This window comes from Macaca fascicularis, chromosome 3 (assembly GCF_037993035.2).
Source record: "Macaca fascicularis isolate 582-1 chromosome 3, T2T-MFA8v1.1".
NCBI lineage: Eukaryota > Metazoa > Chordata > Mammalia > Primates > Cercopithecidae > Macaca > Macaca fascicularis.
Genome location: NC_088377.1, coordinates 61013662 through 61085258, shown reverse-complemented (window position 1 = coordinate 61085258; position 71597 = coordinate 61013662). Strand labels below are relative to the sequence as shown.

The following is a 71597-nucleotide window of genomic DNA, read 5'->3' as shown; positions in this document are numbered from 1 at the left end:
TATGGAGAAAAGTGAAATGTCCGCAAATAAAACCCGGAAGGAAACATTTCAAGAACCTGCTCTCTGACATGTCCATTCATTTCACAGAGTTAAAACTTACTCTACATTTTCCAGTTTGTAAAGTCTGTCTTTGAGGATTCTGTAAAGGGATGTTAAGTGGCAACCGGAGGCCTGTGGCGAGCAAGGAAATCTCTTCCGTTGAAAAATGGAGAGAAGCTTTCTGAGTAACTCTTTTATGATGTTTGTATTCACCTAATAGAGTTAAATCATTTTTTGGATTGAGCAGTTTGAAATCACTGTTTCTGTGGAATTTGAGAGAGGACATTTGGGAACACTGTTTAGAACATCCTGAAAAAGAAATAACCTCAGGTAGAAGCCAGAAGGAAGCTTTCTGTGAAACTGCTCTGTGTCGTGTGGATTCCACTCACACAGTTAGGCTTCTCTTTTCTTTCAGCAGTATTCTAACACTGTTTTTGTTTAGTCTGCAAAGGGATATTCGGGAGCGCTTTGAGGCTTATGGTGAAAAAGGAAATATCTTCGGATAGAAACTGGAGAGAAGCTTTCCAAGGAGCTGCTTTGTGACCTGTGCATTCCACTCACAGAACTATACCTTTCTTCTTATAGAGGATTGGGGAATCCCTTTTGGAGAAAAAGCTACCAAGGGACATTTGGGATTATATGGATGGCTATGGTGAAAAAGGAAATATCCTCAGACAAAAATTGGAAAGAAGATTTGTGTGAAACTGCTTTGTGATAGATACGTTTATTCATCTCACATAGATAAAACTTTCCTTATATTACGCAGTTTGGAAATTCCATCATGGACAGATCTGCAAAGGAGCGTTCGGGAGCACATTCAGGCCTATGGTGAAAAAAGAGATATCTTCATATAAAAACTGGATAGAAGCTTTCTGAGAAACTGCTTTGTAATGTGTGCATTCCACACAGGGAGTTATGCCTCTTTTCTCATAAGACAGTGTTTGAACACTGTTCCTGTAAAACGGAAAAAGTAATACTTCAGAGTGCATGAAAGACTATGGTGAAAAGTGAAATAACCTGAAATAAAACCCAGAAGGAAGCGTTCCAAGAAACTGCTCTCTGACATTTGCATTGATTTCAGAGAGTTAAAGCTTACTCTATATTTCTCAGTTTGGAAAGTCTGTCTTTGAGGATTCTGCAAAAGGATATTAAGTGGCTACCGGAGACCAGTGGTGAGCAAGGAAAAGCCTTTCGATGAAATCTGGAGAGAGGCTTTCTGAGCAACTGCTTTGTGATGTGAGTATGCATCTCATAGAGTTAAATCAATCTTTGGATTGAGTAGTTTGAAATCACTCTTTCTGTGGAACCTGAGAGGAACACTCTTACGAATATGCTGTAAAAGAAATACCCTGCAATAAAAACCAGAAGGAAGCTTTTTGTGAAACTGCTCTGTGTCATGTGAATTCCACTGGCACAGTTAACCTTCTGTTTTCAATGAGCAGTATTCTAAAAATGTTTTAGTTTAGTCAGCTAAGGGATACTCGGCAGCGCTTTGAGGCTTATGGTGAAAATGGAAATATTTTCAGATAGAAACTGGAGAGAAGACTTCCGAGGAGCTGCTTTGTGATGAATGCATTCCACTCACAGAGTTATACCTTTCTTATCATAGAGGATTGGGGAATCCTTTTTGGAGAAAACGCTACCAGGAGACATTCGGAAGTATATGGATGGCCAAGGTGGAAAAGGAAATATCCTCAGACAAAAACTGAAAAGAAGATTTCTGTGAAACTGCTTTGTGATAGATACGATTATTTACCTCACGTAGATAAAACTTTCTTTCTATTGCGCAGTTTTGAAACGCCGTCATGAATGGATTCACGAAGGGACATTCGGGAGCACATTCAGGCCAATGTTGAAAAAGGAAATATCTTCAGATAAAAACTGGAGAGAAGCTTTCTGAGAAACTGCTTTCTGATGTGTGCATTCCACTCAGGGAGTTTTACCTCTTTTCTCATATGGCAGTGTTTGAACACTGTTCCTGTAAAACCAAAAAAGTGATATTTTGGAGTGCATTGAAGACTATGGTGAAAAGTGAAATATCCTCAAATAAAACCCAGAAAGAAGCGTTCCAAGAAGCTGCTCTCTGATATGTGCATTTATTTCATAGAGTTAAAGCTTACTCTACATTGCCCACTTTGGAAGCTCTGTCTTTGAGGAATCTGTGAAGGGATATTAAGTGGCGCTCGGTGGCTTGTGGTGAGCAAGGAAACATCTTCCGATGAAAACTGAAGAGAAGCTTTCTGAGCAACTGCTTTGTGATCTGTGCATTCATCTCGTAGAGTTAAACCATTCTTTGGATTGAGAAGTTTGAAATCACTGTTTTTGTGGAATCTGAGGAAGGACATTTGGAAACGCTCCTTAGAATATGGAGAAAGAAATATCCTCAGGTAAAATCCAGAAGGAAGCTTTCTGTGAAACTGCTTTGTGTTGTCTTAATTACTCTCACTCAGTTAAGCCTCTTTTTTCATTCAGTAGTTTTCTAACCCTGTTTATGTTTAGTGTGTGAAGGGATATTCGGGAGTGCTTTGAGGCTTATGGTGAAAAAGGAAATATGTTCAGACCGAAACTGGAGAGAAGCTTTCCGAGGAACTGCTTTTTGACGTGTGCATTCCACTCACAATGTTATGCCTCTCTTCTAATACAGCATCAGGGAAACGCTTTTGGAGAAAACGGTATCAAGGGATATTTGGGAGCATATTGATGCATATGGAGAAAATTGGAAAGAAGCTTTCTGTGAAACTGTTCTGTGCTATGTGTATTCATCTCACATAGATAAAGCTTTCTTTACATTACGCTGCTTGGAAACTCTGTCATGGATGGATCCGCGAAGTGACATTCGGGAGCACATGCAGGACTGTGGTGAAAAAGGAAATAACTCTAAATAAAAACTGGAAAGAAGATTTCTGTGGATATGCTTTTTGCAATATTTATTCATCTCACATAGATAAAGCTTTCTTTACCTTTTGCAGCTCGGAAACACTGTCATGAACGGATCGGCAAAGGGACATTCAGGAACACATTCAGGACTATGGGGAAAATTGAAATATCTTCAGACAAAAACTGGAGAAAAGCTTTCGGATAAACTGCTTTGTGATGTGTGCATTCCACTCAGGGTGTTATACCTCTTTTCTCATAAGGCAGTGTTTGAACACTGTTCCTGTAAAATCGAAAAAGTGATATTTCGCAGAGCATTGAGGACTAAGGCAAAAAGTGAAACATCCTCAAATAAAACCCAGAAAGAAGCGTTCCAAGAAACTACTCTCTGATATGTCTTTTCATGTCACCGAGTTAAAACTTACTCTACATTGCCCAATTTGGATACTGCATCTTTGAGGAATCTGCAAAGCGACATTAAGTGGCACCCAGAGGCCTGTGATGAGCAAAGAAATGTCTTCCGTTGAAAACTAGAGAGAAGCTTTCTGAGTAACTGCTTTGTGATGTATATATTCATCTCATAGAGTTAAATCATTCTTTGAATTAAGCAGTTTGAAATCACTGTTTCTGTGGAACCTTAGAAAGGAAATTTGAGAACGCTCTTTAGAATATGCTGAAAAAGAAATACCTTCAGATAAAAACCAGAACCAAGCTTCCTGTGAAACTTCTCTGTGTTGTGTGAATTCCACTCGCCCAATTAAGCTTCACTTTTCATTGAGGAGTTTCCTAACACTGTTTATGTTTAGTGTGCATAGGGATATTCGGGAAAACTTTGAGGCTTATGGTGAAAAAGGAAATATGTTCTGATAGAAACTGGAGAGAAACTTTCCGAGGTGCTGCTTTTTGACGTGTGCATTTCACTCACAATGTTATACCTCGCTTCTCATACAGCATTTAGGAAACCCTTTCTGTGAAACTGTTCTTAGATGCGTGTATTCATCTCACATAGATAAATCTTTCTCTACATTTTGCAGCTTGGAAACTATGTCATGGATGAATCTGCAAAGGGACATTAGGGAGCACATTCAGGACTATGGTGAAAAAGGAAATATCTTCAGATAAAAACTGGAAAGAAGCTTTCTGTGAATCTGCTTTTTGCTGTGTTTATTCATCCCACATAGATAAACTTTCTTGATATTATGCACTTTGGAAACTCCATCAAGGATGGATCCATGACGGGATATTCGAAAGCGCATTAAGGTCTATGGTGAAAAAGAAAATATATTCAGATAAAAACTATATTTCTCAGAAAACTACTTTGTGAGAAACTGCTTTGTGATGTGTGTATTCCACTCAGGGAGTTATACCTCTTTTTTCATAAGGCAGTGTTTGAACACTGTGCCTGTAAAATGAAAAAGTGGTATTTGGGAGTGCATTGAAGACTATGGCAAAAAGTGATATATCCTCAAATAAAACCCAGAAAGAAGCATACCAAGAACCGCTCTTGGATATGTGTGTTCATTTCACAGAGGTAAAGCTTACTCTACATTGCCCAGTTTGCAAATTCTGTCTTTCAGGAATCTGCGAAGGGATATTAAGTGGTGCCCGTTCGCCTGTGGTGACCAAGGAAATGTCTTCCGTTGAAAACTGCAGAGAAGATTTCTGAGCAACTGCTTTGTGATGTGTGTATTCATCTCATAGAGTTAAATCATTCTTTGGATTGAGCAGTTTGAAATTGCTGCTTCTGTGGAATCTGAGGAGGGACATTTGGGAATGATCTTTGGAATATGGAGAAAGAAATATCCTCAGATAAAAACCAGAAGGAATCTTCCCGTGAAACTGCTGTGTGTCATGTGAATTCCTCTTGCTCAGTGAAGCTTCTCTCTTCGTGAACAGTTTTCTAACATTGTTCATGTTTTGCCTATAAAGGGATATATGGGAGCAGTTTGAGGCTTATGGTGAAAAAGAAAATATGTTCAGACAGAAACTGGAGAGAAGCTTTCCGTGGAACTGCTTTGTGATGTGTGCATTGCACTCACAGTGTTATAACTTTCTTCTCATACAGCATCGGGGAAACCCTTTCTGTGATACTGTTCTGTGATGTGTGTATTCATCTCACATAGATAAAGCTTTCTCTACATTATGCAACTTGGAAACTGTGTCATGGATGAATCCGCAAAGGGATATTTGGGAGCGTATTCAGGACTATGTTGAAAAAGGAAATATCTTCAGATAAAAACTGGAAAGAAGCTTTCTGTGAATCGGCTTTTTGTTATGCTTATTCATCTCACATAGATAAAACTTTCTTTATACTATGCAGTTTGGAAACTGTGTCATGGACGAGACCGCAAAGGGATATTATAAAGCGCATTCAGGCCTATGGTGAAAAAGGAAATTTCTTCGGGAAAAAACTGGAGAGAAGCTTTCTGAGAAACTGTTTTGTGATGCGTGCATTCCACTCAGTGAGTTATACCTCTTTTCTCATAAGGCAGTGTTTGAACAGGTTTCCTGTAAAACTGAAAAAGTGTTATTTCAGAGTTCATTGAAGACTCTGGCGAAAATTAAACTATCTTCAAATAAAACCCAGAAAGAAGCGTTCCAAGAAACTGCTCTCTGAGGTGTGCATTCATTTCAAAGAGATAAAGCTTACTCTATGTTTCCCAGTTCGGAAACTCTGTTTTTGATTAATCTGTAAACGGATATTAAGTGGCGTCCGGAGGCTTGTAGTGAGCAAGGAAACGTTTTCTGAAGAAAACTGGAGAGAAGCTTTCTGTGCAAATGCTTTGTGATGTATGTATTCATCTCATAGTGTTAAACCATTCTTTGGATTGAGAAGTTTGAAATCACTGTTTTGGTAGAACATGAGAAAGGACATTTGGGAATGCTCTTAAGAATATGCTGAAAATGGGGGGCAGAGCAAGATGGCTGAATAGGAACAGCTCCAGTCTCCAACTCCCAGCGCAAGCGACACAGAAGACCGGTGATTTCTACATTTTCAACTGAGGTACTGCGTTCATCTCACTAGGGAGTGCCAGACAATCGGTGCTGGTCAGCTGCTGCAGCCCGACCAGCAAGAGCTGAAGCAGGGCGAGGCATCGCCTCACCGGGGAGGCACAAGGGGAAAGGGAATCCCTTTTCCTAGCCAGGGGAACTGAGACACACGACACCTGGAAAATCGGGTAACTCCCACCCCAATACTGTGCTTTAAGCAAACAGGCACACCAGGAGATTATATCCCACACCTGGCCGGGAGGGTCCCACGCCCACGGAGCCTCCCTCATTGCTAGCACAGCAGTCTGCCATCTAACCACAAGGCAGCAGCGAGGCTGGGGGAGGGGCGCCCGCCATTGCTGAGGCTTAAGTAGGTGAACAAAGCTGCTGGGAAGCTCGAACTGTGTGGAACTCACAGCAGCTCAAGGAAACCTGGCTGTCTCTGTAGACTCCACCTCTGGGGACAGAGCACAGTGAAACAGCAACAAAAGCAGCAGAAACCTCTGCAGACGCAAACGACTCTGTCTGAAAGCGTTGAAGAGAGCAGTGGATCTCCCAACACAGAGGTTGAGATCTGAGAAGGGACAGACTGCCTGCTCAAGTGGGTCCCTGACCCCTGAGTAGCCTAACTGGGAGACATCCCCCACTAGGGGCAGTCTGACACCCCACACCTCACAGGGTGGAGTACACCCCTGAGAGGAAGCCTCCAAAGCAAGAATCAGACAGGTACACTCGCTGTTCAGAAATATTCTATCTTCTGCAGCCTCTGCTGCTGATACCCAGGCAAACAGGGTCTGGAGTGGACCTCAAGCAATCTCCAACAGACCTACAGCTGAGGGTCCTGACTGTTAGAAGGAAAACTATCAAACAGGAAGGACACCTACACCAAAACCCCATCAGTACGTCACCATCATCATCAAAGACCAGAGGCAGATAAAACCACAAAGATGGGGAAAAAGCAGGGCAGAAAAGCTGGAAATTCAAAAAATAAGAGCTCATCTCCCCCAGCAAAGGAGCGCAGCTCATCGCCAGCAACGGATCAAAGCTTGACGGAGAATGACTTTGACGAGATGAGAGAAGAAGGCTTCAGTCCATCAAACTTCTCAGAGCTAAAGGAGGAATTACGTACCAAGCGCAAAGAAACTAAAATTCTTGAAAAAAAAAGTGGAAGAATTCATGGCTAGAGTAATGAATGCAGAGAAAGTCATAAATGAAATGAAAGAGATGAAAACCATGACACGAAAAATACGTGACAAATGCACAAGCTTCAGTAACTGACTCGATCAACTGGAAGAAAGAGTATCAGTGACTGAGGATCAAATGAATGAAATGAAGCGAGAAGAGAAACCAAAAGAAAAAAGAAGAAAAAGAAATGAACAAAGCCTACAAGAAGTATGGGATTATGTAAAAAGACCAAATCTACGTCTGATTGGGGTGCCTGAAAGTGAGGGGGAAAATGGAACCAAGTTGGAAAACACACTTCAGGATATCATCCAGGAGAACTTCCCCAACCTACTGGGTAGGCCAACATTCAAATCCAGGAAATACAGAGAACGCCACAAAGATACTCCTCGAGAAGAGCAACTCCAAGACACATCATTGCCAGATTCACCAAAGTTGAAATGAAGGAAAAAATCTTAAGGGCAGCCAGAGAGAAAGGTCGGGTTACCCACAAAGGAAGCCCATCAGACCAACAGCAGACCTCTCGGCAGAAACACTACAAGCCAGAAGAGAGTGGGGGCCAATATTCAACATTCTTAAAGAAAAGAATTTTCAACCCAGAATTTCATATCCAGCCAACCTAAGTTTCATAAGTGAAGGAGAAATAAAATCCTTTACAGATAAGCAAATGCTTAGAGATTTTGTCACCACTAGGCCTGCCTTACAAGAGACCCTGAAGGAAGCACTCAACATGGAAAGGAACAACCGGTACCAGCCATTGCAAAAACATGCCAAAATGTAAAGACCATTGAGGCTAGGAAGAAACTGCATCAACTAATGAGCAAAATAACCAGTTAATATCATAATGGCAGGATCAAGTTCACACATAACAATACTACCCTTTAATGTAAATGGACTAAATGCTCCAATTAAAACACATACACTGGCAAACTGGACAAAGAGTCAAGAATCATCAGTCTGCTGTATTCAGGAGACCCATCTCACACGCAGAGACATACATAGGCTCAAAATAAAGGGATGGAGGAAGATTTACCAAGCAAATGGAGAACAAAAAAAAGCAGGGGTTGCAATACTAGTCTCTGATAAAACAGACTTTAAACTATCAAAGATCAAAAGAGACAAAGAAGGCCATTACATAATGGTAAAGGGATCAATTCAACAGGAAGAGCTAACTATCCTAAATATATATGCACCCAATACAGGAGCACCCAGATTCACAAAGCAAGTCCTTAGAGACTTACAAAGAGATTTAGACTCCCATACAATAATAATGGGAGACTTCAACACTCCACTGTCAACATTAGACAGATCAACGAGACAGAAAGTTAACAAGGATATCCAGGAATTGAACTCATCTCTGCAGCAAGCAGACCTAATAGACATCTATAGAACTCTCCACCCCAAATCAACAGAATATACATTCTTCTCAGCACCACATCACACTTATTCCAAAATGGACCACATAATTGGAAGTAAAGCAGTCCTCATCAAATGTACAAGAACAGAAATTATAACAAACTGTCTCTCAGACCACAGTGCAATCAAACTAGAACTCAGGACTAAGAAACTCAATCAAAACCGCTCAGCTACATGGAAACTGAACAACCTGCTCCTGAATGACTACTGGGTACATAACGAAATGAAGGCAGAAATAAAGATGTTCTTTGAAACCAATGAGAACAAAGATACAACATACCAGAATCTCTGGGACACATTTAAAGCAGTGTGTAGAGGGAAATTTATAGCACTAAATGCCCAGAAGAGAAAGCAGGAAAGGTCTAAAATTGACGCTCTAACAACACAATTAAAAAAACTAGAGAAGGAAGAGCAACACAATTAAAAGAACTAGAGAAGGAAGAGCAAACACATTCAAAAGCTAGCAGAAGGAAAGAAATAACTAAGATCAGAGCAGAACTGAAGGAGATAGAGACACAAAAAACCCTCCAAAAAATCAATGAATCCAGGAGTTGGTTTTTTGAAAAGATCAACAGAATTGACAGACCGCTAGCAAGACTAATAAAGAAGAAAAGAGAGAAGAATCAAATCGACGCAATTAAAAATGATAAAGGGGATATCACCACCGATCCCACAGAAATACAAACTACCATCAGAGAATATTATAAACACCTCTACGCAAATAAACTGGAAAATCTAGAAGAAATGGATAATTTCCTGGACACTTACACTCTTCCAAGACTAAACCAGGAAGAAGTTGAATCCCTAAATAGACCAATAGCAGGCTCTGAAATGGAGGCAATAATTAATAGCCTACCAACCAAAAAAAGTCCAGGACCAGATGGATTCACAGCCGAATTCTACCAGAGGTACAGGGAGGAGTTGGTACCATTCCTTCTGAAACTATTCCAATCAATAGAAAAAGAGGGAATCCTCCCTAACTCATTTTATGAGGCCAACATCATCCTGATACCAAAGCCTGGCAGAGACACAACAAAAAAAGAGAATTTTAGACCAATATCCCTGATGAACATCGATGCAAAAATCTTCAATGAAATACTGGCAAACCGGATTCAGCAACACATCAAAAAGCTTATCCACCATGATCAAGTGGGCTTCATCCCTGGGATGCAAGGCTGGTTCAACATTCGCAAATCAATAAACATAATCCAGCATATAAACAGAACCAAAGACAAGAACCACATGATTATCTCAATAGATGCAGAAAAGGCTTTTGACAAAATTCAACAGCCCTTCATGCTAAAAAGGCTCAATAAATTCAGTATTGATGGAACGTGCCTCAAAATAATAAGAGCTATTTATGACAAACCCACAGCCAATATCATACTGAATGGACAAAAACTGGAAAAATTCCCTTTGAAAACTGGCACAAGACAGGGATGCCCTCTCTCACCACTCCTATTCAACATAGTGTTGGAAGTTCTGGCTAGGGCAATTAGGCAAGAGAAAGAAATCAAGGGTATTCAGTTAGGAAAAGAAGAAGTCAAATTGTCCCTGTTTGCAGATGACATGATTGTATATTTAGAAAACCCCATTGTCTCAGCCCAAAATCTCCTTAAGCTGATAAGCAACTTCAGCAAAGTCTCAGGATACAAAATTAATGTGCAAAAATCACAAGCATTCTTACACACCAGTAACAGACAAACAGAGAGCCAAATCAGGAATGAACTTCCATTCACAATTGCTTCAAAGAGAATAAAATACCTAGGAATCCAACTTACAAGGGATGTAAAGGACCTCTTCAAGGAGAACTACAAACCACTGCTCAGTGAAATCAAAGAGGACACAAACAAATGGAGGAACATACCATGCTCATGGATAGGAAAAATCAATATCGTGAAAATGGCCACACTGCCTAAGGTAATTTATAGATTCAATGCCATCCCCATCAAGCTACCAATTGCTTTCTTCACAGAATTGGAAAAAACTGCTTTAAAGTTCATATGGAACCAAAAAACAGCCCGCGTCTCCAAGACAATCCTAAGTCAAAAGAACAAAGCTGGAGGCATCACGCTACCTGACTTCAAACTATACTACAAGGCTACAGTAACCAAAACAGCATGGTACTGGTACCAAAACAGAGATATAGACCAATGGAACAGAACAGAGTCCTCAGAAATAATACCACACATCTACAGCCATCTGATCTTTGACAAACCTGAGAGAAACAAGAAATGGGGAAAGGATTCCCTATTTAATAAATGGTGCTGGGAAAATTGGCTAGCCATAAGTAGATAGCTGAAACTGGATCATTTCCTTACTCCTTATACGAAAATTAATTCAAGATGGATTAGAGACTTAAATGTTAGACCTAATACCATAAAAATCCTAGAGGAAAACCTAGGTAGTACCATTCAGGACATAGGCATGGGCAAAGACTTCATGTCTAAAACACCAAAAGCAACGACAGCAAAAGCCAAAATTGACAAATGGGATCTCATTAAACTAAAGAGCTTCTGCACAGCAAAACAAACTACCATCAGAGTGAACAGGCAACCTACAGAATGGGAGAAAATTTTTGCAATCTATTCATCTGACAAAGGGCTAATATCCAGAACCTACAAAGAACTCAAACAAATTTACAAGAAAAAAACAAACAACCCCATCAAGAAGTGGGCAAAGGATATGAACAGACATTTCTCAAAAGAAGACATTCATACAGCCAACAGACACATGAAAAAATGCTCATCATCACTGGCCATCAAACAAATGCAAATCAAAACCACAATGAGATACCATCTCACACCAGTTAGAATGGCGATCATTAAAAGTCAGGAAACAACAGGTGCTGGAGAGGATGTGGAGAAATAGAAATACTTTTACACTGTTGGTGGGATTGTAAACTAGTTCAACCATTATGGAAAACAGTATGGCGATTCCTCAAGGATCTAGAACTAGATGTACCATATGACCCAGCCATCCCGTTACTGGGTATATACGCAAAGGATTATAAATCATGCTGCTATAAAGACACATGCACACGTATGTTTATTGCGGCACTATTCACAATAGCAAAGACTTGGAATCAACCCAAATGTCCATCAGTGACAGATTGGATTAAGAAAATGTGGCACATATACACCATGGAATACTATGCAGCCATAAAAAAGGATGAGTTTGTGTCCTTTGTAGGGACATGGATGCAGCTGGAAACCATCATTCTCAGCAAACTATCACAAGAACAGAAAACCAAACACCGCATGTTCTCACTCATAGGTGGGAACTGAACAATGAGATCACTTGGACTCAGGAAGGGGAACATCACACACCGGGGCCTATCATGGGGAGGGGGGAGGGGGAGGGATTGCATTGGGAGTTATACCTGATGTAAATGACGAGTTGATGGGTGCAGCACACCAACATGGCACAAGTATACATATGTAACAAACCTGCACGTTATGCACATGTACCCTACAACTTAAAGTACAGTAATAATAAATAAATTTAAAAAAAAAAAAAGAAAAAGAAAACTGGCACAAGACAGGGATGCCCTCTCTCACCACTCCTATTCAACATAGTGTTGGAAGTTCTGGCTAGAGCAATCAGGCAAGGGAAAGAAATCAAGGATATTCAGTTAGGAAAAGAAGAAGTCCAATTGTCCCTCTTTGCAGATGACATAATTGTATATTTAGAAAACCCCATCGTCTCAGCCCAAAATCTCCTTAAGCTGAGAAGCAACTTCAGTAAAGTCTTAGGATACAAAATTAATGTGCAAAAATCACAAGCATTCTTATACACCAGTAACAGACAAACAGAGAGCCAAATCAAGAATGAACTTCCATTCACAATTGCTTCAAAGAGAATCAAATACCTAGGAATCCAACTGACAAGGGATGTAAAGGACCTCTTCAAGGAGAACTACAAACCACTGCTCAGTGAAATCAAAGAGGACACAAACAAATGGAAGAACATACCATGCTCATGGATAGGAAGAATAAATATCGTGAAAATGGCCATACTGCCCAAGGTTATTTATAGATTCAATGCCATCCCCATCAAGCTACCAATGAGTTTCTTCACAGAATTGGAAAAAACTGCTTTAAAGTTCATATGGAACCAAAAAAGAGCCCGCATCTCCAAGACAATCCTAAGTCTAAAGAACAAAGCTGGAGGCATCACGCTGTCTGACTTCAAACTATACTACAAGGCTACAGTAACCAAAACAGCATGGTACTGGTACCAAAACAGAGATATAGACCAATGGAACAGAACAGAGTCCTCAGAAATAATATCACACATCTACAGCCATCTGATCTTTGACAAACCTGAGAGAAACAAGAAATAGGGAAAGGATTCCCTGTTTAATTAAATGGTGCTGGGAAAATTGGCTAGCCATAAGTAGAAAGCTGAAACTGGATCCTTTCCTTACTCCTTATACGAAAATTAATTCAAGATGGATTAGAGACTTAAATGTTAGACCTAATACCATAAAAATCCTAGAGGAAAACCTAGGTAGTACCATTCAGGACATAGGCATGGGCAAAGACTTCATGTCTAAAACACCAAAAGCAACGGCAGCAAAAGCCAAAATTGACAAATGGGATCTCATTAAATTAAAGAGCTTCTGCACAGCAAAACAAACTACCATCAGAGTGAACAGGCAACCTACAGAATGGGAGAACATTTTTGCAATCTACTCATCTGACAAAGGGCTAATATCCAGAACCTACAAAGAACTCAAACAAATTGACAAGAAAAAAACAAACAACCCCATCAAAAAGTGGGCAAAGGATATGAACAGACATTTCTCAAAAGAAGACATTCATACAGCCAACAGGCACATGAAAAAATGCTCATCATCACTGGCCATCAGAGAAATGCAAATCAAAACCACAATGAGATACCATCTCACACCAGTTAGAATGGCGATCATTAAAAAGTCAGGAAACAACAGGTGCTGGAGAGGATGTGGAGAAATAGGAACACTTTTACACTGTTGGTGGGATTGTAAACTAGTTCAACCATTATGGAAAACAGTATGGCGATTCCTCAAGGATCTAGAACTAGATGTACCATATGACCCAGCCATCCCATTACTGGGTATATACCCAAAGGATTATAAATCATGCTGCTATAAAGACACATGCACACGTATGTTTATTGCGGCACTATTCACAATAGCAAAGACTTGGAATCAACCCAAATGTCCATCAGTGACAGACTGGATTAAGAAAATGTGGCACATATACACCATGGAATACTATGCAGCCATAAAGAAGGATGAGTTTGTGTCCTTAGTAGGGACATGGATGCAGCTGGAAACCATCATTCTTAGCAAACTATCACAAGAACAGAAAACCAAACACCGCATGTTCTCACTCATAGGTGGGAACTGAACAATGAGATCACTTGGACTCGGGAAGGGGAACATCACACATCGGGGCCTGTCATTTGGAAGGGTGGAGGGGGGAGGAATTGCATTGGGAGTTATACCTGATGTAAATGACGAGTTGATGGGTGCTGACGAGTTGATGGGTGTAGCACAGCAACATGGCACAAGTATAAATATGTAACAAACCTGCACGTTATGCACATTTACCCTACAACTTAATGTATGATAATAATAAAAAATAAATTTAAAAAAATCAATTAAAACATGGTACAAAACATGGTGTATAATAAGCTATCATTTGTATTAAAAAGAGAAAAAGAGAGAAAAAAAAGCATACGCTGAAAAAGAAATATCCTCCGATAAAAAACAGAAGGAAGCTTTCTGTAAAACTGCTCTCGGTCATGTGATTTCCACATGCACAGTTAAGCTTCTGTTTTCATTAAGCAGTGTTGTTACACTGCTTTTGTTAGCTATGGGATGCTCTGGAGTGTTTTGAGGCTCATGGTGAAAGCGGAAATATCTTCAGATAGATACTGGAGAGAAGATTTCCATGTAGCTGCTTTGTGACGAGTGAATTCCACACACAGAGTTATGCTTTCGTTCTCATAGAGGATTGGGGAATCCCATTTGGAGAAAAAGCTACCAGGGGACATTCGGGAGTATATTGAGAGCTATGGTGAAAAAGAAAATATTCTCAGACAAAAACTGGAAAGAAGCTTTCTGTGAAACTGCTTTTTGATAGATACATTTATTCGTCTCACATAGATAAAACTTTCTATTACTCAGTTTTGAAATGCCATCATGGACTGATCTGCGAACGGATATTTGGGAGCACATTCAGGCCTATGGTGAAATAGATAATATCTTCAGATAAAAACTGGAGAGAAGTTTTCTGAGAAACTGCTTTGTGATGTGTATATTCCACTCAGGGAGTTATACCTCTTTTCTCATAAGGCAGTGTTTGAACACTGTTTTTGTAAAACCAAAAAAGGGATATTTCGTAGCACATTGAAGATTATGGTGAAAAGTGAAATATCCTCAAATAAAACCCAGGAGGAAGCATTCCAAGAAACTGCTCTCTGATATGTGCATTCATTTCACAGAGATAAAGTTTACACTACGTTGCCGTATTTGGAAACTATATCTTTGAAGAATCTGTGAAGTTATAATAAGGGTCCCCAGAGGCCTTTGGTGAGCAAGGAAACGTCTTCCATTGAAAACTGGAGGGAAGCTTTCTGAGCAACTGTTTTGTGATGCGTGTATTCATCTCAAAGAGTTAAATCATACTTTGAATTGAGCAGTATGATATCACTCTTTTTGTGGAATCTGAGGAAGGATGTTTGGGAATGCTCTTTAGAATGTGGAGAAAGAAATATAATCACATAAATAAAAGTAAGAAACTTTCTGTGAAACTACTATGTGTCGTGTGAATTCCTCTCACTCAGTTAAACTTCTCTTTTCATTGAGCAATTATCTAAAACTGTTTATTTTTAGCGTGTGAAGGCATATTCAGGAGCGCATTGAATCTTACGGAGAAAAAGGAAATATGTCCAGATAGAAACTAGAGAGAAGCTTTCTGAGGAACTGTTTTGTGACATGTGCATTCCACTCACAGTGTTTTACCTCTCTTCTCATACAGCATAGGGGAAACCCTTTTGGAGTAAAAGGTATCAAGTGATATTCAGGAGCATGTTGATGCCTATGGTGAAAAGGGAAATAATCTTGGACAAAAACTGGAAAGAAGCTTTCTCTGAAGCTGCTCTGTGATATGTGTATTCATCTCACATAGATAAAGCTTTCTTTACATTATGCAGGTTGGAAACTCTGTCATGGATGCATCCACGAAAGGAGTTTTGGGAGCACATTCAGGATGATGGTGAAATAGGAAATATCTTCAGATAAAAACTGGAAAGAAGGTTTCTGTGAATCTGCTTTTTATTATGTTTATTCGTCTCATGATGATAAATCTTGATTTCCATAACACAGCATGGAAACTCTGTCATGGATGGATCCGCAAAGGGACATTCGGGAGGCAATTCAGGATTATGGTGAAATACGTAATCTCTTCAGATAAAAACTGGAGAGAAGTTTTCTGAGAAACTGCTTTGTAATGTGTGCATTCCACTCAGGGACTTATGCCTCTTTCCTCATAAGGTAGTGTTTGAACACTGTTCGTGTAAAACTGAAAAAGTGATATTTCAGAGTGCTTTGTAGACTATCGTAAAAAGTGAAATGTCCTCAAATAACACCCAGAAAGAAGAGGTCCAGAAAACTACTCTCTGATATGTGCATTCATTTAACAGAGTTAAAGCTTACTCTACATTTCCCACTTTGAAAAGTCTGTGTTTGAGGATTCTGCAAAGGGATATTAAGTGGCGACTGGTGGCCTGTGGCGAGCAAAGAAACGTCTTCTGTTGAAAACTGGAGAGAAGCTTTCTGAGCAACTGTTTTGTGATGTGTTTATTCATCTCATAAAGTTACATCATTCTTTGAATTGAGCCGTTTGAAATCACTGTTTCAGTGAAACCTGAGGAAGGACATTTGGGAACACTCTTTAGAATATGCTGAAAAATTAATACCTTCAGATAAAAACCAGAAGGAAATTTTCTGTAAAACAGCTCTGTTTTTTGTGAATTCCACTCGCATAGTTAAGCTTCCCTTTCATTGAGCATTATTCTAATACTAATATTGTTTAGTCTGCGAAGGGATATTCAGGAGTGCTTTGAGGCTTATGGTGAAAACGGAAATATCTTCAGATAGAAACTGTAGAGAAGCTTTCCAAGGAGCTGCTTCATGACGTTTGCATCCTGCTCACAGAGTTACACCTTTCTTCTCAAGGAGAAATGGGGAATCCCTTTTGGAGAAAAAGCTAAAAAGGGACATTTGGGAGTATATGGATGGCTATGGTGAAAATTATATCTATGTGAGATAATAGACATAACTATCACAAAGCAGTTTCACAGAAAGCTTCTTTCCAGTTTTTGTCTGCGTATATTTCCTATTTCTCCATAGCTGTGCATATACTCCCGAGTAGCCCAGCCCTTTCACTTCCTCCAGGCTGCATCAACAAGACTGACTCCCACCTCACAATAAGCAACCTCTGTGGGCTCAGCTCCTTCCCAGCTCCCGCCAGCCTTTGTAGGCCCAAATCTTTCTCCAGCCAGAGCTCTGTAGGCCCACCTTCTGCCTCCTGGTGGACTGCACAGACCCAGCTCTGGCTGGAGAGCAGCCTCTGAGGGCCTCGCGCTTGCCTCCCAGGGGCCTCTCCAGACCCAGCTCTCACCTCATGGCGGCTTCCCGGGACCAGGTTCCTGCCTGCGTGCCACCCAGCAGCCCCAACAGGCCCAGCTCCTCATGCACTGTGGCCTGTTTTGGCCCAACTCAGGCCTCTCGTGGCCTGCCCAGAGGTGTGAGCTCCTGCCACTCACTGGCCTCTCTAGGCCAAGGTCCTCCCTCACTCTGGCCCGTTGGGGCCCAGCACATAACTCTCGTGGCCTCTCCAGGCCCAGCCCCTGCCTGTGGGTGGCCTCTACCTCACAGCGGGCCCTCTACGGACCCGCCTTTTGCCTCGCCGTGGCCCCCTCAGGCCATGCTCCTGCCCTTCGGTGCCCTCTGCAGGCCCAGCTCCTGCCTCACAGTGGCCTCCTTAGGCCATGTTTCCCTGAAGTCGGCTTCTCTGGGGCCAGCTCCTGCCTCCTGGTGGCTTCTGCAGGCCCAAGTCATCCTCAAGTCGGCCTCCACATGCCCAGCTCTCGCTTCTCAGCAGCCTCTCCAGGTGCACAACTTCCTCCCATCAGCCTCTCCAGGCTCAGTTCCTCATGCCTCCCAATAGCCTCTTTAGGCCCAGCCCAGCTGGTGCCTCTCGGTGACCTTCCCAGGCCCCGTTTTTGACTTTTGGTGGCCTCTACAGGCCCAGAACTTGACCTCCAGTTGGCCTCTCCGGGCCCAGCCTCCTGCCTCCTGAAGGCCCATATATAGGCCCAACCTCTGCCTCACAGCGGACTCCCCAATACCCAGGCTGCAGCTTCATTGCAGCCTCCCCAGTCCGAAGCTCCTGCCTTCTGGCAGCCTCAACAGGCCCCTCTCCTGCCTTCCAAAGGCCTCCTCAGGCCCATCTCACCACTCACAATGGCCTTTCTGGGCCCATTGCGTCCCCTTTTGGCGGCCTCTCCAGGCCCAGCTTTTCTTCCCAGTTGCTTCTATAGGCCCAACTCCTGCCTCACAGCAACCTCTTTGGACTCAGCTCCTGCCCAGCTCCTGGCAGCCTTTGTAGGACCAAAACTTCCTCAAGCCAAGCTCTCCAGGCCCAGCTCAGACCTCACGGTGGCCTCTCCAGGAAGCTCAGCTCCAACCCTCCAATGGAGTCTCCAGACCCCTAAACTTCCTCCAGGCAACTCCTCTAGGCCCAGCTTGGGCCTCCTCGTGGACTCTGTAGGACCCCACATCATCCTGAAGTTGGCCTCTCCAGGCCCAGCTCCGGCCTTCCAGTGGACTCTCCAGGTGCAACAAGGGGCCTTAAGTGGGCCCCTCCAGGACCAGCTCCTGTCTCTAGTATGCCTGTAGAGGCCCAGCAACTGCCTCCCTCGTGGTGGCCTCTCCAGGCCCAGCCCTTCCCCTTCCTCCTGGCTGTGTCAACAGGCCTGACTCCCACCTCACAACAAGCAACCTCTGTGTGCTCAGCTCCTGCCTGCCTCCCGGCAGCCTTTGTCAACACAAACCATTCTCCAGCCAGAGCTCTGTAGGCCCACCTTCTGCCTACCAGTGGCCTGCACAGATGCAGCTCTGTCTGGAGAACAGCCTCTGCGGGCCCCGCACTTACCTCCCAGGGGCATCTCCAGGCCCACCTCTCGCCTCATGGTGGCTTCCCGGGGCCAGATTCCTGCCTGCCTGCCTCCCAGCAGCCTTGACATGCCCAGCTTCTCCCACACCGTGGCCTGTTTCGGCCCAACTCATGCCTCTCGCGGCCTGCCCAGAGGTGTGAGCTCCTGCCTCACACTGGCCTCTCTCGGCTGAGTTTCTCCCTCACGCCGGCCCATTGGGGCCCAGCTCATGCCTCTCGTGGCCTCTCTAGGGCCAGCCCCTGCCTGTGAGTGGCCTCTCCAAGCCCAGCCTCTACCTCACAGTGGGACCTCTCTGGGCCCACCTCTTGCCTCGCCATGGCCCACGCAAGCCAAGCTCCTGCCCTTTGGCGGCCTCTGTAGGCCCAGCTCCTGCCTCCCAGTGGCCTCCATAGGCCAAGCTCATGCCTCGACGGTGGCCTTTCCAGGCCTCGAATTTCCTGCTTTGCATCATCTCCAGGCCCTGCACTTCCTCCAGTTGGCCTCTCCAGGACCGACTCTTCCTCCTGGCGGCCTCTGCAGGTCCAAGTTGCCCTCAAGTTGGCCTCTCCGGGCCCGGCTCTTCCTCCTGGTGACTTCTGCAGGCCCAGGTTGCCCTCAAGTTGGCCTCCCCCTGCCTAGCTCTCGCCTCTCGGCAGCCTCTCCAGGTGCACGACTTCCTACCATCAGCCTCTGCAGGCTGAGCTTCTCCTGCCTCCCAATGGCCTCTTTAGGCCCAGCCCAGCTCGTACCTCTCAGCGGCCTTCCCAGGCCCCTCTTTTGACTTTTGGCGGCCTCTTCAGGCCCAGAGCATGACCTCCAGTCAGCCTCTCCGGGTCCAGCCCCCTGCCTCCATGAGGCCATTATACAGGCCCAGCCTCTGCCACACAGTGGACTCTCGGATGCCCAGGCTTCAGCCTCACTGCAGCCTCCCCAGTGTGAGGTTCCTGCCTTCCGGCAGCTTCAACAGGCCCCGCTCATGCCTCCCAATGGCCTCCTAAGGCTCAGCTCACCCCTCCCAGTGGCCTTTACAGGCCCAGGTTGTCCCCTTTTGGTGACCTGTCCAGGCCCAGCACTTCATCCTGACTGTGTATACAGGCCCAGCTCCTGCCTCACAGCAACCTGTTTGGACTCAGCTCCTGCACACCTCCTGGCAGCCTTTGTAGGCCCAAAACTTCCTCAAGCCAAGCTCTCCAGGCCCAGCTCAGGCCTCATGGTGGCCTCTCAAGGAGGCTCAGCTCCTGCCCTCTGACGGAGTCTTCAGGCCTCAAAACTTCATCCAGGCAGCTCCTCTAAGCCAGGCTGGGCCTCCTGGTGGCATCTGCAGGCCCCCACATCGTCCTGAAGTCGGCCTCTCCAGGCCCAGTTCCAGCCTCCCGGCAGCCTCTCCAGGTGCAGTACGGGGCTTCAAGTGGCCCCCTACAGGGCCAGCTCCTGCCTTCCCTCTGCCTGTAGAGGCCCAGACCCTGCCTCCCTCGTGGCAGCCTCTCCAGGCCAAGCCTTTCCCCTTCCTCCTGGCTGCTTTGACAGGCCTGACTACTGCCTTGCAACAAGCAACCCCTGTGGGCTCAGCTCCTGCCCAGCAACCGGCAGTGTTTGTAGGCCCAAACCTTACTCCAGCCAGAGCTCTGTAGGCCCACCTTCTGTCTCACGGTGGCCTGCACAGACCCAGCTCTGGCTGGAGAACAGCATCTGAGGGCCCTGTGCTTGCCTCCCTTGGGCCTCTCTAGGCCCGGCTCTCACCTCACAGTGGTTTCCTGGGGCCATGTACCTGCCTGCCTGCCTTCCAGCAGCCCCAAGAGGCCCAGTTCCTCCTGCAGCGTGGCCTGTTTCGGCCCAACTCATGCCTCTTGGGACCCGCCCAGAGGTGTGAGCTCCTACCTAACACTGGCCTCTATAGGCCAAGGTCCTCCCTCACACCGGCCCACGGGGGCCCAGTTCATGCCTCTCGTGGCCTCTCCAGGCCCAACCCCTGCCTGTGGGCAGCCCCTCTGGGCCGGGCCTCTACCTCACAGTGGGCCTTCCCCGGGACCACCTCTTGCCTCCCTGTGGCCCCCTCGGGCCATGCTCCTGCCCTTTGGCAGCCTCTGCAGGCCCAGATCCTGCCTCACAGTGGCCTCCATAGGCCAAGTTCATGCCTCGATGGCAGCCTTTCCAGGCCTAGTGTTTGCTGCTTTGCATCCTCTCCAGGCCCTGCATTTCCTCCAATTGGCCTCTCCGGGCTTGGCTCTTCCTCCTGGCTGCCTCTGCACTCCAAAGTTGCACTGAAGTCGGCCTTTCCGGTGTCAGCTCCTGCCTCCCAGTGGCCTCTGCAGGCCCAAGTCATCCTCAAGTCAGCCACACATGGCCCAGCTCTTGCCACTCTGCAGCCTTTCCAGGTGTACAACTACCTCCTGTCAGCCTCTCTAGTCCTGGCTTCTCCTGCCTCCCGATGGCCTGTTTAGGCCCAGCCCAGCTTATGCCTCGCGGCGGCCTTCCAGGCCCCGCTTACAAGTTTTGGCAACCTGTTCAGGCCCAGAACTTGACTTCAAATCAGCATTTCTGGGCCCAGCCCCCTGCCTCCCAAAGGCACGAAAACAGGCCCAGCCTGTGCCTCACAGTGGACTCTCCCATGCCCAGGCTGCAGCCTCACTGCGGCCTCCCTAGTCCAAAGCTCCTGTCTTCCAGCAGCTTTGACATGCCCCACTCCTGCCTCCCGATGGCCTCCTCAGGCCCAGCTTACCCCACACTACGTCCTTTCCGGGCCTAGTTTGTCTGCTTTCGTAGGCCTCTCCAGGCCCAGAACCTCCTCATGTCAGCCTCTCCAGACCCAGCTGCAGCCTCCCAGTGTCCTCTCCAGGCCCAGCTCTTCCCCCTGGCTGTGTCTACAAGTCCAACTCCTGCCTCACAGTAACCTCTTTGGACTCAGCTCCCACCCAGCTCCTGGCAGCCTTTGTAGGCTAAAAACTTCCTCAAGACAAGCTCTCCAGGCCCAGCTCAGGCCTCACGGTGGCCTCTCCAGGAGGCTCAGCTCCAGGCCTCCGACGGAGTGTCCAGGCCCCCAAATTTCCACCAGGCGGCTCCTCTAGCACCAGCTGGAGCCTTCCAGCAGCCTCTGCAGGCCCCCACATCGTCCTGAAGTTGGCCTCTCCAGGCCCAGCTCCAGCACCCCAGCTGCCTCTCCAGGCACAACACGGGGCCTCAATTGGGCCTTCCAAGGCCAGCTCCTCCCTCCCATCGGCCTATAGAGGCCCAGCCTCTGCCTCCCTTGTGGTGGCCGCTCCAGGTTTACCCCTCCTCCTGGCTGTGTCGACAGACCCTACCCTCACTTCACAAAAAGCAATGTCTGTGGGCCCAGATCCTTCTCAGCTCATGCCAGCCATTGTAGGCCCAAACCTTACTCCAGCCAGAGCTCTGTAGGCCCACCGTCTACCTCCGGGGTGGCCTGCACAGACCCAGCTCTGGCAGGAGAACAGCCTCTGAGGGCCCCGCGCTTGCCTCCCAGAGCCCTCTCCAGGCCCGGCTCTCACCTCCCGGTGACTTCCCAGGGCAAGATTCCTGCCTGCCTACCTCCCAGCAGCCTCGACAGGCCCAGCTCCTCCCGCACCATGGCCTATTTCGGCCCAACTCATGCCTCTAGCGGCCCACCCAGAGGTGTGAGCTCCTGCCTCACACTAGCCTCTCTCGGCAGAGGTCCTCCATCACGGCGGCCCTTTGGGGCCCAGCTCATACCTCTCGTGGCCACTCCAGGCCCAGCCCCTGCCTGTGAGTGGCCTCTCCAGGGCCAGCCTCTACCTTGCAGTGGGCCCTCTCCAGGCCTGCCTCTTGCCTTGCCATCTCCCCTCAGGCCAAGTGCCCTCTGCAGGCCCCCACATTGTCCTGAAGGCCTCCCCAGGCAAAGCTCCGGCCACCTGGTGGCCTCTCCCAGTGCAATACGGGGAGTCATGTGGGCCCCTCCAGGGCCAGCTGCTGCCTCCCATCATCCTGTAGAGGCCCATTCTCTGCCTCCCTCGTGGCAGCCTCTCCAGGCCCAGCCGTTCCCCTTCCTCCTGGCTGCATTGATAGGCCTGACTCCTGCCTCGCAACAAGCAACCACTGTGGGCTCAGCTCCTTCCCAGCTCCCGCCAGCCTTTGTAGGCTCAAACCTTTCCCCCGCCAGAGCTCTGTAGGCCCACCTTCTGCCTCCCGGTGGCCTGCATAGATCCAGCTCCGGCTGGAGAACAGCCTCTGCGGGCCCCGCGCTTGCCTCCCAGGGGCCTCTCCAGGCCCAGCTCTTGCCCCACAGCTGCTTCCTGGGGCCAGGTTCCTGCCTACCTGTCTCCCGGCAGCCTTATCATGTCCATCTCCTCTTGCACCATGTCCTGTTTCAGCCCATGTCATGCCTCTCGCAGCCCGCCCAGAGGTGTGAGGTCCTGCCTCACACTGGCCTCTCTGGGCCGACGTCCTCCCTCACGCTGGCCCGCTGGGGCCCAGCTCATGCCTTTCGTGGACTCTCAAGGCCCAGGCCCTGCCTGTGGGCGGCCTCTCCATTCCCAGCCTCTACCTCACAATGGGCCCTCTCCGGGCCCGCCTCTTGCCTCACCATGGCCCCCTCCGGCCAAGCTTCTGCCCTTCAGCAGGCTCTGCAGGCCCAGCTCCTGCCTCCCAGTGGCCTCATAGGCCAAGCTCATGCCTCGACGGCGGCCTTTCCAGGCCTAGCGAATCCTGCTTTGCATCCTCTCCAGGCCCAGCATTTCCTCCAGTTGGGCTCTCCAGGCCCGGCTCTTCCTCCCAGCAGCCTCTGCAGGCCCAGGTTGCCCTCAAGTCAGCCTCTCCAGTGCCAGCTCCTGCCTCCCCGATTCCTCTGCAGGCCCAAGTCATACTCAAGTCGGCCTCACCCTTCCCAGCTCTTGCCTCTCGGCGGCCTCTCCAAGTGCACATCTTCCTCCCGTCAGCCTCTCCAGGCCCAGCTCTGCCTGCCTCCTGATGGCCTCTTTAGGCCCAGCCCAGCTCAGGCCTCTCGGCCCCTTCCCAGGCCCCACTTTTGACTTTTGGCAGCCTCTTCAGACCCAGAACTTGACCTCCAGTCGTCCTCTCCGGGCCCAGCCTCCTGAATCCCGAAGGCCCATATACAGGCCCAGCCTCTGCCTCACAGAGGACTCTCCCATGTCCAGTCTGCAGCTTCACTGCAGCCTCACCAGTCCGAAGCTCCTGCCTTCTGGCAGCTTCTACATGCCCCACTCCTGCCTCCCAATGGCCTCCTCAGACCCAGCTCACTCCTCACAACGGCCTTTCCTGGCCCACTTTGTCCCCTTTTGGCATCCTCCCCTGGCCCAGGAGCTCCTCAAGTCGGAATCTCTAGACCCGGCTGCAGCTTTCCGGCATCCTCTCCAGGCCCAGCTCTTCCTCTCAGCTGCCTGTACAGGCCTAACTCCTGCCTCACAGTAACCTCTTTGGACTCAGCTACCACACAACTGGCAGCATTTGTAGGCCCAAAACGTCCTCAAGCCAAGCTCTCCAGGCCCATTTCCTACTGCACTGTGGCCTGTTTTGGCCCAACTCATGTCTCTTGCAGCCCACCCAAAGGTGTGAGCTCCTGCCTCACACTGGCCACTCTAGGCTGATGTCCTCCCTCATGCCGGCCCATTGGGGCCCAGCTCATGCCTCTCTTGGCCTCTCCAGGCCAAGCCCCTGCCTGTGGGTGGCCTCTCCAGGTCCAGCCTCTACCTCACAGTGGGCCCTCTCCGGATCCGCCTCTTGCCTTGTGTTGGGCCTATCGGGCCAAGCTCCTACCCTTCAGCGGCATCTGCAGGCCCAGCTCCTGCCTCCCAATGGCCTCCATAGGCCAAGCTCATGACTTGATGGCATCCTTTCCAGGCCTAGCGTTTCCAGGTTTGCATCCTCTCCTGGCCCCGCACATTCTCCAGTCGGCCTCTCCGGGCCCGGGTCTTCCTCCCGGTGGCATCTGCAGGCCCAAGTTGCCCTCAAATTGGCCTCTCCAGGGCCAGCTCCTGCCTCCCAGTGTCCTCTGCAGACCCAAATCGTCCTCAACTCGGCCACCCCCTGCCCAGCTCTCTCCTCTCAGCTGCCTCTCCAGGTGCACAATGTCCTCCCATCAGTCTCTCAGGGCACAGCCTCCTGCCTCCTGAAGGCCCAGCTTCTGCCTCACAGTGGACTCTCCCATGCCCAGGCCGAAGCCTCACTGTGGCCTCCCCAGTCCAAAGCTCCAGCCTTCCAGTAGTTTCGACAGGCCCCTCTCCTGCTTCCCGATGGCCTCCTCAGGCCCAGCTCACCCCTCACAGTGGCCGTTCTGGGCCCAGTTTGTCCCCTTTTCGTGGCCTCTCCAGGCCCAGAAACTCCTCAAGTTGTCCTCTCCAGGCCCTGCTGCAGCCTCCAGGTGTCCACTCCAGGCCCAGCTCTTCATCCCGGCTGTGTCTACAGGCCCAACTCCTGCCTCAGAGCAACCTCTTTGGACTCAGCTCCCGCCCAGCTCCTGGCCACCTTTGTAGGCCCAAAACTTCCTCAAGCCAAGCTCTCTAGGCCCAGCTAAGACCTCACGGTGGCCTCTCCAGGAGGCTAAGCCCCTGCCCTCTGACGGAGTCTCCAGGCCCCCAACATTCCTCCAGGTGGCTCCTCTTGGCCCAGCTTGGGCCTCCCAGTGGCCTCTGCAAGCCCCAACATCATCCTGAAGTCTCCCTCTCCAAGCCCAGCTCCGACCTCCTGTGGCCTCTCCAGGCCCAACTCCGGCCTCCCGGCGGCCTCTCCCGATGCAACACAGGGCCTCAAGTGGGCCCTCCAGGGCCAGCTCCTGCCTCCCGTCAGCCTGTAGAGGCCCATTCTCAGAGTCCGTCATGGCGGCCTCTCCAGGCCCAGCCCTTACACTTCCTCCTGGCTGCATGGACAGGCCTGAATCCCACCTAGCAAGAAGCAACCTTTGTGGGCTCAGTTCCTGCCCAGCTCTCGCCAGCCTTTGCAAGCCCAAACCTTTCTCCAGCCAGCACTCTGTAGGCACACCTTCTGCTCCCAGTGGCCTGCACAGAAACAGCTCCGGCTGGAGAACAGCCTCTGCAGGCCGGTGCTTGCCTCCCAGGGGACTCTTCATGTCCGGCTCTCACCTCACGACAGCTTCCCAGGGCCAGGCTCCTGCCTGCCCACCTCCAGGCAGCGTCGAAAGGCCGAACGCCTCCCACATCATGGCCTGTTTCAGCACAACTCATGTCTCTCACAGCCCGCCCAGAGGTTTGAGCTCCTGCCTCACACTGGCCTCTCTAGGCCGAGGTTCTCCCTCACACTGGCCCTTTGGGGCCCAGCTCCTGCCTCTCATGGCCTCCAAAGGCCTAGCCCCTGCCTGAGGGTGGCCTCTCCAGGCACAGCCTCTACTCACAGGGGGCCCTCTGCGGGCCCGCCCCTTGCCTCGCCGTGGCCCCCTCGGGACAAGCTCTGGCCCTTCCGCAGCCTCTGCAGGCTGAGCTCCTGCCTCCCAGTGGCCTCAGAAGGCCAAGTTCATGCCATGACGGTGGTCTTTCCAGGCCTAGCGTTTCTTGCCTTTCATCCTCTCCAGGCCCTGCACTTCCTCCAGTTGGCCTCTCCAGGCCCGGCTCTTCCTCCCGGCGGCCTCTGCAGGCCCAAGTTGCCCTCAAGTTGGCCTCACCCCGGCCCAGCTCTCGCCTCTTGGTGGCCTCTAAAGGCACACAACTTCCTCCGGTCAGCCTCTCCAGGCCCAGTTCCTCAGGCCTCCCAATGGCCTCTTTAGGCCCAGCCCAGCTCGTGCCTCTCGACAGCCTTCCCAGGCCCCGCTTCTGACTTTTGCCGGCCTCCCTAGGCCCAGAACTTGACCTCCAGTCTGTGTCTACGGGTCCAGCCTCCTGCCTCCCGACGGCCCGTATACAGGCCCAGCCTCTGCCTCACAGCGGACTCTCCCACACCCAGGCTGCAGCCTCACTGTAGCCACCCCAGTCCAAAGCTCCTGCCTTCTGGCAGCTTCGATAGGCCCCACTCCTGCCTCCCAATGGCCTCCTCAGGCCCAGCTCACCACTCACAAGAGCCTTTTGGGCCCAGGTTGTCCCCTTTGGCGGCCTCTCCAGGCCCAGAAGCTCCTCAAGTCGGCCTCTCCAGACCTGGCTGCAGCCTCCTGGCGTCCTCTCCAGGCCCAGCTCTTCCTTCTGGTTGCCTCTACAGGCCCAACTCCTGCCTCACAGGAACCTCTTTGGACTGAGCTCCCGCCCAGCTACAAGCGGCCTTTGTAGGCCCAAAACTTCCTCACCCAAGCTCTCCAGGCCCAGCTCAGGCCTCATGGTGGCCTCTCCAGGAGGCTCAGCTCGTGACCTCTGCTGGAGTCTCAAGGCCCCTAAACTTCCTCCAGGCGACTCCTCTAGGCCCAGCTGGGGCCTCCCGGCAGCCTTTGCAGGCCCCCACATCGTCCTGAAGTCAGCCTCTCCAGTCCCAGCTCCGGACTCCTGGCTGCCTCTCCAGGCACATCACGGGGCCCCAAGTGGGCCCCTCCAGGGCCAGCCAATGCCTTCCGTTGGCCTGTAGAGGCCCATTCTTGGCCTCCTTCGTGGCAGCCTCTCCAGGCCCAGCCCTTCCCCTTCCTCTTGGTTGCGTCAATAGGCCCGACTCCTGCCTTGCAACAAGCAACCTCTGTGCACTAAGCTTCTGCCCAGCTCCCACCTGGCTTCATAGGCCCAAACCTTTCTCCAGCCAGAGCTCTGTAGGCAGGCCAAGTTCATGCCTCGATGGTAGCCTTTCCAGGCCTAGCATTTGCTGCTTTGCATCCTCTCCAGGCCCTGAATTTCCTCCAGCCGGCCTCTCTGGGCCCGGTTCTTCCTCCCGGCGGCCTCTGCAGGCCCAAGTTGCCCTCAAGTCGGCCTCTCCAGTGCCAGCTCCTGCCTCTGGCAGACTCTGCAGGCCTAAGTCGACTCCAAGTCAGCCTCCCCCAGCCCAGCTCTCGCCTCTCAGTGGCCTCTCCAGGTGCACAACTTCCTCCCGTCAGCCTCTCCAGTCCAAGCTTCTCCTGCCTCCCGATGGCCTCTTTAGCCCCAGGCCAGCTCATGCCTCACGGCGCCCTTCCCAGGCCCTAGTTTTTATTTTGGCAGCCTCTTGAGGCCCAGAACTTGACTTCAAATCGGCCTCTCTGGGCCCAGCCTCCTGCCTCCTGAAGGCCTGAAAACAGGCCCAGCCTCTGCCTCACATTGGACTCTCCCAAACCCAGGCCGCAGCCTCACTGCGGACTCTATAGTCCGAAGTTCCTGCCTTCCGGCCAATTCGACATGCCCCACTCCTGTCTCCGGATGGCCTCCTCAGGCCCAGCTCACCCCACACTATGTCCTTTCTGGGCCCAGTATGTCCACTTTTGTAGGCCTCTCCAGGCCCAGAACCTCCTCAATTCGGCCTCTCTAGACCCGGCTGCAGCCTCCCGGCATCCTCTCCAGGCCCAGCTCTTCCCCCCAGCTGCCTCTACAAGCCCAACTCCTGCCTCACAGTAACCTCTTTGGACTCAGATCCCGCCCAGCTCCTGGCGTCCTTTGTAGACCCAAAACTTCCTCAAGACAAGCTCTCCAGGCCCAGCTCAGGCTTCACGGTGGCCTCTCCAGAAGGCTCAGCTCATGCCCTCCGACGGAGTCTCTAGGCCCCCAAACTTCCTCCAGACGGCTCCTCTAGGCCCACTTGGGCCTCCCGGCAGCCTCTGCAGGCCCCCACATTGTCCTGAAGTCAGCCTCTCAAGGCCCAGCTCTGGCCTCCCCGCGGCCTCTCCAGTCACAACACAGGGCCTTAATAGGGCCCCTCCAGGGCCAGCTCCTGCCTCCCGTTGGCCTAGCTTCATGGTAGTTTCCCAGGGCCAGGATCCTGCCTGCCTGCCTCCCGGCAGCCTCGATAGGCCCAGCTCCTCCCGCACTGTGGCCTGTGTCGACCCAACTCATGCCTCTCACGGCCCTCCCAGAAGTATGTGCTCCTGCCTCCCACTGTCCTCTCTGGGCCGAGGTCCTCCCTCACGCCGGCCCGTTGGGGCCAAGCTAATGTTTCTCATGGCCTCTCCAGGCCCAGCCCCTGCCTGTGGGCGGCCTCTCCAGGCCCAACCTCTACCTCGCAGTGGGCCCTCTCCGGGCCCGCCTGTTGCCTCGCCACGTTGCCCTCGGGCCAAGCTCCTGCCCTTCAGCGGCTTCTGCCGACCAAGCTCCTGCCTCCCAGTGGCCTCCATGGGCCAAGCTCATGCCTCAATGGGGGCCATTCCCGGCCTAGCATTTCCTGCTTTGCATCTTCTACAGGCCCTGCACGTCTTAAAGTCGGCCTCTCCGGGCCCAGCTCTTCCCCCCGGCAGAATCTGCAGGCCCAAGTGGCCCTCAAGTCAGCCTCCCCCGGCCCAGCTCTCTCCTCTCGGCGGCCTCTCCAGGTGCACAACTTCTGTCAGCTTCTCCAGGCCCAGCTCCTCCTCCCTCCCGATGTCCTCTTTAGGCCCAGCCCAGCTCGTTCCTCTCGGCAGCCTTCCCAGGCCCCACTTTTGACTTTTGGTGGCCTCTTCAGGCCCAGAAGTTGAATTTTAGTTGGCCTCTCCGGGCCCAGCCTCCTGTCTCATGAAGGCCCGTATACAGGCCCAGCCTCTACCTCACAGTGGACTCTCCCACACCCGGGCCACAGCCTCACTACGGCCTCCCCAGTCCAAAGCTCCTGCCTTCCAGCAGCTTCTTCAGGCCCCGCTCCTGCCACATGATGGCCTCCTCAGGCCCAGCTTACCCCTCACAACGTCCTTTCTGGGCCCAGTTTGTTCTGTTTTGGCAGCCTCTTCAGGCCCAGAAGCTCCTCAAGTCTGCCTCTCCAGATCCGGCTGCAGCCTCCCGGCATCCTGTACAGGACTAGCTCTCCCTCCCTGCTGTGTGTCTACAGGCCCAATTCCTGCCTCACAGCAACCTCTTTGGACTCAGATCCCGCCCAGCTCCAGGTGGCCTTTGTAGGCCCAAAACTTCCTCAAGCCAAGCTCTCCAGGCCCAGCTCAGGCTTCACGGTGGCCTCTCCAGGAGGCTCAGCTCCTGCCCTCCGACGGAGTCTCCAGGCCCCCAAACTTCCACCAGGCAGATTCCCTAGGCCCAGCTTGGGCATTCCATTGGCCTCTGCAGACCCCCACATTGTCCTGAATTTGGCCTCTCCAGGCCCCAGTCCTGCCTCTCGTCGGCCTGTAGAGGCCCATTGTCAGCCTCCCTTGTGGCAGCCTCTTCAGGACCAGCCCTTCCCCTTCCTCCTGGCTGCATGGACAGGCCCAACTCCCGCCCAAGTCCCAAACCTTTCTATAGCCAGAGCTCTGTAGGCCCACCTTTTGCCTCCTGGTGCCCTGCACAGGCCCTGCTCTGTCTGGAGAACAGCCTCTGCGGGCCCCGCAATTGCCCCCCAGGGGACTCTCCAGGCCCAGCTCTCACCCCACGCCAGATTCCCTGGGCCAGGTTCCTGCCTGCCTACCTCAAGGCAGCCTCGACAAGCCCAGCTCCTCCTGCACTGTGGCCTGTTTTGGCCCAATTCATGCTCCTCTAGGCCCAGCTTGGGCCTTCCAGTGGCCTCTGCAGGCCCCCAGATCGTCCTGAAGTTGGCCTCTACAGACCCAGCTCCGGCCTCCCTGTGACCTCTCCAGGCGCAACACGGGGCGTCAAGAGGGCCCCTCCAGGGCCAGCACCTGCCTCCCTCATGGCAGCCTCTCCAGGCCCAGCCCTTCCTCTTCCTCCAGGCTGCACCGACAGGCTCTTCCTCCTGGCCGCCTCTGCAGGCCAAATTTGCCCTCAAGTCAGCCTCTCCGGGGAGAGCTCCTGCCTCCCAGAGGCCTCTGCAGACCCAAGTCTTCCTCAACTCGGCTTCCCCGGCCCCTCTCTCCCCTCTCGGCCGCCTCTCGATGTGCGCAACATCCTCCCATTAGCCTCTCCAGGCCCAGCTCCTCCGGCCTCCTGATGGCCTCTTTAGGCCCAGCCCTCCTTGTGCCTCTCAGCAGCTTTCCCATCCCCCACTGTTGACTTTTGGCGCCCACTTCAGGCGCAGAACTTGTCCTCCAGTCAACCTCTCTGGGCCCAGCCTCCTGCCTCCCGAAGGCCCGTATACAGGCCAAGCCTCTGCCTCTCAGCAGACTCTTCCATACCCAGGCCACAGCCTCACTGCGTCCTCCCCAGTCCAAAGCTCCAGGTTTCCGGCAGCTTCGACAGGCCACTCTCCTGATTCCCAAAGGCCTCCTCAGGTCCAGTTCACCACACACTACATCCTTTCCAGGCTCAGTATGTCCACTTTCATAGGCGTCTCCAGGCCCAAAACCTCCTCAAGTTGGCCTCTCCAGACCCGGCTGCAGCTTCCTGGCGTCCTCTCCAGGCCCAGCTCTTCCTCCCGGCTGCGTCTACAAGCCCAACTCCTGCCTCACAGTAACCTCTGTGGACTCAGCTCCCACCCAGCTCCTGGCCACCTTTGTAGGCCAAAAACTTCCTCAAGACAAGCTCTCCAGGCCCAGCTTAGGCCTCACAGTGGCCTCTCCAGGAGGCTCAGCTCATGCCCTCCAACGGAGTCACTAGGACCCCAAACTTCCTCTAGATGGCTCCTCTAGGCCCAGCAGGGGCCTCCCGTTGGCCTCTGCAGGCCCCTGCATCGTCCTGAAGTCGGCCTCTCCAGGCCCAGCTCCAGCCTCCCAGCAGCCTGGCCAGGTGCAACACAGGGACTCAATTGGGCCACTCCAGGGCCAGTTCCTGCCTCCCGTCAGCCTATAGAGGCCCAGCCTCTGCCTCCCTCATGGCAGCCTCTCAATTCCCAGCCCTTCTCCATCCTCCTGGCTGCATCAACAGACCCGACTCCTGCCTCACAAAAAGCAACGTCTGTGGGCTCAGATCCTTCCCAGCTCATGCCAGCCATTGTAGGCCCAATCTTTTCTCCAGCCAAAGTTCTGTAGGCCCGCCTTCTGCCTCCCAGTGGCCTGCACAGACCCAGCGCCTGCTGGAGAACAGCCTCTGAGGGCCCTGCGCTTGCCTCCCTGGGGCCTCTCCAGGCCCGGCTCTCGCCTCCCGGCGACTTGCCAGGGCCACATTCCTGCCTGTCTGCCTACCAGCAGCCTTGACAGGCCTAGCTCCTCCCACACCATGGCCTGTTTTGGCCCAACTCATGCCTCTCATGGCCCACCCAGAAGTGTGAGCTCCTGCCTCACACTCGCCCCTCTGGGCCGAGGTCCTCCGTCATGCCAGCCCATTGGGGCCCATCTCATGCCTCTTATGGCCTCACCAGGCCCAGCCCCTGCCTGTGGGCAGCCTCTCCAGGGCCAGCCTCTACCTCGCAGTGGGCCCTCTCTGGGCCCGCCTCTTGACTCGTTGTGGCCCCTTGGGCCAAGCGCCCTCTGCAGGCCCCCACATCGTCCTGAAGGCCTCTCCAGACCCAGCTCCGGCCTCTTGGTGGCCTCTCCAGGCACAACATGGGACCTCAAGTGGGCCCCTCCAGGGTCAGCTCCTGCCTCCCATAGGCCTATAGAGGCCCATTCTCAGCCTCCCTCGTGGCAGCCTCTCCAGGCCCAGCCCTTCCCCTTCCTCATGGCTGCATGGACAGGCCCGACTGCTGCCTCACAACAAGCAATCTCTATGGGCTCAGCTCCTGCCCAGCTCCCTCCAGCCTTTGTAGGCTCAAACCCTTCTCCAGCCAGCACTCTGTAGGCCCACCTTCTGCCTCTGGGTGCCCTGCACCGACCCAGCTCCGGCTGCTCACAGCAGTTTTCCCGGGTTCAGGTTCCTGCCTGCGTGCCTCCCAGCAGCCCCGACACGCCCAGCTCCTCCCACACCGTGGCCTGTTTCAGCCCAACTCATGCCTCTTGCGGCCTGCCCAGAGGTGTGAGCTCCTGCCTCACACTGGCCTCTGTAGGCTGAGATCCTCCCTCACACCAGCCCAATGGGGCCCAGCTCATGCCTCTCGTGGCCTCTCCAGGCCCAGCCGCTGTGAGCAGCCTCTCCAGGCCCAGCCTCTACCTCGCAGTGGGCCCTCTTTGGGACAAACTCCAGCCCTTCCGCGGCCTCTGCAGACACAGCTCCTGCCTCCCAGTGGCCTCCGTAGGCCATGTTCATGCCTCGACGGCGGCCTTTCCATGCCTAGCCTTTCCTGCCTTCCATACTCTCCAGGCCCTGCACTTTCTCCAGTCAGCCTCTCCAGGTCTGGCTCTTCCTCCTGGTGGCCTGTGCAGCCCCAAGTCACCCTCAAGACGGCCCTCCCGGCCCAGCTCTCACCTCTCAGTGGCCTCTCCATGTGCACAACTTCCTCCCGTCAGCCTCTCCAGGCCCAGCTCTTCCTGCCTCCCGATGGCCTCTTTAGGCCCAGCCTAGCTTGTGCCTCTCGACAGCCTTCCCAGGCCCCGCTTCTGACTTTTGGTGGCCTCCCCAGGCCCAGAATTTGACCTCCAGTCTGCCTCTATGGGTCCAGCCTCCTGCATCCCCATGGCCTGTATACAGGTCCAGCCTCTGCCTCACAGTGGACTCTCCTACACCCAGGCCGTAGCCTCACTGTGGCCACCCCAGTCCGAAGCTCCTGCCTTCTGGCATCTTCGACAGGCCCCGCTCCTTCTCCCGATGGCCTCCTCAAGCCCAGCTCAACCATCACAAGAGCCTTACAGGCCCAGTTTGTCTCCTTTGGCAGCCTCTCCAGGCCTGGAAGCTCCTCAAGTCGGCCGCTTCAGACCCGGCTACAGGCTCCCAGTGTCCTCTCCAGGTCCAGCACTTCCTCCCGGCTGACTCTACAGGCCCAACTTCTGCCTCAGAGCAATCTTTGGACTCAGCTCCCGCCCAGCTCCTGGCAGCCTTTGTAGGCCCAAAACTTCCTCTAGCCAAGCTCTCCAGGCCCAGCTCAGGCCTCACAGTGGCATCTCCAGGAGGCTCAGCTCCTGCCCTCCGCCGGAGTTTCAAGGCTCCCAAACTTCCTCCAGGCGACTCCTCTAGGCCCAGCTGGGGCCTCCTGGCGGACTCTGAAGGCCCCCACATCGTCCTGAAGTCGGCCTCTCCAGTCCCAGCTCCAGACTCCTGGCTGCCTCTCCAGGTGTGTCACGGGGCCCCAAGTGGGCCCCTCCAGGGCCAGCCAATGCCTCCCGTTGGCCTGTAGAGGCCCATTCTTGGCCTCCCTCATGGCGGCCTCTCTAGGCCCAGCCCTTCCCCTTCCTGTTGGTTGCATCAACAGGCACAACTCCCACCTCACAACAAGCAACCTCTGTGGGTTCAGCTTCTGTCCAGCTCCTGCTAGGCTTCGTAGGCCCAAACATTTCTCCAGCCAGAGCTTTGTAGGCTAACCTTCTGCTACCCGGTGGCCTGCACAGACCCAGGTCCGGCTGGAGAACAGCCTCTGAGGGCTCCACGATTGCCCCCCAGGGGCCTCTCCAGGCCTGGCTCTTGCCCCACAGTGGCCTCCCGGGGCCAGGTTCCTGCCTGCCTGCCTCAAGGCAGCCTCAATAGGCCCAGCTCCTCCCACACCATGGCCATATTCTGCCCAACTCATGCCTCCCGGCCCACCCAGAGGTGTGAGATCCTGCCTCACACTGGCCTGTCTGGACCAAGGTCCTCCCTCACGCCGGCCCATTGGGGCCCAGCTCATGCCTCTTGTGGCTCTCCAGGCCCAGCAGCTGCCTGTGGGCGGCATCTCCAGGCCCAGCCTCTACCACGCAGTGGGCCATCTCCAGGCCTGCCTATAGCCTCACTGTGGCCCCCTCAGGCCAAGCTTCTGCCCTTCGGCGGGCTCTGCAGGCCCAGCTCCTGCCTCCCAGTGGCATCTGTAGGGCAAGCTCATGCCTCGATGGTGGCCTTTCCAGGCCTAGCATTTCCTGCTTTGCATCCTCTCCAGGCCCTGCACTTCCTCTAGACAGCCTCTCTGGGCCCAGTTCTTCCTCCCAGCAGCCTCTGCAGGCCCAAGTTGCCCTCAAGTAGGCCTCTCTGGGGCCAGCTCCTGCCTCCCAGCAGCTTCTGCAGGCCCAAGTCATCGTCAAGCCGGCCTCCCCTGGCCCAGCTTTCAACTCTTGGCAGCCTCTCCAGGTGCACAACTTCCTCCCATCAGCCTCTCCAGGCCCAGCTCCTCCTGCCTCCTGATGGCCTCTAGGCCCAGCTCAGCTCGTTCCTCTGGCTGCCTTCCTCCCAGGCCCTGCTATTGACTTTTGGCGGTCTCTCCAGGTCCAGAACTTGACCTCCAGTCGGCCTCTCCAGGCCCAGCCTCCTGCCTCCCAAAGACCTGTATACAGGCCCAGCCTCTGCCTCACAGCGGACTCTCCCACGCCCAGGCCACAGCCTCACTGTGGCCTCCCCAGTCCGAAGCTCCTGCCTTACCACAGCTTCGACAGGCCCCGCTCTTGCTTCCCCATGGACTCCTCAGGCCCAGCTCACCCCTCACAATGGCCTCTCCAGGCCCAGTTTGTCCCCTTTTGGTGGCCTCTCCAGGCACAGAAGCTCCTCAAGTTGGCCTCTCCAGACCTGGCTGCAGCCTCCTGGCAACCACTGCAGGCCCAGCACTTCATCCCGGCTGCTTATACAGGCCCAACTCCTGCCTCACAGCAACCTCTTTGGACTCAGCTCCCTCCCAGCTCCTGGCGGCCTTTGTAGGCCCATAACTTCCTCAAGCCATGCTCTCCAGGCCCAGCTCAGGCCTCACAGTGGCGTCTCCATGAGACTCAGCTCCTGCCCTCCGACGGAGTCTCCAGGCCCCCAGATTTCCTCCAGGCGGCTCCTCTCGTCTCAGCTTGGGCCTCCCGGTGGTATCTACAGGTCCCCACATCGTCCTGAAGTCGGCCTCTCCAGGCCCAGCTCTGGGCTCCTGGTGGCCTCTCTAGGCGCAACACAGTGCCTCAAGTGGGCCCCTCCAGGACCAGCTCCTGCCTCCTGTCGCCCTGTGGAGGCCCAGCATCTGCCTCCCTCCCTCGTGGTGGCCTCTCCAGGCCCAGCGCTTCCCCTTCCTCCTGGCTGTATGGACAGGCCCGATTCCGACGTCGCAACAAGCAACCTCTGTGGGCTCAGATCCTGCCCAACTCCCACCAACCTTTGTAGGCCCAAACCTTTCTCCAGCCAGAGCTCTGTAGGCCCACCTTCTGACTCCCGGTGGCCTGCAGAGACCCAGCTCCAGCTGGACAACAGCCTATGAGGGCCCAGCGCTTGCCTCCCAGGGGGCTCTCCAGGCCTGGCTCTCACCTCATGGCAGCTTCCTGGGGCCAGGTTCCTGCCTGCCTGCCCCCCAGCAGCCTCGACAGGCCCAGCTCTTCCCACACCGTGGCCTGTTTCGGCCCAACTCACGCCTCTCGCGGCCCGCCCAGAAGTGTGAGCTCCTGCCTCACACTGGCCTCCCTAGGCCAAGGTCCTCCCTCATGCTGGCCCATTAAGACCCAGCTCATGCCTCTCATGGCCTCTCCAGGCCCAGTCCCTGCCTGTGAGCGGCCTGTCCAGGCCCAGCCTTTACCTGACCGTGGGCCCTCCCTGGTCCCAAAACTTGCCTCGCCGTGGCAACCTCAGCCCAAGCTCCTGCCATTCGGCGGCCTCTGCTGGGCCAGCTCTTGCCTCCCAGTGGCCTACTTAGGCCAAGCCCATGCCTCGACAGCGGCCTTTCCAGGCCTAGCGTTTGCTGCTTTGCAACCTCTCCAGGAACTTCACTTCCTTCAGTCGGCCTCTCCAGACCCGGCTCTTCCACCCGGCGGCCTCTACAGGCCCAAGTCGTCCACAAGTCGGCCTTCCCCGGCCCAGCTCTCGCCTCTTGGGGGCCTCTCCAGGTGCACAAATTCCTCCCATCAGCCTCTCCAGGTCCAGCTCCTCCTGCCTCCTGATGGCCTCTTTAGGCCCAGCCCAGCTCGTGCCTCACAGAGGCCTTTCCAGACCCTGCTTTTGACTTTTGGCAGCCTCTTCAGGCCAAGAATTTGAGCTCCAGTCGGCCTCTCCGGGACCAGCCTCCTGCATCCCAAAGGCCTGTATACTGGGTCAGCCTCTGCCTCACAGTGGACTCTCCCACACACAGGCCGTCATCTCACTGCAGCCTCCCCAGTCCGAAGTTCCTGCCTTCTGGCAGCTTCGACAGGCCCCGCTCCTGCCTCCTGATGGCCTCCTCAGTCCCGGCTCACCCCTCACAACGGCCTTACCAGGCCCAGTTTGTCCCCTTTTCTCGGCCATTCCAGGCCCAGAAGTTCCTCAAGTCGGCCTCTCCAGATCCGGCTGCAGCATCCCGGCATCCTCTCCAGGCCCAGCTCTTCCTCCTGGCTGTGTCTACAGGCCTAACTCCTGCCTCACAGCAACCTCTTTGGACTCAGCCCCCGCCCACCTCTTGGCAGCATTTGTAGGCCCAAAACTTCCTCAAGCCAAGCTCTCCAGGACCAGCTCAGGTCTCACAGTGGCCTCTCCAGGTGGTTCAGCTCCTGCTCTCCGACAGAGTCTCCAGGTCCCTAAACTTCCACCAGGCGACTCCTCTAGGCCCAGCTTGGGCCTGCTGGCAGCCACTGCATGCCTCCACATTGTTCTGAAGTCGGCCTCTCAAGGCCCAGCTCCGGCCTCCCGGCGGCCTCTCCAGGTACAACCCAGGGCCTCAAGTGGGCCCCTCCAGGGCCAGCTCCTGCCTCCCGGCTGCCTGTAGAGGCCCAGCCTCTGTCTCCCTCGTGGCGGCCTCTCCAGGCCCAGCCCTTCCCCCTCCTCCTGCCTGTGACGACAGGCCCAATGCCTGCATCGCAACAAGAAACTTCTGTGGCCTCAGCTCCCGCCGAGCTCCTGCCAGCCTTTATAGACCCAAACCTTTCTCCAGCCAGAGCTCTGTAGGCCCACCTTCTGCCTCACGGTGGCCTGCACAGACCCAGCTCTGCCTGGAGAACAGCTTCTGCAGGCCCCGCGCTTGCCTCCCAGGGGCCTCTCCAGTCCCAGCTCTCGCCTCACGGTGGCTTCCTGGGGCCAGGTTCCTGCCTGCCTGCCTCCTGGCATCCTGGACAAGCCCAGCTCCTCCTGCACCATGGCCTGTTTTGGCCGAATTGATGCCTCTTGCGGCCTGCCCAGATGTGTGAGCTCCTGCCTCACACTGGCCTCTCTAGGCCTATGTCCTCCCTCATGCCAGTCTGTTGGGGCCTAGCTCATGCCTCTCTTGGCCTCTCCAGGCCAAGCCCCTGCCTGTGGGCAGCCCCTCCAGGTCCAGCCTCTACCTCGCAGTGGGCCCTCTCCGGGTCTGCCTCTTACCTCACAGTGGCCCTATAGGGCCACGCTCCTGCCCTTCTGTGGCGTCTGAAGGCCCAGCTACTGCCTCCAAGTGGCCTCCGTAGGCCAAGATCATGCCTCGATGGTGTCCTTTCCAGGCCTAGTGTTTCCTAGTTTGTATCCTCTCCTGGCCCTGTACGTCCTCCAATCGGCCTCTCCGGGCCCGGGTCTTCCTCCCAGTGGCCTCTGCAGGCCCACGTTGCCCTAAAGTCAGCCTCTCCAGGGCCAGTTCCTGCCTCCCAGCAGCCTCTTCAGGCCCAAGTCATCCTTAACTCGGTCTCCCCAGGCCCAGCTCTCTCCTCTTGGCTGTCTCTCCAGGTGTCTCTCCCATCAGCCTCTCCAGACCCAGCTCCTCCTGCCTCCAGATGGCCTCTTTAGGCCCAGCCCTCCTCCTGCCTCTCAGTGGCTTTTCCATCCCCCGTTGTTGACTTTTGGCTCCCGCTTCAGGCCCAGAACTTGACCTCCAGTCGGCCTCTCCGGGCCCAGTCTCCTGCCTCCTGACAGCCCGTATACAGGCCCAGCCTCTGCCTCACAGCAAACTTTCCCACACCCAGGCTGCAGCCTCACTGCAGCCTCCCCAGTCTAAAGCTCCAGCCTTCCAGCAGCTTTGACAGGCCCCTCTCCTGCTTCCTGATGGCCTCCTCAGACCCAGCTCACTCCTCACAATGGCCTTTCTGGGCCCAGTTTGTCCCCTTTTGGCGTCCTCCTCAGGCCGAGGAGCTCCTCAAGTTGGAATCTCCAGACCCGGCTGCAGCTTCCCGGCGTCCTCTCCAGGCCCAGCTCTTCCTCTCAGCTGCCTGTACAGGCCCAACTCCTGCCTCACAGCAACCTCTTTGGACTCAGTTCCCGCCCAACTCCTGGTGGCATTTGTAGGCCCAAAACTTCCTCAAGCCAAGCTCTCCAGGCCCAGCTCAGGCCTCACGGTGGCCTCTCCAGGAGGCTCAGTTCCTGCCCTCCGATGGAGTCTCCAGGCCCCCAAACACCCCCCAGGCGGCTCCTCTAGGCCCAGCTTGGGCCTCCCAGTGGCCTCTGTAGGCCCCCACATCGTCCTGAAGTTGGCCTCTACAGGCCCAGCTCCGGCCTCCCATCGGCCTGTAGAGGTCCATTCTTGGTATCCCTCATGGCGACCTCTCCAGGCCAAGCCCTTCCTCTTCCTCCTGGCTGCAGTGAGGTTGGAGGGGAAGGTGGGTGCGAGCTGTAGAGACAGGATGGTACCCACATGGAGGTGTTGGTTATGTAGCAGATGGTCTCCAGTGGCAGGGACCCCCCTTCTTGGGGGTGAGCATATTATTGATGGTGATTAGTGATGCAGAGGCAGGAGGGCAGGGGTCCCACCTGGACCAAGATGCTGATGTCAGCCCCTCATGCTCTAGCATGTTGACACCATTCACCCACTGCAGACACAGGAGATACAGGGAAAGAGTGGCAAGTCAGGGCATGAGGAGGGGCCCTGCTATCAGGCACACCCTCACATAACCTGCTGCATGGGGCTCAGGGGCCTGCCAGGCAGAGGGGAAGAATGGTATCCCAAAGGAGTAGATCAGGCTACCTATCCCCCTACACAGGGCACAGCCCCCAGGGCAGGGCAGGGATCCCCACCATCCCACCCCAGAAGACAGGCTGTGGGTGGCTGCTGGGGTCCCATGCTGGATGGTAGCCATGCCCACCCAACCACCCTGCCTTCTCCTGGCTGCACTGACCACGATGGCATAGAAGTGGGCACTGCCAATACTCAGCACCACTCTTGTGCGCAGGTCCTCGATCCATTGCTCTGGCAGGATCACCTCCCATTCGTACAACACCCAGCTAACAAAATGTTGCAGGCGCCAGTCCTAGCCAATGTCATCAAAGCTGGAGGGAACTGGCACATCCAGGGTGGGGCCTGACTGTGGAGAGAGGGGCAGGGCTCAGCTCCTAGGTCCCCAAAAAATCTGGGGCAAGTGTGTTGCACAGCTGGGCCTCCCAGGCCTAGCACAAGTCCTGACATACCGTAGGAACTCTTGGCAGAACGTACAGACAACTTGCTGACGACAGGTCAACTGCCAGGGCAGTTTGTGCACCTGGGTCAGTGGGGCCAGGAGTCCCTCCTCAGGAGTGGATGGAACCCATTATCCCTGAGACAGTTGACCCACTGCCTGTCACATGGAGGAAGGCTGGTTGGGGGGATGGGGGAGCTTTGCTTAGGACACTGTGAGTGGGTCGCACACTAGCATTCAGCTCTCTCCTCTTCTTCCTGTACTGAATGCCGCAAAGTCAGAAAAAGAGGATGTAGAAGAGACAAATGCAGCCCAGACCTCACCTGGTCCCATTTCTCTGCTGACCGCAGCCAAGTCAGAAGCGGAACAGGGGTGGTGTCCTTGGCCTGATGTCATGTCCTGTCCTCTATCTGAACCTTGAAAACCAAAGGACCTTCCTGTCTCGGCAGAGCTGACCTCAGAACGACTAAACTCTCCCCTCCTCCTGATCCCCGGACCCAGCTCAGTGCAGCACATGCCGCTCTGGCCAGGTGAGTGTCTGAGTGGCTCACGCCTGTAATTAGCACTTTGGGAGGTCATCGTGGGAGGATGGCTTGAGGCCAGGAGTTCAAGACTAGCCTGGCCAACGTAGTAAGACCCTATATCTTTAAAAAAAAAAAAAAAAACAGGTTTTTGGTGTGTTTTTTTTTTTTTTTTGAAATGGAGTCTCACTCTTTCACCCAGGTTGGAGTGCAGTGGCATGATCTTGGCTCATTGCAACATCCGCCTCCTGGGTTCAACCAATTCTCCTGCCTCAGCCTCCCAAGTAGCTGGGATTACAAGCATGAACCACCCACACACGGCTAATTTTTATATTTTTAGGAGAGGCAGTGTTTCACCATGTTGGCCAGACTGGTCTCAAACTCCAGCCCTCAGGTGATTCGCCTGCCTGTGCCTCCCAAAGTGCTGAGATTACAGGAGTTAGCTACCTAACCTGTCCAAGTATTATTTTCTAATTAGCCAGGCGTGGTGGCCCCAGCTAACTTGCAAGGCTGGGGTGGGAGAATCACTTGAGCTCAGAAGTTAGGATTGTGCCGCTCAGCTCTAGCCTGGGTGACAGGGCCAAACCCAGTCTCAAGAAATTTTTAAAAATTAAAACTAAATATTAAAAAGGACACTGCCCGGGCTCACCCTTCACCTCAGGAGGTGGCTTGGCAGGAGTGCTTCTTCCTCTTCCCACCTCCTCTGCCTCGGCCCTCCCGGTTTCCCTGGGTTGCCCTTCCCCCAGTCCTGTGCCCCCAAGCCCATTGACCTTTAACTCCTTTGGGCCCCCAGCTCCGGGCACCCAAGGGAAGGAGCCGGCAGGGGGCCAGCGCTCCCCTCTCCCACCAGCTGGATTCCAGGCGCCTCCTGGCCCTGACCCGAGTCCTCACCTCCTGCAGTGGCCACAGGTACCATTGCTCCTTAAAGCCCTGGTGTCAGCTTCGAAATCTGTGCAGAAGCTCCAGAGGCCACCCAGCTCCTCGGACTCCCACGACGGGCTCTCCTGGGGGTACAGCATCCTGCTTTGCGGTGCCAGCAAGCAGCCACACAACAGCAGCCCGAATGCTGTGCAGGACACCCCGTCCACCAGGTCACATTTTCCGCTCCACCGCTTGGTCACCATCTGCAGGGCTAACAGCAGTGCGGGTGGAGCCTGGCAGATGGGTGGCATCAGGTACCTGAGACGATCTGTGCCATCTTTGCTGTGGGCGAGCGCCAGGCCTGGAAGGGAGGGATGGGCCTGGTGCTGCCCAGTGAGGCCTGCGGCTGAAACCCCAGGCTAGGCCTTTGGGGAAGCGGGACCCTCACCCTCAGCCCCAGCCAAGAAGGGCAAGGTTGGTTCCTCACCCCAGCACAGACTGGATGATCCAGGGCTGCAGGCCAGGACAGAACCCCTGAGACTGGTGGGATCCCCCCGTTTCTTCAAGAAGCACCTCCTCTTGCTATCCATAGCAGGAATTCAAGCAGGCCACAGCGGAGCCTCTTCCATGCCTGTTGGATTCAGCCTCTTGCAAGAATGCACATCCTAGGAATGGAATCATAGCCTTGACCCTGCGTTTCTGGGACCCTGACCCTAACCAAGAGGCCAGGAACTCCCTCTTGCGTTTGCAGGCACATGAAGATACAGGGAGAGAGGCCAAGTGCAGTGGCTCAAGCCTGTAATCCCAGCACTTTGGGAGGCTGAGGTGGGCCGATAACCTGAAGTCAGGAGTTCGAGACCAGGCTGGCCAACCTGGTGATACACTCGTCTCTACTGAAAATACAAAAAATTAACCGGGCGTGGTGGTGCACACCTGTAATCCTAAGTACTCGAGAGGCTGAAGCAGGAGAATCACTTGAACCTGGGAGGAGGAGGTTGCAGTGAGCTGAGATCATGCCACTGCACTCCAGCCTTTTCCACAGAGTTAGACTCTCTCAAAAAATAAAAAATAAAAAAGCTACATACCTCCCACCCAATTTGCCTGCTAGGAAATTCCTTGTGAGCACCAAGAACTTTACTGAACTCTAAGTCATCCCTCTGCTCACCTGAGAGAAATGCGTATTTGACTTGTTCCTCTAATGGATAAATGCAGATTCCCTGAGTTAGACAAAGGCATAAGTAGTGGCCAGGGGCGGTAGCTCATGCCTGAAATCCCGGCATTTTGGGAGGCTGAGGCAGGTGGATCATGTGAGGTCAGGAGTTCACGACTGGCCTGCCCAACATGGTGAAACCCCGTTTCAATTTTTTTTTTTCTTTTTTGAGACGGAGTCTTGCTCTGTCACCCATGCTGCGGTGCAGTGGTGTAATCTCCGCACATTGCAACCTCTGCCTTCCAAGTTCAAGCAATTCTCCTGCCTCAGCCTCCAGAGTAGCTGGGATTATAGGCACATGCCACTACTGCCTGGCTAATTTTTGTATTTTTAGTGGAGACAGGGTTTTAGTAGAGACAGGGTTTTGCCATGTTGGTCAGACTGGTCTTGAACTCCTGACTTCAGCTAATCTGCCTGCCTCAGCCTCCTGAGTGCTAGGATTACAGGCTTGGGCCACCACACCCAGTGAAACCCTGTTTCTACTAAAAATACAAAAATTAGCCAAGTGTGGTGGCAGGCACCCATAATCACAGCTACTCGGGAGGCTGCAGCAGGAGTATCGCTTGAAACTTGGGGCTGGCAGAGGTTTGCAGTGTGCCGAGGTTGCACCATTGCACTCCAGTCGGGGCAACAGAAGCGAAACTCTGTCCAAAAAAAGAAAAAAGAAATGGCCTAAGTGACTATTCCTCTACCCTTTCCCTAGATGTACATTATGTATTTGCTGAAAGTCTGATTAAAGGCCAGGCATCACTTTGGAAGGCTGAGGTGAGTGGATCACCTGAGGTTAGGAGTTCGAGACCAGCCTGGCCAAGATGGTGAAATCCCATCTCTACTAAAAATACAAAAATTAGCTAGGCGTGGTGGCGGTCCCCTGTAATCCCAGCTACTCGGGAGGCTAAGGCAAGAGAATCACTTGAACCCAGGAGTTTGAGGTTGCAGTAAGCCAAAATGGAGCCATTGCACCCCAACCTGGGCAATAAGAGCAAAACTCTGCCTCCAAAAAAAAATAAAAAGGAAAAGGAAATAGAAAGGCGGATCAGACTCCAAAGTATACAACTGTTTGTCTCTTATCTACTCACACCTTTTCAAAATATCTTCCCTTCCCAATTATCCGTCCTTTCTCTTTTAAATATTGAACCCCTCAAAATAATCTTTGGAGAAAGACACGGACCTGCCTCCCAGACATGCCTCCTTAATTTTGGCAAAATAAACTTTTTTTTTTTTTTGGTAAGAGGGAATCTCACTCACTCATTGCCCACACTGGCGTACACTGGTATGATCTTGCCTTATTGCAATCTCGCCTCCCAGGATCAAGCACTTCTCCTGCCTCAGCCTCCTGAGTAGCTGGGATGACAGCTAATTTTTGTATAGTTTGTAGAGACATGGTTTCACTTCGTTCTCCATGCCGGTCTCAAACTCCTGGCCTCAAGTCATCTACCTGCCTCAGCCTAGCAGTGCTGGGATTACAGGCATAAGCCATGGCACCCAGCCCAAAATAAATGGTCTAAATTGATCAAGACCTGTCTCAGATATATTTTGGTTTATACATTCTGCTATGATTGGAAGCTTCCTGAGGCCTCACCGGAAACAAATAGCCAATACTATGCTTCCTGTACAGCCTGCAGAATAGTGAGCAAACACATCTCTTTTCTTTATTAATTACCCAGTTCCAGGCATTCTTTGAGTACAATGAAGAAAGGACTAATACAAAGAGACTCAAGATTCCCCTTTATTTGGCCAGGCACAGTGGCTCATACCTGTAACCCCAGCACTTTGGGACGCCAAGGTGGGCACATTGCTGGAGTCCGGGAGTTAGATACCATGGCAAAACCCTGTCTCTACCAAAAATACAAAAATACTAAATACCAAAATACAAAAATTAAGGTCGTGCATAGTGGCTCACACTTGTAATCTCAGCACTTTGGGAGGCCAATGTGGGAAGATGACTTGAGGACAGGAATTTGAGACCAACCTGGGAAACGTGGTGAGACTCCCATCTCTACAAAAAATAAAATTAAGGGACCCTCATTTCTACAAAAAATAAAATTAAGGCCGGGCGCAGTGGGTCACACCTGTAGTCCCAGCACTTTGGGAGGCTGAGGCAAGCAGATCACAAGGTCAGGAGTTCAAGACCAGCCTGGTCAATATGGTGAAACCCCATCTCTAGTAAAAATACAAGAAAATTAGCTGGGCATGGTGGTGCGTGCCTGTAGTCCCGGCTACTCAGGAGTCTGAGAGAAGAGAACCACTTGAACCCAGGAGGCAGAGGTTGCAGTGAGCTGAGATCACGCCACTGCACTCCAGCCTGGGCCACAGAGGGAGACTCTGTCTCCAAAAAAAAAAAAAAAAAAAAGTTAAAAGAAAAAGAAAAAAGAAGTGGGCAGCCTGGTAGGAAGATGGGGCAGCCCTGAAAGGCTCAGTGATCGTACCAGCCTGAAGCTAACACTCCGCAGATCTGGGATGCCACCCTCCAAATTGTGGTACAGCTGACAGCTTTTCCCTCCTCCTCCTCATTTAAAGGCAGGAGCCAGCGTGCCTGGCTGTTTATTCCTCTTCCTCCTCCTCCTTTACAGGCAGGAGCCATCAAGCCTGGCTATTTCCTCATCCTACTCCTCCTCCACAGGTGTGAGCCACCTCTCCTGATTCTTTCTTTTCCTCCTCCTCCTCCTCCTCATTTAAAGGCGGGAGCCACCGCCTGACTATTTCTTTCTCCTCCTCATTCTCCCTTACAGATGTGAGCCACCATGTCTGGCTGTTTCTTCCTCCTCCTCCTCTATAGGCCTGAGCCACCTTGTCAGACTGTTTTCTCCTCCTTCCCCATCTTTTACAGTCATCAGCCACAACTGGGTGTTATTTCTTCCTCCTCCTCCTCTTCTACAGGCGTGAGCCATTGTACCTGGCTGTTTCCTCCTATTTCTCCTCCTCTTTTACACGCATGAGCCACTGTGCCTGTTTCCTCCTTCTCCTCCGTTACAGGTGTGAGTCATCGCACCTGGCTGTTTCCTTTTGCTTCTTCTCTTCCACCTCCTCCTTTGCAGGTGTGAGCCACCACGCCTGGCTGTTTCCTCCTCCTCCTCCTTTACAGCTGTGAGCAATGATGCCTGGATGTTTCCTCCTCCTCCTCTTCGAGAGGCGTGAGCCACCACACCTGGCTGTTTCCTCCTCCTCCTCCTCCTTTACAGGTGTGAGTCACCATGCCTGGATGTTTCCTCCCCCTCCTCCTCCTCTTTTACAGGTGTGAGCCACCATGCCTGTTTCCTTTTCCTCCTCCTCATCCTCCTCCTCATCCTCCTCTTCCTCTTTTACAGGCGTGAGCCACCACCCCTGGCTGCTGCTGCTTCTGCTGTTCCTCCTCCCTCTCCTACGCCTCCCTTCTCCTCCTCCTCCTCCTTTGCCTCCTTGTTTACAGGAGTGAGCCACCGAGTCTGGCTGTTTCTTCTTCCTCTTACTCCTCCTCCTCCTTTTTTTTTCATTTTATTTGTTTAAGACAGGGGCTTGCTCTTTTCACCCAAGCTGGAGTGCAATGGTGGGATCTCAGCTCACTGCAACCTTCATCTCCTGGGTTCAAGCAATTCTGCCTCAGTCTTTCCAGTTGCTGTGATTACAGGCTCCTGCCAGCAGGCCCAGCTAATTGTTGTATTTTCAGTAGAGACAGGCTTTCACCATGTTGGCCAGGCTGGTCTCCAACTAGGGGCCTCAGGTGATCCACAAGCCTCAGCCTACAGTGCTGGGATTACAGGTGTGAGCCACCATGACCACTTGGCTATTTTTTTCTTATTAATGTATTAGCTGGGGTCTTGCTATGTTGCCCAGGCCTCCAAAAGTGCTAGGATTACAGGTGTGAGCCACTGCTCCTGGCATAGGAGGCCACTGTGATACCCTGTTTGAAAGTAATGGGACCTGGACAGGGCAGAGGCTGTGATGGGAGACACCTCTTCCCTTCCCATCTATCACCCTTACTGCCCTTGCCCAGTTTACTCCGAAAGCATATTTTTTTTAAGATTTTTTTTTTTTGAGACAGGGTCTCACTCTGTTGTCCAGGCTGGAATGCAGTGGTGTGAACATAGCTCACTGCAGCCTCCACTCCTGGGTGCAACTGATCCTCTCACCTCAGCCTTACAAGTAGCTGGGACTTACAGGCATCCATCACCATGCTGGGCTAATTATTTTTATTATTTGGTAGAGGTAATAACACAGGGGTCTCCCTGGGTTGCCCAGGTTGGTCTCAAACTCCTGGCCTCAAGCATCCTCACACCTTGCCCTTCCGAAGTGCTAGGATTACAGGCCACCCTGCCCTGCCTCTCCAGTCCCTGACCATCCCACTGGTCAGCCCTGGAAAGCCTAGCAAGGAAGGAACCAGGCTAGGGCAGGAAATACACAACAGCCTCCTCTTGCCCCCACTTTATTTGGGGGCAGGCACGGGAGGACCTAAGCCTGCTGTGCCTGCAATAGCACCCACACCTGGCAGATCTGCCCATTGAACCTGGAGCACACAGGGCCACCCACACCACCTTACTGCTCCACACTGTGCCCACACTCGCACACACGCCTCACATTGCCTGAGAACAGGTGGCTGGGAAAAGAGGAAGACGTGGGCCAGAGCACCAGGCAACCCTGACCTCCAGGCACCTAGGCTCACCTCCTAGGAGATGGCGCTGAGGCAGCTTCCTCCATGCCCTTATCTGCCTCCATTGCCGGTGCCCATTCCTTTTTTTCTTTTTTTTTTTTTCATACAAAGTCTTGCTCTATCGCCCAGGCTGGAGTGCAGTGGCACAATCTCACCTCACTGCAACTTCCACCTACCTCCCAGCTTCAAGCGATTCTGCTGCCTCAGCCTCCTGAGTAGCTGGGATCATACGACTGTGCCAGCATAACCGGCTAATTGTTGTATTTTTAGTAGATACAGGGTTTTACCAAGTTGACCAGGCTGGCCTCAAGTGACCCACCCACCTAGGCCTCCCAAAGTGATGGGATTACACATGTGAGCCACAGGCCAGGCTGCCTGTACCCCTTCCTGAGCTTCCCTGCCCTCTGAGGGGCACCCCATCTTCTCACCCTCCCTCTGGCTGCTACACACTCATCCCTTTGAGGACAAGGTAGTAGAGGTCAGTGGCCAGCATGTCGGGGTCAGGGCCTGTCCCACGTTCTCTCAGTGAACCTGGGGGTGTAAGTGGATGAGTGGTGGGCCCTGGGCACCCTGGCGTCTGATGCTGTTAGGCCCAGGACCTGTCCCTCTTCCAGGATGTCAGTGCCTTGGGCAGATCCTATCTTACCCATTCGGTTCTGTCTCACTCTCAGCTTGAACCATCTTCTCATAATTATTGATAACGTTTACATGCACTACTAATGCTTACTGGCCTCTAGGTTTTACTGGCCTTTATGTTTTCAAATAGTCCTTATGTTTAGCATGCATCAGATGTTCCTGGAGAATAGTTTTCTTTGTTAGGAGACAGGGTCTTGCTCTGTTGCCCAGGCTGGAGTGCAGCAGCCATCATAGCTCACTGCAGCCTGAACTCAAGGGATCTTTCAGCCTCCACCTCCCAAATAGCTGGGAATAAAGGCACGCACACTACTATGCCCTGCTAATTTGTTGTTGTTGATTTGGGCTTTTTTGAGACAAGGTCTTGCTGCATCACCCAGATTGGAGTGCAATGGTGCAATCATGGCTCTCTGCATCCTTGACCTCCTGGGCTCAAGGGATCCTCCCACATCAGTCTCCTGAGACCACAGGTATAAACCATCATGACTACTAATTTAATTTTTTTTTATTTTAGAGACAGGGTCTCGCTATGTTGCTCAGGCTTGTTTTGAACTCCCGGGTTCAACCAATGCTCCTGCCTCAGCCTCTCAAAGTGCTGTGATTACAGGCGTGAGCCACCAGGCCTAACAACTGGAGAATTTATTAAAAATACAAATTGCTGGACAGCCACGGTGGTTCACACCTGTAATCCCAGCACTTCGGGAGGTTGAGGCGAGTGGATCACCTGAGGTCAGGAGTTTGAGACCATCCTGACCAACGTGGTGAAACCCCATCTCTAGTAAAAATGCAAAATTAGCCAGGCGTAGTGGCGCATGCCTGTAATCCCAGCTACTCGGGAGGCTGAGACAGGAGAATCGCTTGAACCCGGGAGGTGGAGTTTGCGGTGAGCTGAGATGGCACTGCTGCACTCTAGCCTGGGCGAAAAGAGCAAAACTCCATCTCAAAGATTTAAAAAAATCATAATAAAGTGAATACAAATTGCTGGGGACCACCCCCAGAATCTCTGATTCAGCCATCTAAAGTGGGTCCTCACCTCACATTTCTCAGGAGTTCTGAGGTGATGCTGGTGCTGCTAGTTGGGGTACTAGCTTCGAGAAACACTGCTTTTTTGCTTTTTTTTTTTTTTCAGTGGACTTTTGCTCTGTTACACAGGCTAGAGTGCAATGGGATCTCTGCTCAATGTAACCTCCATCTCCTGGGTTCAAGCAATCCTCCCACCTTAGTCTCCCAAAGCGCTAGGATTATAGGCATAAGCCTCCATGCCTGGCCCATGTCCTGAGGTCTCGCCAGCTGTCTGCCAGTGGGGGAGTAAACAGAATGATGGCCCTGGGCGAGGTGGAGAGGGGAGACCAGGAAAGCGGTGGGGTTCCAGGGGTCGTACCTTCAGGTGGTGCTCACTGGCTGTGTGAATGTCCTCATCATTGGGGTTGAGTTTGAAGGTGCCCTGGGCCCACTCCTCAGCCACCTATAGCGGGTAGCAACAGTGCCAGGGGTCAGGTGAGCAGGCATCAGCAGCTAAGAGAGCCCCAGCCCTGGTCCCACCCTATCCCTGGTGACTGACTATTCCTGTCCAGGAGCTGAATCCTGGAAGCGCACCCTGGGAGGGGGCATCTGAGGCCCAGCGCACCTTTACCCATGAGCCGTGTGGGCCACAGGGGTCATTAAAGGATGGAGACAGGTGGTCAACAAGGCACACAGTTAAACAGCACGTGAGAATATCCTTAGTTCAACATGAAACCACAGACTGGCAACACTGCACTATTTGCTCAGGGATTTGGTGGAAGCCTATGGCCACAGGGAGGTTGCCTTGGGTGGCTTGGGCCATGGTAAATACCTTGTCTTGTAATTCCAGCACTTTGGGAGGCCAAGGCAGGAAGATCAATTGAGTCCAGGAGTTCGAGAGCAGCCTGGGCAACATAGCAAGATCCTATCTCTAAAGTATTTTTTGTTGTTGTTGCAGATGAAGTTTCACTCTTGTTGCCCAGGCTGGCGTGCAGTGGCATGATCTCAGCTCACTGCAACTTCTGCCTCCTAGGTTCAAGCGATTCTCCTGCCTTAGCCTCCCAAGTAGCTGGGATTACAGGCATGCACCACCACACCCAGCTAATTTTGTGGTTTTGGTAGAGATGTGGTTTCTCCATGCTGGTCGGGATGGTCTCGAACTCCCAACCTCAGGCGATCCTCCCATCTTGGCCTCCCGAAGTGCTGGGATTACAGGTGTGAGCCACCATGTCCAGCCAGCCCTATCTCTAAAGAAAAAAAAGGGTCTTTTAGTAGGTGGTTATGGTGCCAACATGGGAATTCCAGGCAGAAGAAACAGCTAAAGCAACAGCAGGAGAGCAAACAAACACAATTGAAACAGATCAGTGGCTGGGAGTGAGGGGAAGAGGATGAAATCCCAGGAGAGAGCAGAGGACACTGAGTGTCCTGACCAGGGATTAGGGCTTTGTCCTGTGGGCCTGGGGGAGCCAATGACAGGACTCCCAAAATTTTTATTTGTGGCTGGGTGCAATGGCTCACACCTCTATTCCCAGCGCTTTGTGAGGGTGAGGCAGGAGGATCACATGCAAAATCGCAAGACCCCATTTCTTAAAAACAAACAAACAAACAAACAGAAACACCCTACAACAGGAAGAGGTGCCTCTTGGGGCTGAGAACATCCAAGCGTACCAATTTAGACCCTGAAATTACCATGCTCCACAGGCAGGAAACATGGTCACAAAGAGGCCCAAAGGAGGCAGGTCTGTGACTCCACTCTGATACTCATGATGTGCGCAGCTGGGAAGGGCTGTGAGAGGCAAAGCATCTGCCAATGCACAGTCCTCAGCCAAAGCCCTGGGCCCCTGCCACTGGAACTGACTCTTCTACAGGAAGCAGTCCCATGACTGGGCTTCCCCTCACCTTGCAGTGGAGAAGCGCTCCCATCCAAGGGGCCAATGCAGTCATTCTCACAGAAAATCATTTTGGTTTTGTTTTGGAGACATAGTCTCGCTCTGTCACCCAGGCTAGAATGTAGTGGCACAATCTCGGCTCACCACAACCTCTCCCTCCCACGACCAAGCACCTCTGTGCCTCAGCCTCCTGAGCAGCTGGGATTAAAGGGGTACACCACCACGCCCAGCTAATTTTTTGTATTCTTGGTAGAAAGAAGGTTTCACCACTTGGCTGGGCTGGTCTCGAACTCCTGACCTCAAATGATCTGCCTGCCTTGGCCTCCTAAAGTGCTGGGATTACAGGCGTAACCACTATGCCCGGCCTTCACAGAGAATCTTGAGGCAGCTTTCAGCCTGGCCAACACGGCAAAACCCCGTCTCTACTATAAATATAAAAATTAGCCAGTCATGGTGGCACGTGTCTGTAACACCAGCTCCTCAGGAGGCTGAGCCACGAGAAGTGCTTGAACCCAGGAGATGGAGGTTGCAGTGGGCCGAGATTGCACCACTACACTCCAGCCTGGTCCACAGAGCAAGACCCTGTCTCAAAACAAACAAAGAAAAGAAAACAAAGAAAAAAACACAAAGCACGGAGCCGCTGCTTTCATCCCTAACTTGAGATGTATTTTATGTAAGGGCATATGATCCTCTAGTCCTAGACCGAGCTCTCTAACATCACTCTCCCCCCAGACCTCCGAATCCTATCCCCCCAGAGGAGCAGCCACCCTTCCAGGTACACAGAGCTAAGGTCACTGGGCAGGCCACTGCCAAAAATGAGACTGACTCCCTGAAACAGCTCTTGAACACAGGAGGTGGATGGATGCAGATTCAGGAGGGATATTAATGCACCAAGCAAACAGGGAGTGCAGGCTGGGAGGTAGGCATGGGGCTGGGTGTGAGGTACTCAGTAGTGACTCAAATCTAAGTCCACAGGTCCTAGGCAGTGGGAGTGGAAACGTGTGCACAGAGAAATGGTGCAAGTGCTAGGCAAGGTGGCTCACGCCTAGAATCCCAGCATTTCAGGAGGCTTACTAGAGACCAGGAGTTCGAGACCAGCCTGGGCAAGATAGCAAAACCCTGTTTCTGCAACAAATGCATAAATTAGGGCAGGGCATGGTGGCTCATGACTTTAATTCCAGTACTTTGGGAGGCTGAGGCAGGTGGATCACGAGGTCAAGAGTTTGAGACCAGAATGGCCAACATGGTGAAACCCCGTCTCTACAAAAAATACCCAAAAAACCCTAGCTGGGCCTCGTAGTGCCCGCCTGTAATCCTAGCTACTCAGGGGGCTGAGGCAAGAGAATTGCTTGAACCCAGGAGGTAGAGGTTGCAGTGAGTTGAGATCGCACCACTGTTCTCCAACCCAGGCGACAGAGCAAGAGACTTCATCTCACGGAAAAAAATAAATAAATAAACTGGCGGAGCAAGATGGCCGAATAGGAGCAGCTCCAGTCTCCAACTCCCAGCGCCAGCGACACAGAAGACGGGTGATTTCTGCATTTTCAACTGAGACTCCACCTCTGGGGACCGGGCAAAGTAAACTAAACAAACGCAGCAGACACCTCTGCAGACGCAAAGAACTCTGTCTGACAGCTTTGAAGAGAGCAGTGGATCTCCCAGCACGGAGGTTGAGATCTGAGAAGGGACAGACTCCCTGCTCAAGTGGGTCCCTGACCCCTGAGTAGCCTAACTGGGAGACATCCCCCACTAGGGGCAGTCTGACACCCCACACCTCACAGGGAGGAGTACACCCCTGAGAGGAAGCTTCCAAAGCAAGAATCAGACAGGTACACTCGCTGTTCAGAAATATTCTATCTTCTGCAGCCTCTGCTGCTGATACCCAGGCAAACAGGGTCTGGAGTGGACCTCAAGCAATCTCCAACAGACCTACAGCTGAGGGTCCTGACTGTTAGAAGGAAAACTATCAAACAGGAAGGACACCTACACCAAAACCCCATCAGTACGTCACCATCATCAAAGACCAGAGGCAGATAAAACCACAAAGATGGGGAAAAAGCAGGGCAGAAAAGCTGGAAATTCAAAAAATAAGAGCGCATCTCCCCCGGCAAAGGAGCGCAGCTCATCGCCAGCAACGGATCAAAGCTGGACGGAGAATGACTTTGACGAGATGAGAGAAGAAGGCTTCAGTCCATCAAATTTCTCAGAGCTAAAGGAGGAATTACGTACCCAGCGCAAAGAAACTAAAAATCTTGAAAAAAAAGTGGAAGAATTGATGGCTACAGTAATGAATGCAGAGAAGGTCCTAAACGAAATGAAAGAGATGAAAACCATGACACGAGAAATACGTGACAAATGCACAAGCTTCAGTAACCGACTCGATCAACTGGAAGAAAGAGTATCAGCGATGGAGGATCAAATGAATGAAATGAAGCGAGAAGAGAAACCAAAAGAAAAAAGAAGAAAAAGAAATGAACAAAGCCTGCAAGAAGTATGGGATTATGTAAAAAGACCAAATCTACGTCTGATTGGGGTGCCTGAAAGTGAGGGGGAAAAGGGAACCAAGTTGGAAAACACTCTTCAGGATATCATCCAGGAGAACTTCCCCAACCTAGTAGGGCAGGCCAACATTCAAATCCAGGAAATACAGAGAACGCCACAAAGATACTCCTCGAGAAGAGCAACTCCAAGACACATAATTGCCAGATTCACCAAAGTTGAAATGAAGGAAAAAATCTTAAGGGCAGCCAGAGAGAAAGGTCGGGTTACCCACAAAGGGAAGCCCATCAGACTAACAGCAGATCTCTCAGCAGAAACTCTCCAAGCCAGAAGAGAGTGGGGGCCAATATTCAACATTCTTAAAGAAAAGAATTTTAAACCCAGAATTTCATATCCAGCCAACCTAAGTTTCATAAGTGAAGGAGAAATAAAATCCTTTACAGATAAGCAAATGCTTAGAGATTTTGTCACCACTAGGCCTGCCTTACAAGAGACCCTGAAGGAAGCACTCAACATGGAAAGGAACAACCGGTACCAGCCATTGCAAAAACATGCCAAAATGTAAAGACCATCGAGGCTAGGAAGAAACTGCATCAACTAACGAGCAAAATAACCAGTTAATATCATAATGGCAGGATCAAGTTCACACATAACAATCTTAACCTTAAATGTAAATGGACTAAATGCTCCAATTAAAAGACACAGACTGGCAAACTGGATAAAGAGTCAAGACCCATCAGTCTGCTGTATTCAGGAGACCCATCTCACACGCAGAGACATACATAGGCTCAAAATAAAGGGATGGAGGAAGATTTACCAAGCAAATGGAGAACAAAAAAAAGCAGGGGTTGCAATACTAGTCTCTGATAAAACAGACTTTCAACCATCAAAGATCAAAAGAGACAAAGAAGGCCATTACATAATGGTAAAGGGATCAATTCAACAGGAAGAGCTAACTATCCTAAATATATATGCACCCAATACAGGAGCACCCAGATTCATAAAGCAAGTCCTTAGAGACTTACAAAGAGACTTAGACTCCCATACAATAATAATGGGAGACTTCAACACTCCACTGTCAACATTAGACAGATCAACGAGACAGAAAGTTAACAAGGATATCCAGGAATTGAACTCATCTCTGCAGCAAGCAGACCTAATAGACATCTATAGAACTCTCCACCCCAAATCAACAGAATATACATTCTTCTCAGCACCACATCATACTTACTCCAAAATTGACCACGTAATTGGAAGTAAAGCACTCCTCAGCAAATGTACAAGAACAGAAATTATAACAAACTGTCTCTCAGACCACAGTGCAATCAAACTAGAACTCAGGACTAAGAAACTCAATCAAAACCGCTCAACTACATGGAAACTGAACAACCTGCTCCTGAATGACTACTGGGTACATAACGAAATGAAGGCAGAAATAAAGATGTTCTTTGAAACCAATGAGTACAAAGATACAACATACCAGAATCTCTGGGACACATTTAAAGCAGTGTGTAGAGGGAAATTTATAGCACTAAATGCCCACAAGAGAAAGCAGGAAAGATCTAAAATTGACACTCTAACATCGCAATTAAAAGAACTAGAGAAGCAAGAGCAAACACATTTGAAAGCTAGCAGAAGGCAAGAAATAACTAAGATCAGAGCAGAACTGAAGGAGATAGAGACACAAAAAACCCTCCAAAAAATCAATGAATCCAGGAGTTGGTTTTTTGAAAAGATCAACAAAATTGACAGACCACTAGCCAGACTAATAAAGAAGAAAAGAGAGAAGAATCAAATCGACGCAATTAAAAATGATAAAGGGGATATCACCACCGACCCCAAAGAAATACAAACTACCATCAGAGAATACTATAAACACCTCTATGCAAATAAACTGGAAAATCTAGAAGAAATGGATAATTTCCTGGACACTTACACTCTTCCAAGACTAAACCAGGAAGAAGTTGAATCCCTGAATAGACCAATAGCAGGCTCTGAAATTGAGGCAACAATTAATAGTCTACCAACCAAAAAAAGTCCAGGACCAGATGGATTCACAGCTGAATTCTACCAGAGGTACAAGGAGGAGTTGGTACCATTCCTTCTGAAACTATTCCAATCAATAGAAAAAGAGGGAATCCTCCCTAACTCATTTTATGAGGCCAACATCATCCTGATACCAAAGTCTGGCAGAGACACAACAAAAAAAGAGAATTTTAGACCAATATCCCTGATGAACATCGATGCAAAAATCCTCAATAAAATACTGGCAAACCGGATTCAGCAACACATCAAAAAGCTTATCCACCATGATCAAGTGGGCTTCATCCCTGGGATGCAAGGCTGGTTCAACATTCGCAAATCAATAAACATAATCCAGCATATAAACAGAACCAAAGACAAGAACCACATGATTATCTCAATTGATGCAGAAAAGGCTTTTGACAAAATTCAACAGCCCTTCATGCTAAAAACGCTCAATAAATTCGGTATTGATGGAACGTACCTCAAAATAATAAGAGCTATTTATGACAAACCCACAGCCAATATCATACTGAATGGGCAAAAACTGGAAAAATTCCCTTTGAAAACTGGCACAAGACAGGGATGCCCTCTCTCACCACTCCTATTCAACATAGTGTTGGAAGTTCTGGCTAGGGCAATCAGGCAAGAGAAAGAAATCAAGGGTATTCAGTTAGGAAAAGAAGAAGTCAAATTGTCCCTGTTTGCAGATGACATGATTGTATATTTAGAAAACCCCATCATCTCAGCCCAAAATCTCCTTAAGCTGATAAGCAACTTCAGCAAAGTCTCAGGATACAAAATTAATGTGCAAAAATCACAAGCATTCTTATACACCAGTAACAGACAAACAGAGAGCCAAATCAGGAATGAACTTCCATTCACAATTGCTTCAAAGAGAATAAAATACCTAGGAATCCAACTGACAAGGGATGTAAAGGACCTCTTCATGGAGAACTACAAACCACTGCTCAGTGAAATCAAAGAGGACACAAACAAATGGAAGAACATACCATGCTCATGGATAGGAAGAATCAATATCGTGAAAATGGCCATACTGCCCAAAGTAATTTATAGATTCAATGCCATCCCCATCAAGCTACCAATGAGTTTCTTCACAGAATTGGAAAAAACTGCTTTAAAGTTCATATGGAACCAAAAAAGAGCCCGCATCTCCAAGACAATCCTAAGTCAAAAGAACAAAGCTGGAGGCATCACGCTACCTGATTTCAAACTATACTACAAGGCTACAGTAACCAAAACAGCATGGTACTGGTACCAAAACAGAGATATAGACCAATGGAACAGAACAGAGTCCTCAGAAATAATACCACACATCTACAGCCATTTGATCTTTGACAAACCTGAGAGAAACAAGAAATGGGGAAAGGATTCCCTATTTAATAAATGGTGCTGGGAAAATTGGCTAGCCATAAGTAGAAAGCTGAAACTGGATCCTTTCCTTACTCCTTATACGAAAATTAATTCAAGATGGATTAGAGACTTAAATGTTAGACCTAATACCATAAAAATCCTAGAGGAAAACCTAGGTAGTACCATTCAGGACATAGGCATGGGCAAAGACTTCATGTCTAAAACACCAAAAGCAACGGCAGCAAAAGCCAAAATTGACAAATGGGATCTCATTAAACTAAAGAGCTTCTGCACAGCAAAACAAACTACCATCAGAGTGAACAGGCAACCTACAGAATGGGAGAAAATTTTTGCAATCTACTCATCTGACAAAGGGCTAATATCCAGAACCTACAAAGAACTCAAACAAATTTACAAGAAAAAAACAAACAACCCCATCAAAAAGTGGGCAAAGGATATGAACAGACATTTCTCAAAAGAAGACATTCATACAGCCAACAGACACATGAAAAAATGCTCATCATCACTGGCCATCAGAGAAATGCAAATCAAAACCACAATGAGATACCATCTCACACCAGTTAGAATGGCAATCATTAAAAAGTCAGGAAACAACAGGTGCTGGAGAGGATGTGGAGAAATAGGAACACTTTTACACTGTTGGTGGGATTGTAAACTAGTTCAACCATTATGGAAAACAGTATGGCGATTCCTCAAGGATCTAGAACTAGATGTACCATATGACCCAGCCATCCCATTACTGGGTATATACCCAAAGGATTATAAATTATGCTGCTATAAAGACACATGCACACGTATGTTTATTGTGGCACTATTCACAATAGCAAAGACTTGGAATCAACCCAAATGTCCATCAGTGACAGATTGGATTAAGAAAATGTGGCACATATACACCATGGAATACTATGCAGCCATAAAAAAGGATGAGTTTGAGTCCTTTGTAGGGACTTGGATGCAGCTGGAATCCATCATTCTTAGCAAACTATCACAAGAACAGAAAACCAAACACCGCATGTTCTCACTCATAGGTGGGAACTGAACAATGAGATCACTCGGACTCAGGAAGGGGAACATCACACACAGGGGCCTATCATGGGGAGGGGGGAGGGGGGAGGGATTGCACTGGGAGTTATACCTGATGTAAATGACGAGTTGATGGGTGCAGCACAGCAACATGGCACAAGTATACATATGTAACAAACCTGCACGTTATGCACATGTACCCTCCAACTTAAAGTATAATAATAATAAATAAATTAAAAATAAATAAATAAATAAATAAATAAATAAATAAACTTAGCCTGACACGGCTGCACACAACTGTGGTCCCTGCTATTAGGGAAGCTGAAGGGGGAGGATCACTCAAGCCCAGGAGGTTGAGGTGGCAAGGAGTCATGATTGCACCACTGTACTCCATCCTGGGCAACAGAGCAAGACCCTGACTCTAAAAAATAAACAATGAAAGAAATGTTGCAAATGGAAATGACAAGTGGTGGCAGGAATTGGGCGCTGAGTGACAGTAAACGTAACTTGGACTGGAGAGTCAGGGACAGCCTTTTAGTAGAAATGGCTTTTACGCCAGGTTGAGTTAACCAGGAGAGATGAAAGGAAGAAAAACCTAACAGAGGGACGAACCCGTGGTCAGAGCTCCCGGCACCCACCCGAATCCTCCACAGAACAGACTATTTTTTTTGGAGAGACAAGAGTCTCACTCTGTAGCCCAGGCTGGAGTACAGTGGCACAGTCTCAGCTCACTGCAACCTCCGCCTCCTGGTTTCAAGCGATTCTCCTGCTTCAGCCTCCCGAGTAGCTAGGATGACAGGTTCACAGCAGCACACCTGGCTTATTTTTGTATTTTTAGCAGAAATGGGGCTTCACTGTCTGTTGGGCAGGCTGGTCTTGAACTCCTGACCTCAGGTGATCCACCCGTCTTGGCCTCCCAAAGTGCTGGGATTACAGGCATGAGCCACCATGTCTAGCCTAGACTGTTGTTGAAGCCTCTTTTCCTCTTCTCTTTCCTAGGTTCATTTCTTCTTTTACAGCCTCCCCCCATCATTGTTCTACCCATTCAAAGGCTGTGGCTGGCACAGGATGGAACAGAACCCACTAGCCTCAAGTTCCAAACCCACATTCTCCAATAACCCAGCTCTCAGATGGGAAGCTTCAAAGCCTTGTGACAGCCTGGCTAAACCACTCCAGCCTGGGTGGCTCCCTTCAATTCCTGCCCCGGGAAAACAGGCATCTCCTCTGGCCTCCTCCCAAAGAAGCCTGTCAGTCACCTGCTCCTGGAAGCCTGTGCTCTCCACCTTTGCAACAAAGGGCTGGCCTGTCCACCCATTCCTGCTGAGCACACCACTGTACCCCCAGCCTTCTGCCTACTGCAGACTTGGCTCAACCCAAAGCACTCCATGAAACTGGGGTGTGGCGTCTGCCTCAAGGAGCATTTCTACAACCTCCTCTGCCTCTACCACAAGTGAAAAACCTACCTCTGAACACTGAGTTAGAACTGCATGATTGTAAGGAAGAAAAGGGGGCCAGGCACGGTCACTCATACCTGTAATCCCGGCACTTTGGGAGGCTGAGGCAGGGAGATCACATAAGGCCAGGAGTTCAAGGCCAGCCTCCCTAACATGCTGAAACCCCATCTCTGCTAAAAATACAAAAATTAGCCAGGCACAGTGGTTTACACCTGTAATCCCAGCACTTTGGGAGGCTGAGGCAGGCAGCTCACCTGAGATCAGGAGTCCAAGACCAGCCGGGCCAACGTGGCAAAACACTATCTCTACTAAAAAATGCAAAAGTTAGCTGGCTGTGATGGCACATGTCTGTAATCTCAGCTACTCAGGAAGCTGAAGCTGGTGACTCGCTCGAACCTGGGAAGCGGAGGTTGCGGTGAGCCGAGATCATGCTACTGCACTCCAGCATGGGCATCAGAGTGAGACTCCATCTCAAAAAAAAGCAACAATTAGCTGGGCATGGTGGCACACATCTATAATCACAGCTCCTTGGGAGGCTGAGACAGGAGGATCACCTGCCTGGGAAGTCGAGGCTGCACTGAGCCGAGATCACAGCACTGCACTGCAGCCTGGGCAACCAGACTGAGACCCCATTTTGAAAAAAAGGGCCAGGTGCAGTGGCTCATGTGTGCCTGTAATTCCAGCTACTCAGAAGGCTGAGGCAGGAGAATCACTTGAACCCAGGAGGCAGAGGTTGTAGTGCACTGAAATCGCGCCACCACACTCCAGCCTGGACAACACAGCGAGACTCCGTCTCAAAAAAAAACTAAAAAAGAAAGGAAAATAAAACCACAATTTGGGTGGGTAGACATTTGATCCCCTGAACTGTCCAGGTATGGAGGGCCCTCCCATTGGGTTGGGACGGGAGGCTGGTCTCAAACTACACACACCCATCCCAGCCTGCCATCTGCCAGCGTCTCCTTCCCAATCTAGCCCAGGGCAGGCAGGGGGCACTCACTTGAAGTACTAGCCAGCAGATTCCAAGTAGGATGCAGACTCAGCCACAGGCCACATCACGATGGTGGGGTGGTTCTTGTCCCTGCGCACCAGTTCCTCCATCACCCGCATGTGTTCATGCAGAGACACGTTGTTGAAAAGCTGCTTGCAGGCCAGGAGGGAAGGGTCAGAGGGTCACGGTGTGGCCCGTGGGCTGCACAGGCAGAGCAGGTGCACAGTGGAAACTCACGGCAGCACCAGGCCCACGGCAGGACAGTCATCGATGACCACAGTCCCATAACAGTCGCACATCGGCAGCACTTCTTCCACGTAGGGGTAGTAGCTGGTGCAGAAGGAGTTGACACCAAGGAAGCAAAGCAGGTTGAAGTCCTTCACCAGCAGCAGCCCATCGAAGCCCTTCCCTCAGATCTAGGAGACAGCAGAGCCATGTGACCCTTTCCCTGTCAAAGTTGCACTTCCTCCAAGAACTAGGACCCTGGAGAGCCACCCCACGAGCCCCCTCTCCAGCCCAAGCACCAGCTCCACCACAAGGCAGTTTGGAGCCATTTGCCTCATTGCCCTCAACTGTGGGACACAGGGAAGGCGAAAGTGAAAGGTGACCAGAAGCAGACCCCATGAGGACCTAGGAGTGCCAATGTACATCTGCATCCTCGTGTTTGTTGAAGCCGTGAAAATACAAAGGTTTCCCATTGATGAGGAACTGGCTCTCAGTGACAGCCACAGCGCAGATCCCCACTAGGAATGTGTAGAAGTCAGACACAGGCCCCAGTGACGTCTGTGCACTGAGCTGCACCTACAAGAGCCAAAGCACCAGGAGTGAGCACCCTGACAGCCTGACCCTTATCTGGCCTGCCCTCTGGTAGGAAGGCCCCTTGTGCACCCAGCAGACACCTCGGTTCCTGCCTGCCTGCCCTCCAGCAACCTCGACAGGCTCAGCTCCTCCAGCACCATGGCCTGTTTTGGCCCAACTAATGCTCTTGCAGCCCACCCAGAGGTGTGAGCTCCTGCCTCACACTGGCCTCACTGGGCCGAGGTTCACCCTCACGCTGGCCCATTGGGGCCCAGCTCATGCCTCTCATGGCCTCTCCATGCCCAGCCCCTACCTGTGGGTGGCCTTTCCAAGCCCAGCCTCTAGCTCACAGTGGGCCCTCACCGGTCCTGCCTCTTGCCTCGCTGTTTCCCCCTCAGGCCAAGCTCCTGCCTTTTGGTGGCCTCTGCAGGCCCAGCTCCTGCCTCCTAGTGGCCTCCGTAGGCCAAGCTCATGCCTCGATGGCAGCCTTTCCAGGCCTAGCGTTCCCTGCTTTGCATCCTCTCCAGGCCCAGCATTTCCTCCAGTCGGCCTCTCCGGGCCCAAGTTGAGGTCAATACGGCCACTCCAGGGCCAGCTCCTGCCTCATGGCAGCCTCTGCATGGGAAGAGGTATAAGCATGTTTTGGGCTGTCCTTTGGGTGCATATGTGCAGTAGCTGTACATGGTGGTTCACACATCACGTGTCTCAGTGCCCTGATTGGCACATCTCAAGGACATGTTCGCTTCCTTGACTGCCTACCCTGCCTTAAGGTGTAGCTCACTGCAGCCCTGAACTCCTGGCTCAAGCAGTCCTCCCATTTCAGCCTTCCAAGTAGCTGGGCTGCAGGGGATGCAGGCACGCACCACCACGCTTGGCTAATTTTTGGTATTTTTAGGGAAGAAGTGGTTTCCCTATGTTACCCAGGCTGTTCTTGAACTCCTGGGCTCAAGCGATCTTTCCACCTCAGCCTCCCCAAGTGTTGGGATTACAGGCGTGACCACTGTGCCTGGTCAAAAAAATCTTTTTTTTAAGTTGAAGAAAGTGCTGGACACAGTCACTCATGCCTGTAATCCCAGCATTTTGGGAGGCCGAGTTGTGTGGATCACCTGAGGAGTAGGTGTGATTTCTACAATTGGTTTGGTGGAAATCAAATCCAAGTACGACTACAGCCAATGGCGAGGGGACCAGGCCTTTCGCGATGGTGAGTGATCCCAAAAGTTAAAAATACCAAATGCATGACAGTGCTCCTGTGACTCGTTAATAGGGTGAGAGTCACTCGTCCATCGAGGTGTCTTATTTAAGGTGAACGTGTGGGCAATCTTAGTTTTATGACCCCAAGGTAAAAACCAAATGCCAGGTACAGTTGAAGTATAGTCACCTCCAAGTATTACGGGCCTGGAGTGAGGAGGGTTACATGCCCAAGTGGGATGATGATTTCTCAGAGGTTGGTAGACTAAGAGACCAAAATTTGGTAGGAGATATCCATGCTGGCAAGGGTGGTTTTGACTGAAATGTGCTATGTCCAATGAACAAATGATTGTACTATGTAATATTAAGAACTTTGAGTACTGGTCCATATTCATATGGAACTAGTTCTATATGTAAGTATAGTATTATATATGATAGTTAAGAAATTGCTAATAATTGCTTATATGCATGTGGAGCAAGCTTATAATGTCATAAAATCTCTGAATGTACTGTGTACAATCAACCATTGATAGTACTATATATATTCATGGGGACTAGCAGTAATGCATGAAGTACATAAAAGTATTAATGTATCAGTGCTAATGGTCAGTACTTACATAGTAGTTAAAATGCATGTCGAAAAGAATACAGAGAATAGTTTAATTAGAATCTCAGCTTTGGGTGTTGATGGTGAAGCGGGAATGCTTTTTCTCTGAGTTTCCCTGGGGGACTCTCCATTTCTGGTTTACAAGACTGGCGTATTGGATTATACTATAAGGGCAGTTTCATTTAAGTAGTTTATCCTTGATTAGGGCAGTGAGTGGTACGAGAACAAGAATAATAGAGAAACATATCATAGATGCCATCTGTCCAATGGTAATGAAAGGATGTTCTTGGCTGTCCTCCAATCCATATGAGGGTGAATAGGTTGGTGAGTAAGATTCAGAACAGATATTGCCTTAATGGGCAGAATATTATGCTTTGTTGTTTGGATGTGTGGAGTGCAGGAACAACTGCTAGAAGGAGAATGGATAATAGAAGGGCCAGTACACCTCCTAGTTTATTGGGGATGGATCATAAGATTGCATATGCAAATAAAAAGAAGTATCACTATGGTTTTATGTGGGGCGGGGTATTTAGGGGTTGACTAAGGTGTAATTATCTGGGTTGCTCAGGAGGTCAGGCAGAAACAGTACTAGAATTATTAAAAGGAGGAGGAGAAAAACCTAGAATATCTTTGATTGTATAGTAAGGGTGGACAGTGATTTTGTCAGAATGTGGTGAAATTCCTGAAGGGTTATTAGACCCTGTTTCATGTAGGAGAAAAAGGTGGAGAAGTGTTAGGGCTATCATGACAAAAGGTAAGATGAAGTGGAAGGTGAAGAATCGTGTAAGAGTGACTTTGTCAACTGAAAATCCACCTCCAATTCATTGGACAGGGTCAGTTCCAATATATGGGATGGCTGATAGTAGGTTTGTGATTACCGTAGTGCCTCAGAATGGTATTTGGCCTCATGAAAGCACATAGCGTATAAATGCTGTTGCTGTGGTTGTGAGTAGGAGGAGAATGCCAGTGTTTCAGGTTCCTAAAGCATATGAATGACCCATAATATAAGCCTCGACCTACATGTAGGAAGAGGCAGATGAAGAATGTTGAAGAGCCGTTAGTGTGAAAATCGTGGACTTTTCAGCCATAGTCCACATCTCGGTTAATATGGGCAACAGAAGAGAAAGCAGTTGGGGTATCTGGTGGGTAGTGTATGGCCAGAAATAACGCTGTGATGATCTGGAGGATTAAGCAGGTACTGAGAAGTGAGCCAAAGTTTCAACATACAGAGATATTAGATGGTGTGGGGAGATCAATGGATGTGTAATTAATGATTTTATTAGTGGGTTTATTTTACATATAATGGTCATTAGTGTTCTTAGAGTTGAAGTACAATGATGGTTTTGTAGTTGAAGTATGATGGGGTGGTCATCATAGTTAATTTTATTAGTGTGGGAAGTTGAATAATTTTTGAGGGTGAGGGGCCAGGTTTGATACATTAGGATTCTGCAGGTGTGGGTGCTTTCTATAATTATGGGTGTTCGTTGGTGGTAGTTGCTGGTTGAACATTGTTGGTATTTATGTTGCAGTTGAAATTACTTGGAGTGATAGATTAGATAATTAAGAGTAAAGTTAAAAAGGATGGAATAAAAAAGAAGAAATAAAATTTAATTAGACCTTTTTGAGTAGTTATGGTAATGGAGGCTGTGATTTGGCTCTGTGAAATTGTCTTTGGTATGGACTTTTCTAGTCAAATTAGATCTAGCAGAAGTGATGGCAGGTTTTGGCTTATAGATAGGTTTGAGTGAGGGGTTGTACGGTGAATTGTGATTGAGTAGAATCCTAATATATTGGAGAAGTTGAATGTTTGTAATGGATATTTTGTCTTAAGATTATTAGTTATAAAACTAAGTTCCATTGCAACTAGGATGGTTGCAGCTCGGCCTGTACGTTTTAGGGGGGTGGTATTGTTGTTTTGAGGGGATGAAGTAGGGATAATGCTATTGGTGATGAGAAACCCAGCGAAGATAATGCCGACTATAAGGCATTTAATTGGGTTTATTAGGGAAGGGTTATTTTTGTCAATGCTGATTAGGGTTGGGAAGTGGGGTTGTCCCATTAGAGTGAAGAAAATAATTTGGATATTATAGACACTTGTTAGGGAGGTGGCAATAAGAGTAATAGAGAGGGCTCAGGCATTGGTATGTGATGTGTTTGCAGTTTTGATAATGAGATCTTTAGAGAAAAAGCCTGTGAGGAAAGGCATACCCATGAGTGCTAGGCTGCCAATACTAAAGGGAATAGGAAGTAAGGGGTAAAGTCTTAAATAGTCCTCCTGTTTTTCGGATATCTTGTTCATCGTTGAGGTTATGGATGATGGATCCTGAACATATAAATAATATAGCTTTAAAAAAGGCATGGGTGCAGATGTGTAGGAATGCTAGGTGTGGTTGTTTCATGCCAATTGTGACTATTATAAGGCCTAGTTGCCTTGAGGTGGAGAATGCTACAATTTTGTTGATCACATTTTGTGTTAGAGCACAAATTGCTGGAAATAAGGTGGTAGTATCCCCTAAATACACTGTAAGGGTTTGGATTAATATATTATTTTCTATTAAGGGGTGGAATGGATAAGCAGGAAAATTCCTGCTACAACTATAGCACTAGAGTGGAGTAGGGCTGAGACTGGGGTTGGGCCTTCCATGGTGGAAGGAAGTCGGGGTAGAGGCCAAATTGAGCTGACTTTCCCACTGCTGCTAAGAGAAGGCCAATTAAGGGAAGAAGATCGGGGGTAGGATTTAGGATAAATGCCCGTTGAGGTTCTCATGTATTGGAGAATGAGAGGAATCATGCTATAACTAAAATAGCGGTTTTAGTTATAGCGGTTATACAGAATCACTTGGAGGGCTGCTGTATTAGCATCTGCTCGGCTAGTCATCAACCAGTTAGTAAAACAGACATAATTCCTATGCCTTCTCATCCGATAAAAAGTTGAAAAAGGTTGTTGTTGGTAACAAGAATTAATATTGTGGTGAGGAAAATAAATATTTGAAAAATTGATTAATGTTAGGATCTTATTTTATATATCAAGAATTGTATAACAGATCAGGTGACAAATAGTGCTACTGGGATAAATTTTATGGAGAAGTAGTCTAGTTTGAAGTTTAGTGAGAGTTTAAGGGTTTGGACTATTATTCAATATCAGTTTGAGATGATGGCTTCTTGGTCTATATACATAAATGTGAGAATGAGGCTAACGGTGAAGGTGAACGCGATAGATATTTTTACATAATATGGATATAAGTTCTTGTGAGGGTAATAATTGGTAAGGTTAAGGAGACTAAGGTTATTATAGTAATGGAAAAATACGTGATTATTACTTTTATTTGGAGTTGCACCAATATTTTTAGTTCCAAAGACCAATGGATAGTTCTTATCCTCTAAAACTTGAGAAAGCCATGTTGTTAGGCATGTGGGCAGGAGTTAGCAGTCCTTGAATACTTTCTCAGTAAATAAGAAGTTGCAGACTTCTATTACTAGACACATAATCTAATGTTTTGATTAAACTATATTTACAGGGTATAAAACCTATAGTAATCTTAGGGTTTAGGGACGATAGAATAGGTGCAAGGTGTATGAGTATTAGTATATTTTCTCGTATAGAGGAAGGTTTAATGCTATTAATGTAACGTGTAAGTGTTCCTTGTTGTATTGTGATAAGTATGTACAGGGAACAAAGGGCTGTGATTAATATTAAGTTTTATAAGCATAATGGTGATGTTTGATCAGGAGAATGAAGCCACCATTACAAAGAGTTATTCCATTAGATTAATGGTGTGGGGGTAAGGCAAGGTTAGTAAGATTTGCTCTAAGTCATCAAAAGGCTGTTAGTGGGAGTAGTGTTTGAAGCCCTCGAGAGAGTAAAATGATTTGGCTATGGATTTGCTCATAGTTTGAATTTGCTAGGCAAAGCAGTAAGGACGAAGGAAGTCCATGGGCAATTATGAGGGTAATAGCACCCATAAAGCTTCAGGGGGTTTGAATGTGGATAGCCATAATAACAAGTGCTGTATGACTTACAGAAGAATATGCAATAAGTGATTTTAGATCAGTTTGTCGTAGACAAATAGAGCTTATCATAACTATCCCTCATAAAGATAACACGAGGAAGGGGTAGGCTGTATACTCTGTCAGGGGGCTGAGGATAAAGGTAAGCTGTATTATGCCCTAGCCGCCAGGTTTTAGGAGAACCGCTGTAAGTACTATTGAGCCTGCAATAGGGGCTTCTACGTGGGCTTAAGGAAGTCATAGGTGAAGTCCGTATAGGGGTATTTTTGCTATAAAACCCATAATACATGCTAATCATATAAGGTTATTGGCTCAGGAGATTAATAGTTCTTGGGTGTTAAATATTATTGTCATGTTCAGTGAACCTAAGGTATTTTGAGTGTGAATAAGTATAATAAGTAGGGGGAGAGATCCCACTCGTGTATCAAATAAGATATATAAGCTTGCATTGAGGCATTCTGGTTGGTTACCCCAGGGGGTGATAATAATTAAGGCAGCGATAATTGTACCTTCAAGGAGAATGTAAAATATAATTAGTTCTGTGGCTGCGAATGCCATAATTATAAAAAAAAATTGTAGGGAAATCAGTATGGAAATATGGAGCTTTTTCCATGAGGGTGACTGATTGGAGAGGTGGTACTGGCTTGCTGTAATTATAAGAGGTAGTAGTCAGGCTGTTAATATTAGAAGGGGTGATTTCAGCAGATCAGAAGAGAAAGTTAATGAGAAGTTGAATAGATCGTCATTGAATTAATTAAAAAATAATAGGGCAATGAAGCTGATGATTAGACTGTGAATAGTCATATTGATTCAGATTTTAGAATTTTTAGAGAATCATGTTATTAGTAGCATTATAATTGTTGGAATACTAATTTTTAGCATTGAAGTAAATTTAGGTTATATACATAGTCTAGGCTATAGGTGTTGGAGATTGAAACTAGTAAGGCAAGGCCCACTGTGGCTTCACAGGCAGCAAGTACTAGGAGGGTAATTGGTATTATGAATGCTAGGGTGAAATGTATATTTAAAGTTATGAGTATTTATGATTAATAATGATAATATTCCTTCTAGGCATAGTAGGGATATCGGGTGGGATCAACAGATTAATATCGCCAGAAGTAGTACGGTATATGCTAATATGATATTGATATAAATAGAGGGCATTTGGTAAATATGTTGTATCATAAGCTAATGAGTTGAAATCATTTATTTTGGCTTAAACTATCTGCCAATTCAGTTCAATCTAATCCTTTTTGAGTTCATTCATAAGTTAACCCTAGGACTAAAATGATAATTAGTATAAGGGCTGTGCTGATTATTAGTGTCAGATTGCTTGTTTGAAGGGCTCATGGCAAGAGTAGTAAGTAGTAGGGCGATTTCTAAGTCAAATAGGAGGAATGTGATGGCTACTAGAAAAAACTTTATGGAGAAGAGAATGCGGGTAGAGGATAACGGGTCAAATCTGCATTCGTAGGGGCTGGATTTTTTAATATAAATATTAAGTTGCGGGAGCCAAAATGTAATAACTATCAGTGATAGGGCTAATAGGGTGTTGATTACTAGGGCTAGTATTAGGTTAATTACTCATTTTCAGATGTTGTCCAAACTAATTGATTGGAAGTCAGTGGTACTGTTTATACTAAAAGAGTAAGATCCTCATCGGTAAATAGAAATATACAAAAATAGTCATACTGCATCTATAAAGTGTCAGTATCAGGTGGCGTCTTCAAAGCCAAAGTGATGGCTAGATGTAAAGTGGTATTTTAATTGGCAGAGGAGACAGATAGTGAGGAATGTTGATCCATTAATGCTGTGAAGTCCTTGAAAACCTATAGCTATAAAGAATGTTGAGCCATAAATTCCAGCAGAAATAGCAGAGAGCCTCAAAGTATTCTGAGACTTGCAGGAGGGTGAAGTAAATGCCTAAGGCAATTGTGGTAAGTAGTGCTTGAATTGTTTTCAATTATTTTCTATTAGGCTGTGATGGGCTCGAGTAATTGAAACCCCTGATGCTAGTAATACAGATGTATTCAGGAGGGGTGCTTCCAGAGGGTCGAGGGGAGAAATGCCTGTTGGGGGTCAATGTCTTCCTAGTTCTGGTGTTGGGGCTAGACTAGAATGGCAGAATGCCCAGAAGAATCTAGCAAATAAAAATAATTCTGAGATAATAAATAGGACTATTCTACATCAGAGGCCTTTTTGGACAATTGTTGTATGGTGGCCTTGAAATGTACTTTCCCAGATAATATCACATCACCATTGATATATAGTCAGTGTATTGGTTAGTAGGCCTAAGGTTAAAAGAGTAATAGAGTTAATGTGAAATCATGTAGCTAAGCCGGATGTTATTAGGAGAGTTGGGAGAGCCACTATTAATGGCCAAGGACTGAGTGTGATGAAATGATAGGCGTGTGTTTGGTGGGTCATTATGTGTTGTCATATAAATAAAGGCTTACTAATAGCCTAAAGGCACAAGCTTAGATGAGGGCGACAGCAAATTCGAGAGTGGTCAATAGAATTAGAATAATAAGGGTGATCGAAGCTGTGGGATGGTTAATAGTTGATAATAGTGTGGCTCCTCCAATTAAGTATATAAGTAAGTGGTCGGCTATAATGCTGGCTGTTAAACGTCCAGCTGATGCCATTGGTTGTGTAAGTAGACTAATGGTTTCGATGATTACTAGTATAGGGGTAAGTGGAATGTGTGTGCCTGGTGGTAGGAGGTAAGCTAAAGAGTTTTTAGTTTTAAAGTGGAAGCCTGTGATTACTGTGCCTGCTCATAAGGGGATTACTATACCGAGATTTATTGATAGTCGAGCAGTTGGTGTAAATGAGTGGGGTAGAAGCCCAAGGAGATTGATTAAGGCAATAAAGAGAATTAGGGATATTAGTATAAGGGATCAAGTTCATCCTTTAATATTATGTATGATTATTTGGTTGAGAACAAGTTGAACTAGTCATTGTTGAATAGAAATCAATCGGTTATTGATTAGATAGTTGGAGGTTGGAAGGAGTGTGGTGGGAAACAAGATGATTAGTGCTGCTGTAGGTAAACCAAGAATTGTCGGGGCAGTAAGTGAGGTGAACAGATTTTCATTCATTTTACTTCTCAAGGGTAGTCACGTTTTTGTGTTTTAATTATTTTTGGTGTAGGGGGTGTATGGTAAATGAACTTTGATAGTTTTAATTGGATAATGGAGAATATAGTTATGATTGTTGATATAATAATGATAGGTCATGTGGAAATATCTAGTTGAGGCATTCACTGTAAAGAGGTGTGAATTCTCTCAATCTTTAACTGAAAAGGTTAACACTGGGGTAGCTTTACAGTGATATTATAGTGCGGATATAGACCAAGTTTTGAAAGTTTTTAATGGGACTAATTCTAGAATAATAGGTGTAAAACTGTGGTTAGAGCCACAAATTTCTGAGCATTGTCTGTAGTAGAGGCCTGGTCATGTAGCGGTTAAGGCGGATTCATTTAAGCATCCAGGGATTGCATCTATTCCCTCATTATTTAACCCTAATGAGGGAATAGATTATGAGTGCACGACGGTGTACACGTTGGGATAATCGGAGTAACTTCGAGGCATACCATATAGGCTGAGGAAATGCTGCAGGAAAAAAGTTAAATTGACACCTATATATATGATGGCAAAGTGAATTTTAGCATACATTTGATTAAGTGTATAACCTGAAAATAGGGGGAATCAGTAGACAAAGCCACCTATAATAGCAAATACGGCTCCTATTGATAAAACATAATGGAAATGGGCTGTGACGTCATATGTATCATGTAAAACAATATCTAGCAATGAATTTGCTAGTGCAATGCCGGTTAGACCTCCTACTGTAAAAAGAAAAATAAACCCTAGGGCTCAGAGTATTGCAGGAGATCATTTGATGTTACCAATGTGTAGTGTAGCTAATCAGCTAAAGACTTTGACACCAGTAGGAATAGCAATAATTATAGTAGCAGAGGTGAAGTATGCTTGTGTATGTACATCTGTTCCTACTGTAAATATGTGGTGAGCCCATACATAATCCCTAAGAAGCCAGTTGATGCTATGGCTCATGCTATGCCCATACACCCAAATGGCTTTTTTCCAGAGTAGTATGTTACGATATGGGAAATTATCCTGAAGCCTGGCAGGATGAGGATATAGACTTCAGGCTGACCAAAGAATCAGAATAAGTGCTAATATGCGATAGGATCACCTCCACCAGCTGGGTCAAAAAAAGTAGTATTAAGATTGCGGTCAGTTCAGGCGGATCACGAGGTCAGGAGATCGAGACCATCCTGGCTAACACAGTGAAACCCCATCTCTACTAAAAAATACAAAAAAATAGCCGGGCGAGGTGGCGGGCGCCTGTAGTCCCAGCTACTCGGGAGGCTCAGGTAGGAGAATGGCGCAAACCCGGGAGGCGGAGCTTGCAGTGAGCTGAGATCCAGCCACTGCACTCCAGCCTGGGCGACGGAGCCAGACTCCGTCTCAAAAAAAAAAATAAAAAAAGATTGCGGTCAGTTAACAGTAGAATAATGCTGGCGGCTAGGACTGGGAGAGAAAGGAGTCAGAGAACTGCTGTAATTAGGACTGATCAGACGAAAAGGGGTGTGTGACTCTGGGACATAGCTGGAGGTTTTATATTAATAATTGTAGTGATAAAGTTAATGGCTCCTAAAATAGAAGAGACACCTGCCAAATGGAGTGAGAAGATGGTTAAATCTACAGAGACTCCTGCATGTGTTAGGTTTCCTGCTAAGGAGGAGGGGGTAGAGTGTTCTGCTGGTTCCAGCGCCAGCCTTTATTATAGTGGATACAAGTAATAGTAGGAAAGAGGGTGAGCGTGGTCAGAAACTCATATTATTTATCTGGGGAAATGCTAGGATAGGAGTGCAGTGGCACAATCTCAGCTCTCTGCAATCTCCTGGGTTCTTATTTTCCTGATTACACTTAGTTGTCTGTGTTCCCATGTTACATATGGAGCATAATTGAGATGGTTATTTTGATTTTTGTTTCAGATAATTCTCCTGGCTCAGCCTCCTGAGTAGCT

General features: G+C 49.9%; 1 pseudogene; it reads right to left on the bottom strand.

Annotated features, from left to right (window-relative positions):
- Nucleotides 1-39128: 39128 nt before the first annotated feature.
- Nucleotides 39129-50363, bottom strand: LOC135969954 (beta-glucuronidase-like; annotated as a pseudogene).
- Nucleotides 50364-71597: the final 21234 nt, after the last annotated feature.